The following is a 72,089-nucleotide window of genomic DNA, read 5'->3' as shown; positions in this document are numbered from 1 at the left end:
TAGAAAAATGTTTTTATATTTATTCATTTTTTAATATTGAAGAAAAGAGCTGTCTTAAAACACCTAGAAGCCCTTTTCTGATATTTCTAAATAAATAAATATTTTATTTATATATATAAATTAATAGATTTTCTTAAAAAAAATTTGAAATAACAAGATTATTAATTAAATATATTTTTGAACTTTTAATTTTCTAATAATAGAGACAATTTATAATTAATAAAGTACCAATTTTGGGCGTTGTAGGGGTGCTATTCCTTCCCTAAACGTAACCGACCACGAATCCCTTTTTATTTCTAAAAAGAATGAATTTTCGGTTAAAACGCAGATCAGTTTATCTTTTAACTGATGTTTTCTTAAAAACTCTTTTAAAAGATAATTTTTAGGTAATCGACCTACCTGACCCAAAAGGTCGATGGCGACTCCCAAATCATTTATTCACATTATTTTCCCGTCGAGTATTTAAAATTCGTGCCCGGACGAAAACCGGTTACGACAGCTTGGCGACTCCGCTGGGGATAGTCAATCTTTTAAAATCAATTATAAATTGTCTCTATTAATTATAAATTAAAAATTCATATATTTAATTTTTAATTCTTTATTTTCAAAATTTTTATATATACTTATTATTTTCATAGTATTTATATATTTTCTTATTAATATTTCATTTTATTTGCAAATATTTTATTTCATTATTTATTTTTTTCTGTTAGAGGTTTGAACATTTCTCCTCACACACAACACTTGCATTGCATAACATAAAGCTCTATAATTGAGTTTGTCCCTTTTAAGTGGGAGTGAAAGCGACGTCTTCGTGAGAATTTATTCTCCGTGTCAGACCTAGCAAGTAACTTTCGGGGTTCATATGCTCTATGTCTTCGTGAGAATTTATCCTCCGTGTCAGGTATAGAGAAATGTATCCCCTCAAATTGAACTTAATCCGCTTAAGTCTGTAATGGACTAGGATTGAGGGTTGACAGCCCAAGGGGGCATCAACAAGGACAGTTCGAGTACCTTTACTCCTAGAACTGAAAACCTGCATATAATAAACCCTAGAAACTCTCCCGATCTAAAACCATGCCGAAATTTTGTCAGTAGGTATGCACAAAGGAGAAATAAACTCTAGCTTTTAATTTATTTCTTTTTCCTGAATAAATGCATGCGAACTAGAAATCATGCAGTTAGGTTAATTTTTCCAAACAAAGCATGGAACTAGAAAGCATGAGGTTAAGATTTATACATTGATAGATAGATTTTTATAGTTGGTACTAACTATTCTATTTTTTCTTATTTTTTTCATGCATGTTACATTGCTCTAATCTGTTCATATTGATTTCTTTTGTTTGCATTACATGATTATGGCATAACCAAAAGGTGTTGGCTTGAAAGACTGTTCACCATATTGGAAAGAAATCGTAAATGGACAAAAAGTTTTATGATCAAACAAAATATGATGCGGCCAAAGAAAGACATCCTGATGAAACTCTGAGGATAGAAACAAGCTATGCACCCAAAGATCATATGACCATTGAAGAGCAAAAGGAGATACGAGAAATAAGAGAGCAGATGACCAAGATGATGGATAGAATATCTGTTTTGGCCAAAGGAAAAGAGATTCCAACACAGAAAGAGAGAGAGCTCAATAAACCTAACTCTGCAGTTTCAGATACGCAAGGGATTTCGATTCTTAACCAATTTGAGAAATTACAGACAGTCATTATTCGTATTCACAAATCGTCTGGAGATACCAAAGAAATGGTGACGACTGTACAAGCTCCCAGACAAGAGAAGAAATCATGTAATCAAAAATCATCAAAGTTTGGTCTGCTCCCGATGTCTAAAACTCAGGTTCAATCCAAGATAAAAGGTGGTTCTCATCTTGATACTATCCCCATATCATATAAAGAGTTGTATGAGAAGCTACTTGAAGCACAAGAAGTGGATCCATATTATATAAAACCGTTCCAACCTCCGTATCCAAATTGGTATGACATCAACGTTAATTGTGAATATCATGCCGGAGCTCAAGGACATACCATCGAGAATTGTCTTGCCTTCAAACGCCGAGTCCAAAGTCTTTTAGATCATGGAACCTTACAATTTAGGGTAAATGATCGACCTAGTTTGGTAACCGAGGGTCCTGATAGATTAATACCAAAAGTCTTCAAAGGTAAGAATATCAGTAGGGGCGCCTAGAGAGAAGAAGATTTGCTGAGGTTTGAAGCTCAAATACGTCATTTGAAGATTGAAAACGATAAATTGAGCACCAAAATGGAAACCATACATGAAGACTTCCAGAAGGTCAGTCAAGCCTTTCAAATGCTGGTATAGGAAACACCCCAGAAGAGTGGATAGCAGGGGTCACCAAACTGAAAAAGAATTACGACATACATGAAGATCTTGTCCAAAAACTTTTTAAACACAAATGTTCTCTCACAAAGGAAAATGATCAACTCCAAGAATTGACATAGGAGATGAAAGAACACCAGAATGTCATGGAAGAAGCTGCAGTCCAGACAAGCAATATAAGCTGATAAACTAACTGGTTTTAGAGAAGAAAATGGGAAAGTTATTCCTATATGTAAGTTTTGTTGAAGTTAGGACTAAAAGTCCCATACATGTAAAGTTTTTTTAATGTACTGAAGCTTTGGTTCAATGAAATCTGTTCTAGATGATCACTCTTAAGTACACCTTTCATACAGCATTACATTTTGTCTGTGCATTTTCATTTATTTTTTATCTTTGAATTGCACATTTGCATTCTTATTCTTCCATTTATGCATTTTCACATTTTTATTTAAGTACTGTCATGTACTTTAATTATAAAAACATGTTATAATTAATGAAAGGTTTTTTAACAGTAAAACCAAGGCCATTCATTCATATACTTTACTATCATCATGAAAACAATGGAGCAATCCTATGAGGGACTACAAGATCAGTGGCTAGAACAATTGACAAGGTTACCTCAGGATATAAGGAAAGAAACATCAGATTCAGTACCAGATGAATCAGATCAAATTATTCAGGGAATGGAATCTGATAAAGAAAAGATAACTGCTAAAGAGAAATCGTGCTATCAGATTGAAGAATCGAGACAGATATATACCCTGGGGCATCCCACTTGAACCCAAAGAATAGCCTCATTAATTATTCACAATATGAGGAGAAAGTCAAGAAGACAGAGAAAGCAATCAGAAACATGAAATATTAGTGCCCACCATAAAGAATTAGAAGCAAGAAAGCTCAGCTTGGTTCCAGATTTGATTATTCCCCATGAATTCAAAATGCCTGATTTTGAGAAATATGATGGCACCAGTTGTCCCTTAATCCATTTGAGAATGTTTTGTAGAAAAATGGAAGGATATTTGAGTTCTGATGATCTATTAATTCACTCTTTCCATGATAGTCTTGTTGGCCCAACAGTAGTCTGGTACAATCAGTTGACCCAAGAACAGATCAGATGGGTAGATCTAGCTGATGCATTTTTGGACAATATCGGTATGTTAAAGGCTTAGCTCCAACACGTATGGATCTTCGAAGAGTAAAGAAGAAAACCAATGAAAGATTTCAAGAATATGCCCTAAGATGGAGAGGAGTGGCAGCACAAGTTCAACCTCCCATATTAGAAGAAGAGATATCACGTATGTTTCGTAATTCCCTTCCCGCTCCTTTCTGCGAGTGGATGCAGGCAAATCCGACAAAGGAATTCGAGAATCTTGTGACAACTGGAGATTTAGTTGAGAATGTAATCAGTGAAGAAAATTCAAAAGTCACATCCAGGAGCCCAATGGTCAGAAAACAAAAGTTGATGAGTAAATGTATGTCGCATCCAGAATCCCCGCAACTGCAAAAGAAAAAGAGCAAGTAACTGTTCGGATCGACCAAAGAAAATCATGCGATCAAGAAAAACTTTGGAAGTGTTCAAAACTCCCATTTTATACTTGTATCCTCATTTGGTTAAAGGTCAATACATCACACCAAGACCAACTAAAGTGAGACCAAACCCTTCTGCTCATAGCTATGATCAAGATAGTGTTTGTAATTTTCACTTGGGGGTATCCGGGCATTCTACAGGCAATTGTAGGCCACTGTTAAAAGAAATTGAGATGCTTGTTGACAAAGGGGTTTTGACACAAAAAATGATCAAGAAATGGGGGGCAAATAAGGATGAGAATCCTGATCCTATTACATACCCAACATTAGAAAAATAATGAAGCATAATAGATAAAGAAGTGTTACCTACCACTATAGTACTTTTCTATTTTTAGCATCTTGTTTGAACTTGTTTTTTTCCTTTCTCCGCTTTTTGTGCAATAAATAAATTTGTGTTGCATTCAATCAATTTTGTAAGCTTCCAGTTCTTTGAATATCAACTGGATTAAAAATTCTTCATGATTAGAGTTGTAATCTTTGACAAAATATTAAGATTGAAAACCAGAAAAACAAGGACCCTTGACTTACCCCAGAAGAAATACACCCAAACAAAATCCTATTACAAACATGAGATAACCTTCTCCAATTGAAAGACATTACAAAAGGCTTGGTATTTATATAGGAGCGTACAACATGGGGCATCATTGGTGTTACATTACAAAAATGATTAGAGTATTTTCTATGATGACGTTCGATGATGAACATAATTTTTACAAATAGGTAAATCTAGTTTAAGTCAGTTGCTTGGGAATTAAATTCTAACGAAGAGATTTTCTGAATTCCACCAAAACACCTAGACTATAACAGGTTCTTCTTAACAAGCTTAAGAAATTGGATTTAAATACTCATGTTATATTATTATACAATAAAGCTTGAGTTGTCCCTTTAGAGCAATTGGTTAATCACCCTGGCTTTATGGATAATAGTCAGCTAACCCATTATATTATTATATGCAAAAAACTGTCCTCTAGAGCAATTGGTTAATCGCCCCGGCTTTATGGATAAGTTTCAATTAGCCTGATAAAGGTGATTATATTATATATACAATAAAGCTGAATTCAGCTAGCCAAAATGGCAAATGTGTTAACAAATGGACTAAGGGAGTTACGAAACACCTGTTATAGTCAACTTCACACAAGCACTCAGAAATTTCATTTTTAGACCGATATTTTCGCACTACTTTGATTAGATGAGTCTAAATAAAAAATTCCAGAGAATTGAAATGGAAGAACTCTAGAAAGTCTAGTAATTGACAATCCTAGTTGCGTCATTTTGTACGCATCCGGTTAAAATACCAAGTCCTTAAAGTGAGGCATGTGACAAAGTTCACAAAAAGAGAGAGGAGTGACATCTTAAATAGATGTAACCATAAAAAATAGGAAAGCCATCCTGAAACCAACCCAAATTTTGATACTTGTCAAAGAGCTATAATTCTCAAACATTAAAGAATTGTTGATTATTTTGATATTCTTTGAATTCATGTTTATGATTTGATTTTATTGTGAATCTATAATAGGCAACACTTTGCAAAATTCTTTCATTCTTCAATAAAGAAAGGAGAAAAAACATTTTCAAACAGGACAGTCTCAAATGAGAAAGGTATTTGAAGCAATTGTTGCTTATTCTACCTCTGTTGTAGAATGAAGCGCTTCACATTTTTGAAGGCAAGTGGTCCAAGAAGCCAGAAAGTCTGGAGAATTGAACTTGTGACACTCTCCTATGACATTAGCAATTCATCAAGAAAGATTATCGTTTATCTCATGCTGAGGGCGATAAGCATCACCGGACAGATTATTTTCCCCAACCATCAATTCATGTTCTCTAGAAGATTACATCATAAAGCCATGAACAAGTTACTACCTGCACTCTGGTGTTAGCTCAAGTCTTGATACATCATTGCTACTTCTTCTATGCCGGTCTATTTCTTTGTCAAGATAATATCCATTATGTCCTTCAGAAGATTGCTGAATTTGAACTGAGGACTTATGGCACAGAATAAGACATTGGAACAGAATCTACCCTATAGGCCTTTTATATAGGGGAACATTGGTTACATGATTCCAAAAAGTTGAAGATGACCAGTTTACTGTCAACTAAACGTTTCATGATTCGAAAAGAGTGGAATATATTGAGCAGCAGAAGAGCTGTCGTAGCAGTCATTGCAAGAAAATGCACTAATAAAAATCTTCTATTTCATCCTGATGATGTTTATTTCTTCCAGTAAGGTTGTTACGCTGGATGTCATCGACAACAAGGTCGAATCCACCAAATCTACTCATCAATTGCTCCAATCGATCATCATTCTTCTTGCACATCTGTTTTCAAAGGTATGCCAAGACAGTAGAAGGAGACATCTGCATCACTGATCCCAGGAAAAAAGAGACAGGACATTGATATCACCAGAGAACATGTCTAGCAGCTCCTTATGTATGGTTTTTAGGGAAACCTAGAAGCATTTCTACCTCATCAGGTTCAAGTGGAACAACTTTATTTCTTCCAACCCATACCAGATTCCATTTTCGGCACTCATCAAGACATACTTCTGGACACTCGAAGGTAGCTCATCGTCATAAGCTTCAAGAGCCTTACAGATCCTTTCTGTCAAATGGAACTTCTTGTACATGTTTGTAAGCAATTCAATTTGTTCTTGGATCCCAAGAAGGCTATCATTTCTTGTCAATGGAAAAATATCATGTATAGTGCATGGAGAAAACAAGTAAGAGGAAATCTGTTCTCAATTGGCAGATATGAATATAGCCTATTTTCAGTGTAATAGCATGAAATGCTTTGATCTACAAATTATGGCTATACATCGAATAAGTACTGTGATTCCAGTCCAAACATTAACTGGAGCAAGTGCCACGTTCTCATAGTAGAAATAAGGAGACCCAATAGCATCTTCTGGAAGTGTTCTTTGAGTTATCTGATCTGGTTGGTATGAACACAGAACCAATTATTGAATTTTGGAAGGAATGTGCTAATAACATCTTCTGGAAGTGTTCTTTGAATTATTTGATCTGGTTTGGTAGGAACCAGAACCAATCATTGGAATTAAAAGATGAATTGCATGATCGTTCATTAAGAAGCTTCTTTTCAAGCTTCTTTGTTTATTCCTTTCCCAAGAATCATAGCCCAAGTTTCGCCTTTTCTTGTAATTGGGATCATTGCATAATGACTTCCTACCTTTTACCAGAAGAAGTGCACAGCAGCCTTAGTCATTTGAGCAACACATATAAAATCTGTCAACTTTGCAATGATGAATCTGGAACCACATCTCTCCATGGCTATTGAAGCCTCAAGCCTCTGAGAATCCCATTTTGTCAAGTATAACAGTTATTCTCCTCATCAGAATCAGAATTCAGGATTCCTCGATATCAGAATTATCAATATCTGTGAAATCATCCTGAAAGATCGCTTCATAATCAGATGAGTTATATCAGAATCAACATGTTGCATGAATGTGGATTTTTCAAGAGCCTGTACCACTGTATATGTAGTCTTGCTATTGCATCAAATTACGTTTGAAAATTGGTTTCTCTCCCACAAAAAGTATATTTCAGAGATGGCCTTCACTGAAAGATGATAAGCCACTGTGTCAGCCGGAACGGATTACCAAGCTATTTTACTGCTCTGTCCGACAAATCCCTACAGATGCAGAAAATGGTCACCTCATTCAGAAGACACATATCTCAGACGTTTCTGTTAGAATGATTGAGTACTTCTTAAGTTTATGACAACATAAAGAGAATTTCTCCAGTTACTTGACAACATTACTGTTCAGTAACACCAGAATGAGAGTATTCAAGATAAACAGATTTGGGGCATGAATAAAGCCACAAGTACAACAATGTATTGTCAAAATTAGACCTCGTGGGGATCATGATATTCAAGTCAAACAGACATTGAGAGTCAACCAGAAGCAGAATATTGGGGCATCTCGAAAGCCATTTCAGACAGAAATGTTTCATGTGGGACATCTTGAGGACCCATTTCAACCAGAAATAGAATATTGGGGCATTTTGAAGGCTCACAACAATATGAATATTTGGGCATTTTGAAGGTTCATCTCAACAAGAAGTAATGACTAAGCATACTTTTAACATCTGTATCAAACAATGTTGGGGCATTTTAAAGGTTCCTTCAGACAGATCCATGTGGGGCATTTTGAAGGCTCAAATTAACAAGAAGCAAATATCGAGGCATGCTGAAAGCCCATTTCAATCAAAATTAGGACTGTTGATGCATTTTTTGAACGATCGTATCGGCAAATACTGGGGTATACTGAAGGCCCACATCATCATTGACTTGAACAAATATTTCCAATGAGACAAAAAGATATGAAAAATGAAAATGATAAAACAGTGGCAGTCGAGCTGACTATACATAATTGCTTCATCAGGCAGTGCATTAGAATATGTGTTGTTGAACAAATATACTCATCAAGTATGGTTTCAAATACAATCTTCTTAAACCATATATCACATGACAGTGTGTTAAACTACATCATGAACAAAGATGGTCCCTTTGTAGACCATTCAATCTAAGGATCAGTTCCTCGAGACCTCGAAATCTGAATTTGGCCTTTTGAGTGTCGGTGATAATTGAAAATATTCTTTGCATTCCTGTCAGTTAGTTTCAACCATACTGTTGAGGTTACGAAGCGTTTTTCACATTTTTTGTTAATTGATGACATTGAAGAGAGAAGCTCATGTATATTGCTTTTTCCCGATTGTTACTGGGGTTATCATTGCCAGCTAGACTAAACCGAGTTTTTATCTATTTGGTTTATCATGTGCGTTTCATCCCCAACATCAAGAATTCTATGGATATCGTTCTGTACATGGATCCTATAACTGAAGTGTTTCTATTTTCTACCATGCTCATCACGGAATAAAACGTGATCTGTATCACACTTTGCCTTTGCCCGAGATGATATCAAGATCAGTTGGTCTCTTATTCCAATTCAGCAACTAGCATCTTGTGGATTTGACTAACTTTTGGTCTACCAACATCACACTTGAATCCCCATGGAGTTTTGTTCTCAAATGGTCTAAGGACATCATACAAAAGCTTTGAACACTAGACAATGAGTTTCAATGATTGAGAAACCTTGGCAGAAGCCACAGGAAACGATGAATGTGTTTTCAAATGTTTTACATCTGAGCTGAAACCACATGAGATGAAGAATGTATTGTCAAATATTTTACGAACCAGTAATTATGATGCTGAACCAATACTGCATATCATATGGTTTTCCTTTATTAATACAGGATGAAGTTTGTTTTCTTCAATTTCAAGATCAGAAATGAGATATAATGAAGATTTCTTTCCACAGAAAAAGAGCTGAAATTTTAACAACAAGAAATTATTGGAGCCAACTAAGGTTGAACGACAGGTTGATTGTTAAGCATCTCGACATGATATGGTCCAAGTTGCCTTATTCGAGATCTGATTATATGTGGAAACATGAAAGGAATTGGAATAAATCTTCCTTATGATGTGTTTCAAAAGTCAAATTAGAACAAACTCTACTCTCCTAATTAATCCCTGCTGAGTCAGATGATAGATTCTCTTTTCAAAAATGAAAGCTTTATGGGATATCTACACAAGTCTAAGCAAAGAAGGTTGGTTTTATCCAAGACAAGATAGGGCATCAAAGTCATAGCTCTGACTATAGCAAGAGTTCCACAAATAAAACATTTCTTCTGAGACTTTCATGAAGCAAAGAAGACAACAAAGATACAAGTTGATCAGATGATTCTACAGAAATGTAAGCTTGATAGCATAAATTGCTACACTGACATCCAGAGGTAACCCTGGCAATAAATGATGAACTAGAGGAAGACCAAGTTCACCACTTTGAAGACAAATAAAGATTGCATCAACATTCATGCATTCATGAAACATCATTTTACACAATAAACATGCATTACATTGATACATTGAGTGCATTCAAACATGAAGTTTTACAGATCTTCGGAATAACAAGAAGTTCATGGTAAGAAATACCTTACAAGAAGAAGGTATTCAAACCGTAAATACAGGAATCATGTAACATTTGAGAAGAGATGGACGCAATCCACAAAAATGAGCATTATCTTGAGATTGGGGCATGTTACCCAATCAACATGTTATTTTGAAAAAAAAAATGAGAAAACGATTTCCATAGTTTCTCATTCAATCTTTTCTAAAAATGAAATTGATGAAAAGTAAGAAAACAATTTCCTTAGTTTTTTACTTAGTAAACTATTTCCCACATCTGTAAGTCCTTCAGTGCATGATGTTTCCAAAAAGCCTTCGGGAGCTTTTTGATGTTTCAAAGCCTTAGGGTCATCTGTAAGTCCTTCAGTGCATGATGTTTCCAAAAAGCCTTCGGGAGCTTTTTGATGTTTTCAAAGCCTTAGGGTCATCTGTAAGTCCTTCAGTGCATGATGTTTAAAAAGCTTCGGGAGCTTTTAATGTTTTCAAAGCCTTCGGGTCATCTGTAAGTCCTTCAGTGCATGATGTTCCAAAAAGCCTCGGGAGCTTTTTGATGTTTTCAAAGCCTTCGGTCGTCTGTAAGTCCTTCAGTGCATGATGTTTCCAAAAGCCTTCGGGAGCTTTTTGATGTTTTCAAAGCCTTCGGGTCATCTGTAAGTCCTTCAGTGCATGATGTTTCCAAAAAGCCTTCGGGAGCTTTTTTGATGTTTTCAAAGCCTTAGGGTCATCTGTAAGTCCTTCAGTGCATGATGTTTCCAAAAAGCCTTCAGGAGCTTTTTGATGTTTCAAAGCCTTCGGGTCATCTGTAAGTCCTTCAGTGCATGATGTTTCCAAAAAGCCTTCGGGAGCTTTTGATGTTTTCAAAGCTTTGGGTCATCTGTAAGCCCTTCAGTGCATGATGTTTTCAAACATTTCCATCATGCTCAAAAGAAGCCAAATGAAAAATTATTGTCTTTTCGTCTTTGCTTTATTCTTGTTAACACAAGATGAGCAAAGAGGGGTAGCTGTAGACATCATTTTTTCATTTAAATTTATTTTATTATTAAATTATTATACTAAAATTATTATTATTATTATTATATATATATATATATATAATATATATATATATATATATATATATATAATATATATATATATATATATATATATATATATATATATATATTACAAGCCCAAAGGACCGGAGGCCCGTTTTACAAATCTAGAGGCCCGGTTATCAAATCCCAAGCCCAAATGGAAACCCTGAATTGATTTGGGGTTTCAGCTAGGGTTTTCAAACCCTAGCCCCCAGCCACCGTCAACATCATCAGCCGTTGGATCTGGCAAGATCCAACGGCCCAAAAGGGTTCCAGATTGAAAACCCTAGGGTTTCTAACCCTAGCAGTCAGCCGTTTCCAGATGCTTCCAGCCGCCTCTGATGATTCCAGGTGGTCCAAAGCTGCTGCCGACACTCCAGAACGTCACGAAGCAACCACGTCGAGCCCTATGGTGAGTCACCACCATAGCTATGGTGACTCACCAGGCCTTTTATCATTTGGACCGGTCTGAAGCCATCACGGTGGTGGCTATAAAAGCCACCGTCCCCTGCAGAAAAAAAGAGGAGGAAGCCACGAGAGAAAAGATAGACAGAGAACGAGAGACGAACAGAACGGGAAACAAGCAACAGAGACGAGCAACGAGACGAGCCACGAACTCACAACCAGCAGTAAACCAAACAGAAACGAAGAGAAGAAGAGGAACTTACCCTTGAAGCCTCGCTCATTGCCGGAAATACCGAGGGTCACCGGAGTCTCATTTTTCGAAGGTAAAAAAATTAGATCTACATCGATCTAAGAGATTTAGGGAAAAAAGGATACTAGAACCGTCATTAGGGTGTTCAGATCTATCTTCTGGGGGGTTTTGTAAATTTCGGCCACCATTAACGGTGGCCGGCGGCGGCGATCGCCACCAGAGAACGGTGGCCCATGGTCGCCGGGATTCTCTCCGTTGAGAGAGTTAGAGAGAATTTTTAATTCTCTCATTTGTTGAGAGAAGAGAGAAAGAAGATAGTGAGGAAGATGGCCTGAATGGCCGGCCATTCGGGTATTTAACCCTCCCGAACGACGTCGTTTTGGGGGAGGGGTGTTCGTGTAATTTCCATCATGGGTAAACCATTTCCGCAGTCACTATAGTTTGTAATCCTTACGATTTAGTCACTGAAATAAAATTTCAAATGTTTTAAATTAGTTTCTTAATTTTACTTTATTATAATTTAGTCCTTTACATAGAATAATATATATTAGGTAAAATAACAGATTTAGTCCTATAATTATAATTAGTTTTATTTTAATCCCGAATGCTTTTAATTTGGCATTCGAATTTAGATAATTTTATTTTAGTCACTAAATTTATAATAGGCAAAATACATGCTTAGCCCCTACAATATTACATAATTAATTGTGAATTAAATCATTTAATTTTAGTATGTTATAATTTAGTCATTTTCATTTTTTTAATTTTTATATTTTGCTACTATAATTTCAATATTATTTATTTAGCCACTCTTTATTTATATTGTAATTTTTGTTATTTGAAATATATTAATTATTATTGTTAAGTATTATTATTAATTCATATAATATATATTAAGTAGTATTTATTTATTTATTTATATCTTACATATATAAATTATATATTAATCTATTTATCATTATCATTTTTATAAAAATATTTTTATATTTATTTTTTTTAAATATCGAAGAAAAGAACTGTCTTAAAACACCTAGAAGCCCTTTTCTGATATTTCTAAATAAGTAAATATCTTACTTTTATAAATTATATGTATCAATCTATTTTTTTATTATTATTTTTAGAAAAATGTTTTTATATTTATTCATTTTTTAATATTGAAGAAAAGAGCTGTCTTAAAACACCTAGAAGCCCTTTTCTGATATTTCTAAATAAATAAATATTTTATTTATATATATAAATTAATAGATTTTCTTGAAAATAAATTTGAAATAACAAGATTATTAATTAAATATATTTTTGAACTTTTAATTTTCTAATAATAGAGACAATTTATAATTAATAAAGTACCAATTTTGTGCGTTGTAGGGGTGCTAATCCTTCCCTAAACGTAACCGACCACGAATCCCTTTTTATTTCTAAAAAGAATGAATTTTCGGTTAAAACGCAGATCAGTTTATCTTTTAACTGATGTTTTCTTAAAAACTCTTTTAAAAGATAATTTTTAGATAATCGACCTACCTGACCCAAAAGGTCGATGGCGACTCCCAAATCATTTATTCACATTATTTTCCCGCCGAGTATTTAAAATTCGTGCCCGGACGAAAACCGGTTACGACAGTCTCATTCGATTGGGTTATCTGTGTAAGTTTCTTCAGCTCAAGTAACTTGAAAAGAAAATTCTTTGTTCGCCGGCCTTGATTTCCATTGGAACAAAACATCATTTCTCTTTTCAGTTTTCTTTTGTTAATCAAGATGATTGACATCATCTTCTAAAATGGTCTCTTCAAAGTTCTTCTTCTTCCTCGTATTTCTCCGCTTATCCTTTCTTCCACCAGCTTTTACAGAAGATGAACCCTGTGTTAACCAGTAAGGTAATGGAGTTTCTAAACAAAGAGAGAAATTGATTTCATAAAGCTTCGGTTGATTTCATTGAGAGAGAAGGAACGCTTTTATAGTGGTCTTTTGCATGAGGAATAGCTGAGTAAAACAAATCTAACAAAACATTATTTTTGTAAACAACCCTAACAGAGTGTGCCAGCTCATTGCTAACCAACTCATGCATGTTGCATGCATGCTGAGTCACCTCATATACCAACATGCTCTATGCCTCTTCCATTGTTCTTCTCTTCGACAACTTGAAGCTTTTGATGAAATATCGGAAAACTAGAGCGAGATAACGGCTTTGTAAGACCATCAGCTGTCCAACCATGGTATCAAATAGCGTTCTGAAAACGATATTGAGACTGTAATATTGCGGTCGAGCCACCGTCCGAAACCATTATTCATAGTGGATCCTTCTGTTTGAAATCAAAACTTGATCTTTCAGGGTTCCAGTCCCAGCTTCCTACTCAAACTGTAATTTTTGCTTCTCATCTGGGTGTGGGCACTCCTTGTACATTCTTCATGTTTAACCAACAAAATCAATCGTTTATCCAAAAGAAAAGAAAAAAAAAAACAAAACCTGATTCTGGTTTGGAGAGAAAGAAGGGCCATAGAGTTTTCTTCTTTTAGTTTTCTAGAATGTTCATTCAAACGGTTTTAAGATGAGTTTATATTTTTCGGGTAGTATGTTAACACCTGTCTCCCACTTTGTTGCTTTAATGGATGTAGTTAGTGCGGTGCACATGGACTTTTATCATTTTATTTTTTAGTTTCAATAAAGAGCTGGCCATTTCATTGTCAAAAAAAAAATATTATATATATATTATAAACTTATAATTTTATATTTATATTTATATGGAATTTTTTTATTAGTTCTTATGTGGATTTTTAAAAAAATAATATAAAAAAAATAAAATAAAAATATACTGATTAGGTACATGAGACCAAAATTACGTGTAACCAGGTTTATAAATACCCGCCTCTTACGGGCCAAGACTCGAAAGTCTCGAATACCTGACATTTCGTTACTTAAAATATAAGTACCTAAATTTAAACACCCTTAACATGACAATTAAGCCAACAACCTAGAGCTCCCTTAAAAAGCACACTAAACTACTGGGCTAAGTCCACTTGGTAATAGTTTACAACATTTTAATATTTTATTTTTAGCTAAAGACCTTCTAATGTAAGGAAAACAGATTGAATCCAAAAAATAGCCGGAAGGGATCACACTTGGGTCTTCAAGGGTATTACGACGTGCTCCTATCACTGAACAAACACTCAAATTTGGTTCATGTCTTCAACATAATGTATTTACCTTGTATCATAACAAAAATAAAAAATGAATTAAACATTGATTATTTTAGAGAATATATAACCACCAAAACAAAGCAAAATTAGGCCAATAATCATGTTTAAGATTAGTTGTGTAAAATTTTAAAAAAATTCACGACGCGACACTCGCAGTGACCGCGATGGCATCCGTTATGTCCGCAACCGCGATAAACGCGACGCGACGAAACCTGACAACAAACGCTATTTAAAACCCTGGACCCAACCAACTTGTACATTGGGCATCCCAGAGGTGCACCATCATTTTGAGTTAGTTTGGAGCAAGAACCATAGGCTTAGGCATTGATTTGCATGGTTCATATTAACTCGTTCAAGTAACTTGAGGAAAAGTTACCAAAGCTCTTTACCTCAAGGCCAAGGAAATAGCTGAGTTCCCCAAAATTGAGGGAAAATTTCGAGCCTAGAACTTGAACAACATCATCGATAGCCTTTTTGACTCACCGATGACAATGATGTCGTCAATAAATCAACACATACGTTTTCACTCCACCATTGTTTTGAACGAATAATGAAGCATCAACAGGTGGGCTTTTGAAGCCGACATCGAAGAAACTAGCGTATTTAGAGTACCACATGCGAAGTGCTTGACGGAGGTCATATAAGGCTTTGTGAAGGCGACACACCAAGGAGAGCTATCAACTGCTCGTGCTCAAAACCAGGAGATGATGCATGAAACCTCCTCGCGTAGCTCGTCGTTTAAAAAGGGTTTGTTGATGTCGACCTGGTGAAGAGGCCAATCATTTAACACAGCTAAGGAAAACACATTCATAGTTGCTTTGACGATAGGGCTGAAAGTATCACTGAAAGCAGGTCCATGAACCTGAGAGAAGCCCTTATCTACCAAACGGGCCTTATATCTAGCCACTGTGCCATCAACATTGTGTTTGACCTTAAACAGCCACTTGCAACCACTTTCGTACGGCCTGCTAGAAGAGGCTCCAATGGTCACGTACAATTGCGAACGAAAGCATGGTACTCAGCTAAAACAACCTCCTTCCATTGAGGTGATCAAGAGTTGAGCTATGGTGATAGAGTTAATATTACATATTTTTGTTATTATTACCTCTCATTTACGCTGAATATTACTAGTAATTTCGGTCCATTGAGCATCGTATAGAAGACAAGGAAAACTCCTTGAATATTTAATTTGGAATTTACCTGGGACAATGTTATCCAGAAAGTGAAGAAGAATTCAACCAGAAGACTTAACTATTTATCTTTTGTGATAGCATTTTTTAATTTAGATTTCTAGTTTGATTATTCTATTATTATTTATTTAACTAGTTATTTTATTAGAACTCTTATAGGATTTTTAGTTTGATTATTTTAGGAATTAGTTATTTTTTTTTTAGACTCACGGGTTATAATACCCTTTAGGTTCAACAGTCGAAATGGAGATTGAATTTATTTTCCTTGGTTATTTATTGAAGTTATACTTTTCTTTCATCTTCATCTTTCTTTCTTTATTTTCTTTCATTATTTTCTTTTTACAATGCTAAGCATGATCCAATCCATGCTGGATAAACTTATACTCAGCCAAATGTTTTTTGCGAAACTCAATTCCATTCGTGAGAATTGATCTTGATCTTTACACCTTCAGATCGTATTCTTGATTCTTTAGAAACTGAGAGTGGGAATCGATCATTCTCTTAAAAGTTATTATATCTTCAGCTCAAAATATGCACGTTGATTTGAAGATTGTTTTGCTTGAAGTTTGGAAGTCGGATCGGTTGGTCGTAATTCGACTTCTTGTGAACAAAATTATCGGCGATCCGTTAAAGGGAATCAAGATCGAGTTCGATTCTTGATGAGACGCTATAACTTGAGTCAAGTTTTTCCAGAATTTAAAGTTATTTTGGATCTAACGGCGATAGATGTGACTAGACCAAAGAAGATCGGATTTCATAGATAGACTTGGAAAATTAGATTAACTAGAGAGAAGAGTTAGTTGCAGGGGTTGTGCCCTATTGAATGTAACCAGCATACATCATAAAGGGAAGCTTTTATTTCGATGATTGATCAAAATTGAGGGTAAGCAAAACCTGAGGCCATATCATCTTTATTGAAATTTTCTACTTTATCTACTTTATTTATTTTCTCATTATTATTTTTTTAATTCACTATTTATTTATTTTCATTTATTTTAAATCCCCTTTTTATTTTCTTATAGTTGATTCAATCCGAGAAACAACATTATCAAACTTCCTTAGTCCCTCTGAATCAACCCTACTTCTCTATTCTACTTTATTTATTTATTTATTTGAGAATTGAGAATTATTTTTATTTGGAAAATTCAACACTTGTCAAATTGGCTTCGTTGCTAGGGACTTTGGTAAATTTACTAATATTGTTTCGTGTTTTGATTTATGACCAGGAAAAATCCAAGCGAACTAGCAGATTGGGTACCTGAGATCGTAGCACTAGCCTGAAGAATACGCGCACGTACACTACGAGAAAGGCGACAAGAACAACAACAATCCGAACTTAATCCAGAGATACCTTTTGACGCAGAAACCTTCTCTAACGCCGAAGAAGACTTCGAAGAACCAATCCAAGAATTAGTTGTGGCACTTAGGGGTGTTAAAAAACTATTACCGTTAATCGGTATAATCGCTATATTTAACAGGTTAGTTAACCGAACCGTTAATGTTAAACGGTTTCGGTTAACCAAACCGCTAAAAATGATGGTTAATGGTTTAGGTTATGATTACGAATTTTAATAAACGGTTAACTGGTTAACCGTTAAAATTAAATTTATAATTATATATATATATAATAGGAAAAATACTAATAAAAAATTAAAAATAAAAGTAAATTATAATCTGGTTCGATCCGAAGATCATACAGTTAAAGCGTTACACGAACCACCGAAGTGGCTAACCCAAAATTTTCCATTCAAAACATTTGTAAAATGTCCATAATCGTTTACCATAACATGAATGAATGATCATAAATTAAGGTTTAAAAATATGGGAGTCTCCCAATAAGTACAAAATACAACCTCCGAGTTTTAAATCAAAACAAAGTTATGACTCGAAATAAATAGAATGTTCACATAAATACATGCCTCTAATAGACTCAAGACATACTATGAAACAACTGATCTAGAATGTATCGGTGTGATAGGCTCCATGTCAATCCTCTACTGACTTACGCACGGAAACACATTTCATACACTGAGCTCACAAGCTCAGTACCACGATAATAACTATGCAATACTACATACATTTATTGCATGAACATGTTGGTGTGTAGAGTCATGAATATGAAAAAGTCTAGGTCCATCAATACGGTCGGGGTAATTTTACGTGAATCTCGGACAACACACTAACCTATCTTGAGATGGAATAATCTCGAGGTAAGGTCTGGAATTTTATGTGCATCAAAACTTATCTCCCTTGCCTATTCTGCCTATTCGAGAGTTTCGAGGTGAGGACCAGAATTTTACTTGCATCAGAAGCTCACATCTCGAACCTCTATAAGCTCTCGAGTATTTGGTACAATTCGTAATTTTACGTGCATCGAATACTTTCATGGATAAACAATAATCGAATATTTTACATAGAAGACGATCGTCATAATGCTAGAGTAACTCGAGTTTCCTGAGGGTCATACGAAAAGTCACTTTTATGTCATCCTAACTTGCTTGATTTTTAGGGTGAAATTAATTACTTTAGTTGTTCCCATTTATATTATGGTACATAAAGTTTATACGATCTAAATCACCCCAAATTCGAACACCTAAATCAATTGGAAAAATTGTCTAATTCATAATGATGGTATCAATATTATGTCAACAACATCGATATTGACCCTTGGGTATCGATACTCGGGGTGAGTATCAATACCAAAAATAGCTTTTATGTTTTTAAAAATAACTATATATCGATACCTCTATGGGGAGTATCAATACTCTACCCTTGGTATCGATACTCTCATGAGTATCAGTACGAAAATTGGCTATTGGAATCCTAAACTTGCCACCGATATCGATACCACCCCTTGAGTATTGAGAGCAGACCATGAGTATTGATACTCCTTGAGGAAGTATCGGTAATACCCTCACAAGTTGCCCTTGTTTTTATGCTACACGAAGAATAATAGCGGTATTGTTCTTCTAGTACCCATACTCACGACCTAAAGTGCTTTATTTTGGGCACAAAATTATATCCCAAACACACCCATTCGTTTCTCTAAGGCCAAAAAATGTTATCAGAGTCTTATTTAAGGTCTTAGAGGTAAAAAAGAATCATCTTTCATGCTTACAAACATCAAACATAAAAATTTATCATAGATTACTCTAGCATGCTTCATGAACTTAACTAATCATTTATGCACATATAATGATCTACATATGGTATGGAAAAGTTAGAAACGTGTTACCTTGATGCTTAGCTGCTGAAAAATGCCCCTAACTCACCTAAGGATTTTTCCTTACCCCTTGCCTTAAAGTTTTCCCCTTTTTCTTTCACTAATCAAAACAAGGAAAATGGGTTGTTAACTAATTTTGGAACTTAGGGAAATGCTAGAAACAATTTTATATAACTCAAATCTCTCACAATAAACTAAAATCATAAGATTCCATAAACCCCACTAAAACCCATTTTTGGCTAACTCAACCAAAACTTACAAAAAAAGGCTTGAATTGCAGCTTGGAGTGAGTAGATTATAATCTCTACCTTGGAAATTCAAGACATGCTTGGAGTTCTTAAAGCTCCATAATTTTCTTGTCTCTTGAGTGAAGAATGAAGATGAATGAATAGAGATAATGAGATAAAGATAGGGTGGAAAAGAGAAGAGGAATTTCAGACATGATATCATCTCATTAAATGAGATTTTAACTTTGTTTTGAATAAATGGGTTATTTGTTTATTTAGTCTTCATTCTATTAGTCCAAGATGAAAAACATCCTTTTTTTAACTTCTATTGGACTCATCCTAAGCCCAAACTAAAACCAACTTAGATCAAGCTTTTCATAAGGTAAGAGAATGTTATTTAAAATCCCGATGGAAAAACCCAAAACTCCTAACCCAGAATTTGAGTAGTTACAACTCTCACCTCCTATGAAGAAATTTCATCCTTGACATTTACCTAAATAGAAGAGATGAGGATATTGAAGTTGCATATCTTCCTTGACTTCCCAAGTCGGTTCTTCTACACCATAGTTCCTCCATAAAACTTTCACCAAGGTAATTCTCTCACTTATCAATTCCTTGACGTCTCTAGATACGATCCCAATCGATTATACTTTGTAGGTCATGTCCTAACTCACCTCAATCTGCTTTAACGGTATGACATTGGATGGATCAGATTGGTATATCCATAGCATGGACACATGAAACACATTGTAGATGCACTCTAATTCTGGAGGCAAAGCCAATCGATAAACAACTGGTCTAACACTCTCCAATACTTTATAGGGTCCTATAAATCGTGGAGTCAATTTACCCTTTCACCCAAATCGAAGCACCTTTTTCCATAGGGAGACCTTGAGAAACAATTTGTCTCATACTGCAAACTCTATATCCTTGCACTTCAGGTCTGTATATGATCTATGTCGGTTAGAATACTCTTTTAACCGACTCTGAAACAAATAAACCTTCTATTTGATCTCTCGAATCAAGTCAGGACCCACGATCTTACCTTTATTGAGCTCCGTCTAACACAACGAAGTTCTACACTTACGTCCATATAGAGCTTCATACGGAGCCATCTTGATGCTCACCTAATGATTGTTGTTGTATGCGAACTCTAGAAATAGTAAATAATCCTCCCAATTTCCCTTAAGATCTAAAATGATACACCTAAGCATGTCTTCCAAGATCTGAATAATGCGTTCGGATTACCCGTCTGTTTGAGGAAGGAAGGTGATGCTAAAGTGTAGTTTTATACCCAAGGCTTCATGGATGGCCTTCTAAAATTGAGAGGTAAAATGTGGATCTCTATTGGATATGTTCGAGGTAGGAACTCCATACAACCTCAATATCTTACAGATGTATAATTGCCTCAATCTCTCTAACATGTAATACATTAGAACCTGAAGAAAATGAGCTAACTTGGTCAATCAGTCCACTAAAACCCATACTACATCATGTTTAAATCTTGTCATCAGTATACCAGTTACGAAATCCATGGTCACTCTTTCTCGTATCCACTATGGTATCCGAATAAGTTGCATCAATCCTGAGGGAACCTGATGTTCCGCCTTGACTTGTTGGCACTCTAAGAATTTTTCAACAAACTCAGATACTTTTCTTTTCATGCTTGGCCACCAATATAGTGGTAGGAGCTCTTGATACATTTTGTTGCTACCCATATAGATTGCAAGTGTAACAACCCTAACCCGTACTCGACCCGGATACGAATCTGAGGTGTCACATTGACTTTTCAAAAAGTTTTTCTTTTATAAAATAAATAGAGAAATTTAAATTTCCATTTAAATCAAAGCTGAATAATTTACATTAACTAAATACAATTGGTTTTACACAACATATCAGAGCATATTCAATTTACATCTCTTAGTACATGACAACTACATTTAATATAAGTAAATACATATGATTCAAAACTCTTTTCTGGTCTGATTTTTGAAAAGGAGAGGCTAACCTGTCTTGCTTCTCTTTGCTCCTTAATCTTCTTGAAAACTACGTGTGAAACATTCACACACTAAGTCTATGACTTAGTGAGGCATATAAAACTTATAATGAAAGCTTGAATTCTTAAATACAAAACATTTCATATCATCATATCAGATAAAATCATATAATATTACATATAAAGAAATGCATACACACACATAGACCATCATTAACATGCTTATCATCATCTACATTATTATCATCAATTTCTTTTATCATATGATCTTGTACTTATCATTTCTATATGTCATATAACACATATATCATTTCACAAAGAAACACACATAATATCATACTAAGTTTATTTATTTATTCTCTTTATTAGCCCATGTATACTTCTGAGAACTAAAGATATGTGAGTACATAGAGGCTGTGCACACTGTTGTCACCACAACTCGTATAAGGTCCCAATAGGGGTATATGAAATTTGTCCCGAAACACTTCATAGATGTCCCAAAGGACCACATATAACCCTCGACTCTTGGCATGCCAACTATATCCCTAGCTCTCATATCACATAATATGGACACTATCATTTATACTTGTCACATAACTTGTATCAAATATCATATACATATAATCACGTAGATCACTTTTCGCATAGCTTATCTCAGCTTTTCATGTCATTTCACACTGCTTATATCTTATTTTTATATCTTATCATAGACATATATTCACATGTTCATATAGTCAACCATTTCACCACATATATATGTGCTCATATGACTCATTTCATTTCACATTCTCCTAGCTCATAGTTATATATTATATTACATATACTTGTATTCACATAGTTTATATTCTACTTTTCATAATCACATATATCCGGTTTAATAACATATATCATATATGTATCTAATAACTTATATCATATTCTATAACTTATACTTCACTCTCTTATATTCACATAGATCACGTAACATATTTCATACTTATACACATATATCAGTTCTATTATTTCTTTTATATACTAATTTAATCTATTTACTTAGCTCAATTCCATATAGTTCTTATTACCTTCTCATATGGCTCCATAGGTATTATCATATAATCCATATGTCACAATTTTATTAAGCACATGAATTTTCCCAATATAGTTTATCTTATATATTCGTATCATCCCTTATGTTCAAGTCTCCTAGTTGATATACTATTCTCATATCATCATATAAGCCAATCTTATTTAGTTTATCTCACTTCTCATTTAATCATATAATTCTATTATATTAGTTTTCATAAATGATCACACAACATTGTAATTGCCCAACTCATGTTCATATTGTTTTATATAACCTTTACACATACTTACCTAGCTCATATCATTTCTCATGAACTCACTTTTTATCATATTCTCATATTATTACATAATTTATCTCATATACATGTATTCACGTAGTCTCATAATTCATTATTATATGGTTTATATTTTGTTCCCTTATGATCACATATCTCACGTAATACATCGATCATACAACCCATACAATAACATGTCAACACATATACTCATACACACATACAAATCATAACAAACACATATTTATATTCATGAATTCATACACTTTAATATGGAAATAGACTCATCGCAAGTCTGATTTCCATAAAACTTAATATACCTAATAGTACACACTCACCTGGGCCTCACTAACCATTCCTATATGTACAACTCTTGTACACTCTTATAACTTCGAACCGTCTTGGACTTGTCTTCGATCGATATCTACACGAATATATAATTCAATGAATATCAGAATTTGAAATGCTCAGAAAGATTTTTGCCAATATAAACTAAACAAAGCATTGATACTTTAATTCCAACTTAGGTAGTATCGGTACTACAAGCACAGTACCGATACCTCTATACTTGTAGTATCGATACCCTTCCACGGTATCGATACTCATTTTTTATTCTGTAATCTCATTACAAGAAATGGTATCGATACGTCCCCATTGGTATCGATACCTCCCCATTGGTATCGATACCTATGGTACCGATACTACTATTTCGGTATCGATACCCCATGAATATTTATCCCACTTTTTACCTTATGGCATCGATACTGTTTATGCAGTATCGATACTTATTCGAAATTTTCACTTGTTTTTGCCTTGTAGTATCGGTACTTACTCGTCTAGTACCGATACTATTATCCCATATTACACTTCTTTTAACCTGAAAATTACCAAAACTTTTCTATTTTTCCCCATTTTACTCTTCCATAAAGCCTTTAAACTCAACTATGCACTCCTAGACTAACTTACTTCACTTTAACATCCAATATTCCCATAGAACACTTGGAACCAAAAATCATATAAATTATTCAACATGTTTTTAATCCACTTCTATTACTTCTAACTTCTTAATTAGACCCTTGACAAGTCAAATTCAACTTTAAAATCTATTTACTCCTTCTATTTCAATAATTCACTCAAAAACTCTTTATATTAAATCTTCCCTAACTTGTTCCTCTTTGAGTTTTAAACCACTTTAAGCTTTCCTTAAACTTTCCTTGCACTTCAAGAATCAAAACCATAACTAAAATGTAAGAATTAACTAACTAAAAAGATTTCTCACCTTAGCTATGGAGTCACGGTGGAGAAGAAGAAGAGAGCTGAACAAATTCTCCATAAATTTCTTTTTCCCTTTCTTCCTTCTCCACGTGGATATAAAGACCACCAAATGAATTTTTAATTCGTTTATCATCAAATGACCATTTTGCCCTTCTATTTTCCTTCTTTTCCAATCAGTCTTACCCAAAAAAATTATAATTAAATCCTTAAACTTTTAATTTTTCAAAATCAGACCTCAAGGTTTCAAAACTTATATTTTAGTCACTAACCCTAATTTTGGGATATTACAACAAGAAGACTACAATACGCTTAGTGTAGGATCTTTAATGTACTTGCTTGTCTAACGACACATAAAATTGCCCTCTAAAGTACAATATGCTCTCATCGCACAACTTATAACCTAGGGCCTCACCTCAGAAGACTTGCTCTACTCGAGCTTTAAACGGTCATCCGTACCTTGTAACATTTTGATCTCGCCTACTAGCTCGGATTCAACTCAAAATTTGGCTAACAGACTACCCAACCCAGTCAAGCTCAGATGTGTCAACAAAGCTCATAACTATAGCACTGATTTTATACTCAAAGCATCCACAACAATGATTGCTTTGCTCAGGTGGTAGTCGATCACACAATCATAGTCCTTCAGTAGTTTACTCATCTACGCTGCCTCAAGTTCAACTCCTTCTGAGTGAGTAAGTACTTAAGGCTCTTGTGGTCTGTAAAGATATGACACTTCTCTCCAAATAAATTGTGCTCCAAATCTTCAATGCAAAAACCACCGCTGTAAGTTCCAAATCATGGGTAGAATAGTTTTTTTATGAGGCTTGAGATGACAGGACACATAGGCTACTACTTTCCTCTCTTGCATCAAAACGTATCATATGTCTATTAGTAACGCATCACTAAACATGGTGAAGTCTTTACCTAACTTAGGTTAAGTCAAAACGGGAGATTGGGTGAGTATCTATTTTAATTGGTCAAAACTCTCTTGATGCTTCTCATTCCATACAAAAGAAACTCCATTTTGTAGTAACCTTATCAACAGTGCTTTTATAATCGAGAAACCCTTGACAAAGTGATAATAGTACCCTGCGAGGCTTAAGAAACTACACACCTCATATATGTTCTTAGGTGGTTCCCCACTTTAGCATTGCATGAATTTTCTGAGGGTCTACTCAAATTCCATATGCTTCCACCACGTGACCTAAGAATGAGACTTATGCCAACCATAATTCGCATTTCCCAAACTTGGCATATAATTGACGTTCTTGAAGTGTTTATAGAACGATGCTGAAGTGTTGGCCATGTTCTTCCTCAGACCGAGAGTAAACAAGTATGTATTCTATAAACACCACCACAAACTGATCTAGATAGGGATGAAAAATTTGATTCATTAAATCTATGAATGCCATCAGAGCATTGGTGAGTCCGAATGGTATCACGAATAACTCATAGTTGTCGTAACTTGTTCTAAAGGTTGTCTTGGCTATTTTAGCATCCTTAACCTTTAATTGGTAGCATCTCGACCTCAAGTCTATCTTGGAAAATACATATGCTCCTTTAAGTTGGTCAAAGAGATCATCTATCCTAGGGAGATAGTAACGATTCTTGATAGTCAACTTGTTCAACTGTCGGTAGTCAATGTATAACCTCATTGATCCATCTTTCTTCTTAACGAAAAGAACTGAAGCACCACACAGTGAAACTATGGGTAAGATGAAACCTCTCTCCAACAACTCTTGAATCTGATTTTTTAAATCTTGCAACTCTGTCGGTGTCATGGGATAAAGAGCAATGGACACCAGAGCTGAACCTGGAAATACCTCAATATTGAACTCAACATCACGATCAGGTGGAAACTCTAGCAATTCATCTAGAAATACATCGAAAAACCCTCACAAAATGTGTATATACTCAAGGGTTAGAACGAGAGCTCGTGTGTCCACAACATGAGCCAAGAAGGCTTCACACCCTTGATTTAACAATCTTTGAGCTACAACCGCATAAATGACTTTAGTTGAATAACCCGACCTCTTTGTAGTCATCACTACCTTGGTCTTATCATCCTTACGAAATTTATGTTGTCTCTCTTTACACCTCAAACTAGCATCATGTTTCGAAAGCCAATCAATGTCTAAGATTACATCAAACTCCCAAAACGGTAGCTCTATTAAGTCAGTTAAGAATATCTGACCTTGTAGTTCTACGAGGCATCGATGGTGAACCTTGTTAACCAAGACGTCTAACTCTAGGGGACCCACAACTAAAACAACATCCTATCACCCGATAACAGTCTCTGGGTGTCTTCTGCCACAAGTCAAGCACACCGAGAGAACTGGTGCCCACTCTATCTTACCAGTGCTCGAACTAAAAGTTGACGATAAGGGTATCCTACGAGGGCTAAACCTACCCCCATGATTTGAACACTAAACTCATCCTCTAGATAACCTTGCCATTGATCTCCCTGAACTCTAGGGGCCTCTAGCTCATTTTTCCGATAAATGAGATGGCCTAACTATCTTTGGAGCCCTTCGAATATGACCCAAAGAAACACTATATGCCTAATCTTTCTTGTAAATAATCATCTCCACTACTTTTTCATGGCAGGTCAACTCTACAAAGATACGATGAGGGATAACTGTCAGGTGGATGAGGATGTCCAAGTGGAGGCCCTCCTTGTATCTCCTACAAAGATGAGCCTCAATCGACATGAAGTCTGATGCATAGTGACTCAACTTGAGGAACTACCTCTCATACTCTAGCACAATCCAATTGTCTTGGGTCAGATGAAGAAATTGGTTTATCAATTCATCTGTGTGGGCCTCTCTGATATACTTCTCTCAAAACTCTAACAGGAAATACTCCCAGGTAGGTCTCTTTGAATCCAATACCACTTTACTGTCCCCTACCATTCGATTGCTTTACCCTTCATGAGGGCGGTGACACACTCTAATTTTCCCTTTGGAGTGAGGTGTAGCAAACACAAGGTATGAAATGTCTCCCTAAACCATTAATCTGCTGAAATAGGATAGTCATCCCTAAATCCATAAAAGTCAATAGTCTTCTACCTATGAAACCTCTCAACCATGGACTCCTAAGGCACTACAACAGGCTGCACTAAAAGTACAGGTAGAGAAGGTGAGTATCAATACCATAAATATCTTCTATGTTTTTAAAATTAACTCGTTAGAGTACCAATACTCTATCCTTGGTATCGGTACTCCTATGAGTATCGATACCAAAATTGGCTACTAAAATCCTAAACTTGCCACCGTTATCGATACCACCCATTGAATATCGAGAGAATACCACAAGTATCGATACTCATTGAGGAAGTATCGATACTGTCATCACAAATTGCCCTTATTTTTACATTACACGAAGAATAATATCGATATTATTCTTCTAGTACTGATACTTACAAACTGAATTACCCTGTTTTAAGCATGAAATTGTATCCCAAACTCACCCATTTATTTCCCTAAGGCTAGGAAATGTTATCATATTATTATTTAATGTCTTAGAGGTTAAAAGGAGTCATCTTTCATGCTTACAAACATCAAACATAAAATTTACCATGGATTACTCTAGCTTTCTTCATGAACTTAACTAACCATTTATGCACATATAATGATCTACGTGTGGTATGGACAAGTTATAAACGTGTTACCTTGTTGCTTAGCTTCTGAAAAACGTCCCTAACTCACCCAAGGAGTAACTTTTCCTTTCCCCTTGCCTTAGAGTTTTCCCCTTTTTCTTTCACTAATCAAAATAAGGAAAGTGAGTTGTTAACTCATTTTAGAACTTGGGGAAATGCTAGAAACAATTTTCTATAACTCAAATCTCTTAAAACAAACTGAAATCCTAAGGTTCCATAAACCCCACTAAAGCTCACTTTTGGCTAACTCAACCAAAACTTACAAAGGAGGGCTTGAATTGTTGCTTAAAGGGAGTAGATTATAGTCCTTTCCTTGGAAATTTCAGGAGATGCTTGAAGCTCTTAAAGTTCCAAACTTTTCTTGGCTCTTGAGTAAAGAAGGAAGATGAATGAATGGAGAGAATGAGACAAAAATGAGGATGGAAAAGAGAAGAGGAATTTTAGATGTGATATCATCCTATTAAATGAGATTTTAACTTTGTTTTTAATAAATGTGTTATTTATTCATTTAGTCCTCATTCCATTGGTCTAATATTTAAAGCATCACTTTTAACTCCTATTGGGCTCATCCTGAGCCCAAACTAAAACCTACTTAGATCAAGCCTTTCATAAGCTAAGGGAATTTTATTTTAAAGCCCGATGGTAAAACTCGAAACTCCTAACATGGAATTTAGGACGTTACAAAAATAATGAATTAAATAATAATATTTTAAAACTAAATATAACCTATTTTTTTATTTAATCAACAATACTAATAATTTATTATATTTTTATATTTAATTTTTATTTTTATTTTGTTGATCCTATTTTATATAACTAATTAAGAGAAAAATGTTTTTGGACTTGATTTAATTTATTCAAAGCTTTCAAAATAATTCAAAGTCCATTAAACAAGAAATTAAACACAAGAAAGATTTTCTAGAAAAGCAATATTGATACTATATTTGCAGTATCGATACCACATGAAGAGTACTTATACTGTTCAAGTAGTATCGATACCAAAGGTAAAAGAAGTATCAATACTCATATGACAGTACCAATAATGTCTATTTTTTTAAAAGGTATTTAGATTCCAATAGGCATTTTTGGTACCGATACTCAAAGGAGTATTAATACTAATTTGTATAGTAGTATCAATACCATGACCCCAGTACCGATACCGTTATGGCCCAATGGTCTAAAATAACTAATTTATTTAAAAGTTATTAGGGTAGTATTGATATTCCAAGTCTGAGTACCAATACTCTTTGGTCTGAGCAATTTTATTTTGCAACAATTAAGTCCTCAATGACTCTAAAACATGACCAACACCTACAAACACATTCAAACATTTAAAAACAAGTTGAGGATACTTGAATAAGGTTAAAACACTTATCCAAGTAATCTACATCAAGAGAAAAACTATTTCATTCTTATTTTTCATTTTCTTATGTAAATAAAGTGTTTTGTGAGCTTCAATTGTAAACACCTACCTTGTAGAGGTTTTCTTATTTATAAAACTTTTTATCCTTTGTTGAAAAAGGTTGTTATAGTTTAGCCTTTGAAAACTAGGAAATTTGTAAAATGTTACTCTTGAGCCTAAGAAAAGAAAGAAAAAAATTAGTGAATTTGTTTGGAATCCTTAGTGATGAGCTAATGTAGTGAATGTAGAATTTATTAAGGAAGTTGAACCACTATAAATCATTGTGCCAATTTCTTATCCTTTCTCCTTAATTCCCAATTTTTTCAAAAAACCTATTCACCACCTCTTTGCCACTTTTTCGATTAATTTCATAGAGCCCTAAATCCTAACAATTAGTATTAGAGTGGGGTCACAATCGACGGTTTAACAACCTTGTGAAGATCCTAGAAGCACTTTATCAAGTTTCATCTTAATCGAGAATATAACTTTGACTTCTAGCTCTTACTACCTTAAGGACCCTCATTCCATCATGAGGCCTCCTTACTTTAATGGTGTCAATTACTCCTACTGTAAGAATGAGACGAGTCTGTTCATTCAAGCCACCGATCTTGATGTTTGGGATCAATCATCGACAATTCTCCCACCCCTCCAAGAAATTGGTTGTAGTGGACCAATGAAGATAAAAAGCTCGTCCAACTAAACATTAAAACCATGCACATTCTCTTTTGTGCACTTGGTCTGGACAAATATAGTATAATATCTTTATGCTCTAATGCTAAGGAGATATGAGACAAATTGGAGGTGACACATGAAGGAACAACCTAAATCAAGAAGTCCAAGATTGTCATTCTCACTCCCAACTACGAGAACTTCAAGATGAAGCTCGATGAAGACATAAAGACAGTGTCTAATCAATTCAGTTCAATCATCAATGAGTTGAAGAACTTTGGGAAGGTCTATTGTAATGAAGAAATAATAAGAAACATACTTACCTCGTTATCTATATCTTGGGAAGACAACAACCACTATTGAAAAAGCCAAGGATTTGGAATTGTACACCTTTAATGAGCTCATTGATTATTTACTCACTCATGAGGTAAAACTCCAAAAGAAGAAGGAAGAAGAAAAAGTGAAAAACAAGAAAAAGAATTAGGTAGAAATTACTTTCAAATCCTTCAGTGAGAGTAATCATGACTCAAGTGAAGAGGTGGATGAAGATGATTAAGATCTTCAAAAGATTCAAAATATTCATGACTTCGAAAGAAGATAAGAAGTATGAATCAATCAAGAAAAAGTGTCCCCTGGTATGGTTTGAGTACCAAAGAACAGAACATGTCAAATATAAATGTCCCCTCCTAAAGAATATGAGATCTAGGAAAAAGAAGGCATTTGTGGTGGCTGGATTGATGAAGATGAAGTTACAACCTATGTCTCATGGCCATTGAAAAAGATTCAATGATAACTTCTAACTCTTGTGATTTAAATTCTTATTAATTTAAAGAGTTACAAGATGCCTATGATGAATTGTATTTGGAATTTGAGACCATGAATTCCAAATATAAGAAATTAATTTCAAAATTTAAAATTGAAAATGATTTTCTTTGAAAGAAAAAATAGATTTTGAAAAAATGATTTTAAAGTTTCAAAAATCAAAATCAATGATTTAGAAAATAAAATTATGATTTAAAAGTTAAGCTTGAATGCTTAACAAAAGAAAAAATAAATAATTTCTCAAAATAATTTATCATGTTTAAAAATGGCAAAATGCTCACATTGTCATTTGCATGATCACGTAGACCATACTTGTCCTTTAAAACTTATAAAACATTTAAAAATTAGACAAATATGGGTTCCTAAAGGAACTAGACATTTGCGCTAACAATCAAGGATCCAAAGAAATTTGGATACCAGAATCCAAATGAATGTCTCTTGTAAATATGTGGGAGCAATGGTGACAAAAGTAAAGAAATTCAAATGCTCTATCCACACAAGGAAAGGAATGGGTAGCCTCAAAATTTAGTATTTTTGTTTCATACATTGGTTGTCTATTTCTATTTTATGCATGCATGAGTTTTGAGCATAAATTATAAATTTAATGATTTTTATTAAATTTTAGTTCATCATAATGATTTTTGGTCAAATTTGCCTTTAATATTTTTGTTTTTACAAAATTTTACTTTTAACCTTAAATTTAAATGTTTATGCATATTTTTATTGTAAATGATATCTCTCTAAAAATTGATATCAATTTTTTTTTCAAATGCATAACATTTTTAAAATATGAACCTTAATTTCTCATGCTAACATTGCACAAAGTAGAATAGACTTGGATTTATTGAATTTATGTATTACTAACATGTTTGTTTATCTTTGTTAAAATTTAATAGTTTTTTAATGTCAACTTTTTAGAGTCAAATTTTTTGGAATGATTTTGCTGAAGGACAGTTTTGATTTTTCAAAAAGTTTTTTATGTTAAAAGTTCTACTTACTCTCCATTGTTGCTTTGAACTTAAAAAAATTGAATTATTTTTTATATAACAAAAATGAGAAGAAGTATAGGTTTGAAAAAATAAACTTCAAGAATGAAAAATGGGAGCTTAAATATTTTCCAAAATATTTCTCTTTTTCATTAAATGTTTTATTAAGGGGGAGTTTTGTCAATGTCATTTTTCAAATGTTTTATTATATAAAAAATGGAGAGAATGGTAAACCTATTTTGATATAGCAATTAAGGGCAAAATGATTTTGGATTCGATTGATTTATTCAAAGCTTTCAAAAATAATTCAAAGTTTACTAGAACACAAAAATAATTTTCTGGCAAAGTAGTACCGATATTGTACTTACTGTATCAATACCACATGAATAATGTTGATACCGTTCTAGTAGTATCGATACCAAAAGCAAGAGAAGTCTCGATACTCATATGACAGTACCGATATTCCCTATTGTTTTTAAAGGTGTTCAGATTCCAGTAGGCATTCTTTTATATCGATAGTCAAAGGAGTATCGATACTATTTTGTATAGTAGTATCAATACCATGACCCTAGTACTGATATTGTTGTGGCCGAACGGTCTGAAACGACTAGTTTTATTTAAAAGTTATTTGGACAGTACCGATATTCCAAGCCTAAGTACTAATACTCATTGATCTAGGCAATTTTATTTGCAATAATTAAATCCCCAACTGCTAGAAACGTTTAGAAACACATTCCAACATATAAAAACAATTTGAGAACAATTGAAGAATGTTACAACACCTATTTAATCAATCCATATCAAGAGAAAAGCTATTTCATTCTTATTTTTCATTTTCTTTTGTAAATAGAGTGTTTTGTGGGCTTAAATTGTAAACACCTACCTTGTAGAGATTTTATTGTTTACATAACTTTTATCCTTTGTTAAAAAGAGGTTGGTTCTAGTTTAGCCATTGAAAACTGAGAAATTTATAAAAGGTTACTTTCGAGCCTAGAAAAAGAAAGAACAAATTAGTGTATTTGTTAGAAATCCTTAGTGAGGAGCTAAGGTAGTGGATGTAGATTTCATTAAGGAAGTTGAACTACTATAAATCATTGTGCCAATTTTCCTATCCTTTCTCCTTAATTATCAATTTTTTCAAAAAGCCAATTCACTCTCTCTTGACCACTTTTTTGGTTGATTTCATAGAGCCTCAAATCCTAACATTTTTTTTATTTTAAATTTAAAATATTTGTATTTTAAAAATGAAATGTGCCCTTGAACTTTAAAAAATCAATTTGACCCTCGAACTTGAAAAAAATTAATTTAGTTCATCAGCCATGTCATTAGCCTCGTGGATTGCAGTGTCAACACCGTGAACCGCCACGTCAGTATGATGAAGTGCCAAATATGCATCGTAATGTTTAATGATTGAAATCGTTGGTCAAAGGGTCATATTGAGTTCTTTTTCTAAGTTTGAGGGTCACATTAAGTCTAAGAAAAATTTGATTATCACAGTTTTTTTTTTTGAAAAGTTCAGGGGCTTAGGTACCTTTTTTCCAAAAAAAAAAACAATTTATCTCATCTGCTATATTATCGGTCACATCACCAACCACCGTGGACTGCCACGTCAGTACCATAAACCGTTATGTCATCACCGTGAAGTGTTACACCAGCATTGTAACGGTTAACGATGGAAACTGTTAGTCAAAAGGTCACATTGAGTGCAAAAGAAATTCAATGGTCATATTGTTTTTTTGGGAAAAGTACATGGCCTCATGTGCTCTTTTGCCAAAAATAAATAAACATGAATCAAATATGAACACCTTAAAAAAACAAACAAACAAACACAAACACATATTTTTTCGTTCAAGCTCGGTTCATTTACACCCTTAGACTTGTGGACAAAATTAATAAATCTGTGATCAAATTGAAACCATCCCATAATTAAGTGGTTAATCATGTAATTTACTTTTTTTTTCTAAATAATTCATACGGCAGTTGCATTGGACGGTTCCATTTCACGAGGATCACCAAACAGGTTATTCCTCCACTGTTGATAAATAACCAATCAAACGGCTTAAAACATCTCAAAGTGCCCGATCTGAATAATTTTCCCTTTTCGTACCCCAAGTCCATATGTCGCATCCCTTTCCGGAAAAAAGATTACTGCAAAATTCATTTTCAAGTCGCACCATTTCCTCTAACTTTCTGCATTTCGAAGTAATGGAAGCCGTTTGGGAAGGTGAAGAAGGGAGCCGGAGGAAGGAAAGCAGGCGGTCCAAAGGCAAAAGCGGTGTCTCGCTCAGTCAAAGCCGGATTACAGTTTCCGGTCGGTCGAATCGGCCGTTACTTGAAGAAAGGCCGATATGCTCAGCGTGTGGGGAGCGGTGCTCCGGTTTACCTCGCTGCTGTTCTTGAGTACCTCGCTGCTGAGGTAATTTTATTGCTGTTCTTTTTACCTCGTTAGTGTGACATTTCAGTAATTTACATGTAATTATGTTTTTTTAGTTAAATCAGCCCTATTTTTATTTTGAGACTTTCGATTCACTATACAGAGTTTAGTTGGTTAGTGAAAAAATGAAGAAAAATATATGTTTCAACCCAAATTAAACGGTTTTGCATGATTAACTTGTTTAAAGTTCATTCACGATTTTATTGGTAGTAAAATGCGGTAACTTTATGGTTCAAATAACGTGTACAATGAGCTAGGGTTTGCTATTATATCAAGCATTTGTTCAATATGAGTTCAAAAATAGTAAAAACAGAGCTAAAAACATTAATTAGTTATGTACGTTGCAGATTTGCTTTTGATTCTTTAAGAAATGGTTGCCATTGAATTTGGTATTCCTTTTTCCCCCAAAGTTTAATGTGGTGGGTGACTTTTAAATTTTAGATGCCCTTGAGAATGTGTTCTAAAATTGTTTGTCTGTTTTTTAAGGTTCTGGAGTTGGCCGGTAATGCTGCAAGAGACAACAAGAAGAAGACAATCATCCCAAGACATGTTCTTTTGGCTGTGAGGAACGATGAGGAGCTCGGGAAGCTTTTGGCTGGTGTGACTATTGCCCATGGTGGAGTTTTACCGAACATTAACCCAGTTCTTCTACCAAAGAGAAGCGAGAAGGCATCAACCGAGCCTAAGTCACCATTGAAGGCCGCAAAGTCTCCAACAAAATCACCTAAGAAGGCTTAGTATAGTCTTTGCTTTGCATTTTCTGGCGTTTATGTAGCTCCTTTTTGGTGCTCAAGCCGTTGATAAATGTTGACCTTGATAGGAAGTTTAGGCCATTTCTGCATCCTATGCAATATTTGACCTCAAATTTCCATGAACCTGGACTGCGTGTATGACATTAGATGAATAGCTTTCGGTTCATTTCATTTTGTTACTTTGTTTGCATTGTGTTCTTGCTGTTTGATTAGATGGCATTGGCTACTCCCATTTATTATGAAAGGCCTTGAAGTTTATGTTGTCTAAGTGGTTGATTTCCTTTCCAAAAAAGGATGAATTGGTGAGCCGGGTTTTATTGGAATCATTGAGGTCGGAATGAATGAATTTGCGGCGTTGAAGAGTAGGTTTTCAGGGAATTAGGTGACACAAATGTTGGTGCTGATGTGATGGTGTTTATTTGGAGAAGGGATTCTAAGTCTTCTCGATAGGATTTGGTGGAGATTATCGAAGTTTGTGGTGTTGTTGAAGTATCACGTGCTTTTTTCATATATATAAAATTATGAAAATGGATAGATTTAGGGTTTTAGAGAATAGAAAATAACCTTATTGACAAAAAATGTTTTATAATATACGATTTTAACAAACTTTTTTTAGATTTGCCAAAATGACTAACTAAATCGCAATGCGATCGATAATTCGCAACGCGATCTCTGGTATCGTAAATCAGTTTCCAGATTCGCAATGCGAACTTCAACTCTTCAAGAAGAAATGCAATACATTCAGTTAAGGTTGTTGAGAGTAAATGCAATTTTTAAATATATTTTGAGACTATTCTATAATAATATGAAAATAATAGATATCTAGAAATATTTATAAAATAATTTAGATATTTATAATATTTAATATTATGTCTAAAATTATTTATGAAGATTCTAAATATTTGTAAGATTAATGGGTAAGATGTTAGTATATTTCAATAATCTAATTATCATTAGAATATATAAATATAAGTGAGATTTATCATTGTAATTAGAGTGAAAATGAAAGAAAAAAAATGAAAAACATGTTACGATTTTACTTAAAACACCTAAAAAATCATTATATATCGAAATGTCGCACTTTCGTCAATATTTATCAAAATGTCACACTTCCAAGTTACGTTACAATAAAGCGTGTTCTACAAAACACATCTTGCACACGTGACATCCCAATCAACAAAAGTACAAAATATGCCTTACACATGTGGCAAAGTCACTTTCTATGAAAGTGCCTTATGCTGATTTGACAGGTACACGTGTAAAACACATTTAATAAAATGCGTTTTGAAATTTTTTTGAAGAAAAAACTATAATGACTAATATGTAATTTAAACATCTTGATTCTATGAGTTAGAAAGCTAATGGTGTTAGGTTATATAGACTTAAGTGAAATTTTAGACTCTGTTTGTAAATAATGTGTGACAAAGAACAAGAGAGTATTTCTGAAACTTTTTTTCTTCATATTATCTCTATTTCTTACATTTATGATATACCACGTAAATTCCACTTATAAACTATTATATATAAATTTTATTATTATATATATATATATATATATGAATTAAAAAAATATTTTAATACTTTAAAATATTAAATAATTAATCTTATAAATCATTTTATTAAAAATTTTGTATAAAAATTTAACTGTTATAATTGTTTATTCCATAGTAAGTTATTGCAATATAATTATTTATTTTTTTTATATTTTTAAATATTAAGAATACTATTTTAAAAAATAAAAAAATAAGTGATCTAATGAATTTAGATTTTAATAAATTTATTTTTATTAAAAGACAATTTTTCTTTATATTTATTGTGTCAATAAAATAATTCATATTTTTTTATTTAAGACTAAACTTAAATTATAGATATAATTATTTATTCTCAAAATTAATTTAATAATGTTTTGTAAAAGTATTATAAAATATATAATTATTTATTTGATTTTAATTTTAACTTAAATATTCTTATCAAATATTTCTTAAAAATTTAATTCATAATTAAAAAATAATTATTGAAATATTTTAACACATAACAAATATTTAATTTTAATTAATATAAACCTGAATTTATATTTTAATAGTAAATATTAAACTAATGAAATTCTAACAATAATATATATGATATATTGTAAATGTAAAAAAAAAAAGAGATAATGTGAAAAAGGTTAAAGGAAAGTCTTTTGTTCTTTATTCCACATTGTTTAGAAATACAGTTTTAACACTTCACTTATGTTTGTATAAACTAACCCATTAATTTTGTAACTCCATATTGAGTGGAATGCCATGTGTGCAAAACGTGTTCTGTAGAATGTGCCTTACTGTAATACGAAAGTGTGATATTTTGATAAATATTGGTCAATTGGTGCCATTTTAATAGATTCTAATTTTTAGGATATTTTTAATAAAATTGTCAAAAGTTGTGAGTTAGAGAAAGAGAGATTAGAAATAGAGATAGAGAAATTTTGAGATAAGCTTATTGTAACACCCCAAATTTATTTACTTTTAATTTGACTTTATCTAATTAATTTTTTTGTGTGAATTTTCAAAGTTTTGGGACAACTTTAGGATTTCCTAATAGTTTAGGGATTTATTCCCTAATTTGACCATCGTTGGTTTACAAAGAGAAAAATGGAAAAAGGGTGAGATATTTCAAATGTATGGCTAAATGGAATTAAACCTTAGGCATGGAAACCCATGCTCCTACCATTCGAGCTAGGCTACATTCATGTTAGGATTAGCCTAAAATATTTTTTACCTTTATAGATTGGGATTTTAAATCCCCAACTCAGTTCCTCCCCTGAAGGATCGAACCAAACCCCCCCCCCCCAAAATCCTTAAAATTAAAAATCACCACCGTTCGACCCTCATCATCGATTGCACCACCTCCGGTCACTGTGTTCGACACCTCTGGTACCCCCGTGGCCGTCTTCTAACTTCGATCAAAACCCTTAAAGAAATTCATCGAAAGCCATCGCTATTCACCTTGAATTGATGTTTGTTTGTTCACCGAAAACCTAATCCACCGCCACAAATTTTCATGATTTTGCACCAATTCCGCCACCGTTGTGATATACCGTCGTCATCACTGAGTTCCCCACTCAGTTCTGACCTAAACTTGGTTGAGTTCGTCCTCTCACGTCGTCGATTTCCCCTACCACCATTGGGTAAGCTTTCGGTTGTTCTAATTCAATTTTCATCGACGTTTTGTTGGTTTATTGAGTTGGATTTGATGTTTTAGAGTGTTCCGATTAATCGACTATTTATCAGAGCCATTCGCTTGCTGCACGTGCCCTTGTCATGCGTGTGCTTCTCGGCCGACCTGAATTCTTTAGAAATTGAGTCATCTCGCGCTGAGTCAAATCGCACTGGTTTGGCCCGTTGACTTTGACCAGCGTTGACATTGACTTTGACCAAAAAGTCAAAATTTTTGAAAAGTCATATTTTATATTTTTTGACGTCTTGAGTTCGAATCTGAAGTCCATTTTGATAAATTCTAATCCATTTTGAATCCCAAACATGCATATGTATTTAATTATTTTATTCAAGTGCATTTAAATTAAAGTCAATTATTGATTTATATTATTAATTATTGAAGGTACTCGAGACTTGCCCGACCGCTCGTTAACTCAACCCAGCTCCTCCCGATCCATTCGGCCTCGTGAGCCCGTGATTACTCGTATAGTTTCGTAAACCCTATAAATAGTGAAATTTAAATATTTCTTTAATAGTAACCCAAATTCATTATGGTTTAGGTTCGAGCATTGCTGTAGAACGTAGCGAGGTCGGTGCTCAGTAGACTTTTTGGTCTGATTCCGTTTTACGAGGTGTGTTCCTTGTGTGCTATATGACTGTTTTACCTGTTTTATAATATAACTGATTTATCTGTTCTAAAGATGATTGTTTATTTGATCTGATTGATGAATATTTTATATGATCAATATCTTGATTCTTGATTTACTGATTACAAACTGGGTTGTATGATACATGTTCTATGATTATTTGTTTTACTAAGAAAATTAATTATAATAGTTTTTTTTGGAATTATGGAGTTTCTATGTATTGCCTGAATTGTTTATTGGGGTACTACCTGGGTAGGTGGCTGGAGTTCTGATATTCAACTATTTGGTAATTCCTTTCTATTCTGTTATGGGGAACTGCATTTTTGGTGTACGGGTGGAGGGTAGTTATCCGTTCTAAATAAACCCACTAACACTTTTATAGTACTTTATTGAACTATTCATTCGAACTCTTGAATATGTTTTATATTGCACTTAATGGAACACACTGAGCTTCCTAGCTCACTCCCCAACTTTTCCCCTTTCAGTTACTTTTGCATAGGCATTCCCGGATATGTCACTTGGAGGATCGACACATTTTGTACTGTATTTTGTTGTAATGTTTCCATCTTTCGAACTGCCTTTATTTTGGTGACATATGTTTATATTTTGATATTATGGTTATGGCTTCTTATGTTTACTCCTAATGTATAGATTTATACGATATTTGATATTCAATACTCATAACTTTCTGTTTTAAATTTCTGGAATTGATTTCGATAGTATTATTTTGGATCTATAAATGTTTTTGAAATTTAAGTTACCTTTTGAAAATGTTTTAGAAGTTTGTAATGTGATTTGCTAAACCTAGTCGTAACGTATAGGCTAGGTCTAGGGGGTTACACGTATAATATTGTAATTGTATTATGTGTTAATAGAAATATTATCTTTTTTTTGTAACTATAAGTTTCTTAATTAATAAATGATCGGTTATATCGCTTGATTGATGACTTTTTGATTGATATATGATCGACCCTTACGCCTAATAATTATTGTGCACTAAAAATTTATAAACTAATAGGTTAACCAATAAAAAAGTTGATATAATATTAGTGATAGATCTTAAGTACTCTATAGTGAATATGTTGGGCTCATCAAATTTCAAATACTTGCGATAACCATTATAAATCGTTAATATCTAGTAGCATACAACCAATAAAATATTAGTCATATAACATCAAATTATAATCCTACATATCAAAACAGTTCAAGTTATAGTGTTGCAAATGAAAACATACAAATAAATATAGAAAAACATATAACATCACCTAAATAAATTATAATTTCCTAAGTTAAATTATAATTTAATGTCATAGTCAACAAGGAGTTAACCTTCATGACAATATACGATCAACTCAACCAAATTTGGACGAAACTTTATGAGAAAATCCATGTGTAAAATGAGTTTCTCCTCAAAATGTTGAAAAAAATAATATTAATTTGATGATATATAATCACATAAAATTACATAAAAAGTTTGAGTTAGTAAAGAAATGTTGAACTTTACACGAAAGTAAAGAATATAGCACAAAAACGTGAAATTGCTTTCATTCCATTAATAAAGTAGCTTTTATAGTACAAAGATAAGCTATTAACCCTAACAGCTCACGTAATTACTTCTACAACTCAGCTAACCGTACACTAGCTACAATCAGCTACATCACAGTCTATAGACAGTCATCATAGTTAAACATTACCCCTGTTTCTCAGGAAATTCTACCGTATGATGCTTTAATATACGGCTAAGAAATACGTTGTCAGTTTTATTATTTTTTTAACATTTTCGGTAAACAATTACCGGAAACATTATTATTTTACCTAAAACATTAATGTTTTAACATTTCCAGTAAAATGCCTAATAATAACAAAATCGGTTGAAAAAATAATATTTTAGGTAACTCTTTACCAAACCCGGTAAAGCACCCAATAATAACAAAACTGGTAGAAATAATAATGTTTCTGGTAATTTTTTACAGGTTTTGTTAAAAAAATAATAACAAAACCAGTAGCGCATTTCCTTAATCGTATATTAAGGCTGTCGCACGTGAGATTTTCCCCTACTTCTTAATCCATCTACAATCTGACTATTAGCTAATACATAATTAACATGAACTTGATTTGTTGCTACCTTCTCACGAATAAAGTGTACATCCAAATCAATATGCTTTAAGCGTGCATGATAAACTGGATTTGCACTTAACGCTATAGCACCGGTGTTGTCACACCAAACAACATACACCTCATGTTGCTGACTCATGTGTCAACAAGCAAAGCATGAACCCAGGTTACTTCTGCTGTAGCATTAACTACACTCCTATACTCCGCCTCCATTGTAGACCGGGACACAGACTTTTGTTTCTTTGAACTCCAAGCAACAATTTTACATCCCAAGAACACACAATGTCCTGAAATCAAGCGTCGATCATCTGGGTTCCCTCCCCAGTCTCTATCAGCAAAAGCTTGCACTCGCAGTGGGAAGGTACCTTTCATAAACACTAGCACATTACTTAACGTTCTAGCAAAGTATCTTAGCACCCTTTTGGTAGCCAGAAAATGAGACTGACATAGAACATGCATAAACTGAGTTACTTTGTTCACACTAAATGCAATATTTGACCTTGTATCGTATGCATATAACAAGAAACCAACAATGCTTCGATACTCTTAAGCATTTTCAAGTTCATTGTCACCCTTTTGAACCAACTTTATCAAGGTGTTGAATTGGCACCATGCATATGTTTTCATCAACAACTCCTAAATGTATTTCCTTTGACTAAGTACAAGATCATCACCTCAACTCACTACTTCGATGCCCAAAAAATAACTAAGCTCACTCAGTTCTTTCAACGAGAATTCCTCATTTAGCCGTTTCACAACACCATCAATTTTTGTACTTGAACCTCTGGTGAGGATAACATCATCAACATAAACCAGTATGTATGTACGACACTTTTCATCGGTTTTAATAAAGATAAACACATATGCTCTTGACTCATAAACTTCATTCTCAAAACAACTTGCTTAAGTGTAGCATGCCAGTTCCTGGGAGCTTGGCATAAGCCATACAAGGCTTTGTAAAACTTGCACACAAGGTGTGACCCATCAGAAGCAGTCTGCTCAAAGCCCGGTGGCTGCTAAATATACATATCCTTGCTCAAGCCTTCATTAAAAAAGACATTATTCACATCAACTTGTCGTAGTTGTCACCCATATTAACAACAAATTAAAACCATATTTAGTGTAGAAAACTTCACGACAGGATTTAACGTGTCCTTAAAATCATGACCTGGGACTTACCTTTGGCCACCAATCACGCCTTATACCAATGAATCAACCCATCACGATCCCTCTTTAGTTTAAACAACCACGCCTCATCAGTTTTCAACGCACTGAACTCATCATGCATTGTTGTAAAGGGTAAAAAAAATAGTAAATAAATCAATACTAAAAAATAAAAAATTAAATAATGTTATAATAAAACTTTTAGAAAAACCAATTGTCAATCCTCAACAACAATGCCAAAAACTTGATCGTATGTAAATGTGTGTGATGTGCCAATTAAATCTATGCAAGTAATACAATAGTGAGTGAGTATTGTCTCCACATGGATTGGGGGAATTCTTTAAAAATTGCTACATCTAGGAATAGACATCACTAACTAATTCTATGCGTCTAAATCTAATGATATAAACAAATGAGAAATGTGCTATGGTAGATGATATGAACAGATAGAAAAATTTTGTTGAAATAAGAAATGTGTGAAATGAAGTGAGTAAATAATTTTTGTCCTGGCAAGAAAAATATGCAAGAGTAAACAAATAAAAATTGCTAAGGAAAAAATTACTTGAAAGAATAAGTAAATTACAGTTGCTAAGGAAAAAATGTTCAAGTTCTGAATATAGACTAACATCCTCACACAATCAGACTTCTAACAGAGCACTTGGGTTGGATTTGCTACTGCTAGAAATTATTCTATGCCTAGGATGAACTAAGTATGATGTGCCTATGCTACCCGACAAGATTTACTAAAGTGTTCCTAAGTTATCTCTAGTAAGGAACTTGATACAATTATTGCCACAACAATACCTCTAAATGTAAATAGTGACCTTAGCCTATCGATTAAGTACTATCCCTTTTAGTCGCTTGAAACCCTCTCCTTATCTCTTATGCAGATTAGAACCTTACCATCCCAAATTAGTTCCCTTGTTCACGTAGATCTAACCAAACTCTCTCGATATTAGGCATCAACTCCTAGAAAAATGGATATCTCTCAACAGTTCTTACAAAGACTAGGAATATTATGCCAATGCACCAGATAATCTCTTAAAAGCTCTTACAGTGCTAAGGCATAAGATTAAAACAGTGAACAAAACAAAAATAAATAAATATACTTATCATTCATTAAACATAAAATAAAGTATTATCCAAACATTTTCAACACCAAATAAAATAGTTCATGGTGTGACTAAAATAATCCCAAAATATTCATTAAGTGCAAGCCATTAAAAGATAAGAAATGAAGAACAATGAAAAGGAAACTCCCAAAATCAGAGCTTTGCCATGACATTAGACCATCACCAAGACTACTCTAGGACATTAGCCTCTCTAAAGGGCCTAGCCGCTACTCGGTGAAGCCGACTATGGAGGATACCATGAAACATGATAGGGGAACAGTGGAGAAATTATTGCAGCCACCTTTTCCAAAGCTTTTAGGGTAGGTGAGAGCGGGGAACTCTAAAATGGTGGGCATAATGTAATATTTATAGTGGGAAATTTCTAGGGTTTAGTGCCCTTGAATTTCCCAACTACCCTTGAATCATGCCTATTTCATGAATAATATGGTAGCTGGCAGTGTTCTAAATCCTTGACAGGGGAAAAGGTTCATGTAAAATCCCAAAGAACGGGTTAGTGACTAAATTGTAAAAATTTAGAATTTGGTGATTAAGGTAGAATAATTGAATAGTTCAAAAATGATTGTTAGTAAATATGAAATGAATTAAAGGACAAAATGGTCATTTGCAAGGAAAAATAATTAAAAATTTGGATGGGTTTATATTAACCCACGTGGAAGAGAAAAGAAGGCAAAAATTGGTTCCAAGTTCTATTTATCTTCTTCTCCTTGTTTGTCTCTTCTTCACGGTGGCTTTGGGCTACAAGGTAAGTTGGGTTTTTATGGTTAATTTCTGGAATTTTAAAGAGGGTTTTGATTGTTTAGATGTTATATAAGCTAAAGGAAAGCTTATATGACATTAAAACAACCAGATAAATGTTTTAGAGATAGATTTGAAAAATGGGTTTTTAGATGAAATTTTGATATGGATGAGTTTTTGAAGTTTGAATAAGATTTTTGACTTGCAAGAGGTTAATTAAGAAATATGGAGTGTTAGAATTGATTAATAACATGTTTGAAATTTGGGTATGATTCTTAGTTTTAAGAATTTGAATGAAGTATTGGAAATAATGAAGTGTTGAAATGATAGAAGTTAGTTAATATGGTTATAGTTAAGTTTGGTGGTATGAAAGGAACTTTGTATGAGAAAATTTAGTGAAGAGTTGATGAATTTCGGGTTTGAACAGTAAAATTTACAGATTATGTAGAGGGAATCGATTTCCCTAAAGGAAAGGTTGAAGTTTGGTTTATTAAATTAATCTAAGTTGTTAGTATCAAATTACAAGGGTTAGGCTTCTAATAACCATCTTGAAAATTATGTTTATGTAGATATAAAACGTAATCCTATTCCGGAACAATCGAAGAGTTAGGATTGAATCAACGAAATCGAGGCCAAGGTGAGTGCATATTATAATTATAGTACAGTGGAATAAGACTTGTGATAAGTCTAATTCCTATGTTGATTTTTATAGTACAATAGTTATGAACATGCATACATGATAACTATTATGATACATGTATAAGGTATATATGTTCATATGATTCGATAAATGATATATGTGAATAGATTCAAATGCACATGTGAAATTATAAGTGATATGAATTATGTGATTTCAAGAGAAATGGCATGAGCATATGAACATATGAAACATACGAGTAATGCCCATAGTATATGATATGAGAGCTATAGGTATAGTTGGCATGCCAAGAATCGAGGGTTTCATAGGTTCTTCGGGACATATTCACAGGTCCTTTGGGACAAACTTCATATGCCACTCAGTGGGACTTATACGAGCTGTGATGACAGCAATAGTGCACAACCTCAATGTACTCGAATACCTTGAGTTCTCAGTAATGTACATGGGCTTATAAATTGTTATTAAAGGTATTTGCATTATTATTGTTGTATGTTACCATATTGAATTACATGTTATATGATTGAATGGATAGATTGCATGTTCATATTCATAAGGAATGTATCATTATTATATTTATATGCCTCACTAAGTCTATGACTTAGCGTGTAAGTGATTTACACGTAGGTACCAAGAACCAAGAATAGCGGAAATAGGAGTGGCAAGAACAACAACACTGCTAGAAGATCAGATCAGAAGTAAATAATAAAGTATGTATTTTGATTGTATATAGTATGTTGGCATGTAAGAAATGTTTTAGTAAGAATGCTCTGATCGACTTTTCTAATGTTTTAAACATATTCATGTAAATATAAATGTATAGTAATTAACGGTTAAATTTTTACGAGTTTTATGTAAGTTTTACGAAATTACTGTAGCAGTGCATCGATGCACTGTAGCAGGTTACTGTTCATAAAAGGGAAAAATATTTTCTTAAATTGGTTATAATGAATATAATTAAATAGTATATTATCATATTTTCTTAAAATAAGTTCAAATGTTTTGTTATTTTGTAAGGAAAAGTGTTTTAAAAAGGCAATGTGACATCTCGGACTCGTATTCGGGTTGAGTACGGGTTGAGGGTGTTACATATAATGGCATCAGAGCTAAGGTTTAGTCGATTCTCTGCATAAACTGGAGTCTAGAGTGTTTTATAATGTATACATGCCAACAAAATAGTGAAAACTTCTGATCTAATAGAATAGTAAGAATGTTGCGTTGCTAATAGAATGATATGGTTGTGTTTTTATAGATGTCCAGACATGATAGTTCTCAAAGTCAAGCGGGAGATGATCGGCCTGCTGAAAGTAGTAATTCACATGCCCTGGCCAGGCAAGGTGAAGAACAAACACCTTCTGGAGTGCCTGTATCTATCAAGATGTGTTCTTTAGAACGTTAAAAGCGGTATTGGCCCGTTTTCAACCTCCTGCTACTTCAACTCCAAGAATGAATGTTACAAAGGAGTTGAAGGGTTTAAGAGCTCCAGAGTTTAAAGGTGAAGTCGAGGAAGGTCCTGTTGCTGCGGACCTTTGGCTCAATGATGTAAAAATTATGTTAGAAGGACTCCACTATTCTGATGTGGAGAAGTTGGACGGAGTAGTCTCTTTACTTCGTGGGCAAGCGAGAATTTGGTGGACAAATGTCACTTTGAGGATGACCAGTGATAAAGTGACATGGTCTCTGTTCTTGGAAGAGTTTCAGCATAAATATATAGGAGACCAATTCATCAAGCAAATGAAGCAAGAATTTTTAAATTTGAAACAAATGAACCGCACTGTATATGAGTATGAGTGTGAATTTAATAAGTTAAGTCGCTTTGCAGAGTTGGTGCCGACAGAGAAAGATTCCTGTGAGTGTTTGTTGAGGGCTTGCATCCAATGCTAAAAGAAATGTTATTGTATTGAATCTGTCCTCATTCCAAGAAGTAGTAAACCGTGCTGAAGCTCTAGAGAGAGCTCAAAATGAACGGTTTGGGGAGCAGAGAGCTCAATCATCCAAAAGAACTGGAGCTTCATCAAGCTCTATACTACCAAAGAGAGGTAGAGATTCTGGTTTTCGATATCAAACAAGATTTGAATCAGTGGCATCCTCTGCTAGAGGATCGAATCATGCAAGAGCTAGACGAACTCAATCTGTGGGGACTGGTGATGGGCGAGCACAATAGAGTCAACTTGGGCAGTGTCAGATTGTGGAAGAAACCATAGTGGGATATGCAGAATTAAAACCAGAGCTTGTTTTCGATATGGGGAAACAAGATATTTTATGAGAGGTTGCCCTTTGAGGGTTGAAGAGTCTGTTCCACCGGAGAGATCTGCTTCAATGTCCAGAGGGGACGAGGTAGAGGAAGAGGTAAAACTCAACCTGAATCCTCTACTCAGTAGGAAGTTCACTCTACAGCTCGGGTGTATAATCTCAAAACCAATGAAGACCGGGATGATCCAGAGATAATAACAGGTACCTTTTACTGTTTGATAAACATGTTATGGTATTAATTGATCCGGGGTCTACATATTCATACATTAGTAGCAAGTTAGTGAGAGAACTGAACATTCCGCTAGAAGCTACTAATAATGAAGTGATAGTGACAAATCCATTAGGGCATAGTGCTCGTGTGAATTTGGTATGTCGAGGATGTCCCATACGATTCAGGAAATTGAATTCCCTACTAATTTGATGGAATTACCCTTCGATGAATTTGAAGTGATACAGGGAATGGATAGGTTATATCATTATTACGCTAATATCGATTGTAGTCTGAAAAGAGTAACGTGGAGAAGTCCGGAAGGGGTAGAAGTCGTGGTGTTTAGTGAAGGGTGGAATCCATTGGAAAATGTAATCTCAGTGATGATGACAAGGAAGTTACTGCTACAGGGGTGTCAAGGGTTCATTGCTAATGTGCTGGATGTTAGAACCAAGGAGAAAATAATTGAAGAAATTTCCATAGTCAAAGAGTTTCCCGATGTATTTCCTACAGAATTACCGGGTTTACCTCTAGACAGAGAGGTAGAATTCCATATTAAGATAATGCCTAGACTGCGCCTATTGCTATGATTCCATACAGAATGGCTCCAACAGAATTGCAAGAGTTAAAAATACAGTTAAAGGAGTTGTTAGATAAATGATTTATAAGACCAAGTGTCTCACCGTGGGGAGCTCCGGTGTTTTCGTCAAAAAGAAGGATGGATCAATGCGTCTTTGCATTGATTATAGACAACTTAATAAGGTGACCATCAAGAACAAGTATCCACTTTCTTGAATTGACGATTTATTTGATCAATTAAAGGAGCTTCAGTGTTCTCAAAAATCGATCTATGTTCCAGGTTATCATCAATTAAAGATTCAAGATAAAGATATCCCAAAGACGATATTTAGAACGAGATATGATCACTATGAGTTTATCATGATGCCGTTTGGAGTTACGAATGCACCAGCTGCTTTCATGGATCTCATGAACAGAATATTCCAACCCTATTTAGATCAATTCATAGTGGTGTTCATTGACGATATTCTAGTGTATTCAAAGTCCAAAGAAGAACATAGTTCACACTTGACGAAGGTGTTACAGATTTTACGAGAAAAGAAGCTTTACGCTAAACTCTCTAAATGTGAATTCTGGTTGAAGGAAGTGATGTTTCTTGGACTTGTGATTTCTGCAGAAGGAATTCGAGTAGATCCTCAAAAGATTAAAGCCATTTTAGAGTGGGAAGTTCCAAAGAATGTGTCAGAAGTCCAGAGTTTTCTGGGGTTGGCTGGTTATTACCGAAGATTTTTAAAAACTTTTCAATAATAGCATTACCCCTAACTAAGTTATTAAGGAAAGAGGTAAAATTTGCTTGGACTCCGGGTGTCAGGAAAGTTTTGAAAATTTAAAGAAGATTTTGACAGAAGCTCCAGTGTTAATTCACCTTAGTATGGCAAGAACTTTGTGGTTTATAGTGATGCGTCCTATAATGGCTTGGGATGTGTATTGATGCAAGAGGGTAAAGTGGTGGCATATGTCGAGACAATTGAAATCACATGAGAAAAAGTATCCAACGCACGATCTGGAGATTGCTGCAGTAGTATTTGCTCTTAAGATTTGGTGTCACTATTTGTATGGTGAAAGATGTTATTTATATACAGATCACAAGAGTTTAAAGTACTTGATGAATCAGAAGAGTTGAATTCAAGGCAGAGAAGATGGGTGGAATTTCTCAAGGATTATGATGTTGTGATTGATTTTCATCAGGGAAAAGCAAATATGGTAGCGAATGCCTTAAGCCGAAAGATGTTTACAGCTTTACGAGCTATGATACTAGATTATCATTAAGTGAAGATGGTGATATTTGTGCTGAATTGACTCTCAAGCCATCATGGCTAGATCGAATTAAAGAATTGCAAGCTAGGGATGAAAAGTGTTCAAAGAAGCTACAATAAATAAGGAATGGAGAGTGTACAGATTATGATATGAAAGCTGATGGGAACCTTTATTATCAAGGAAGGCTAGTGATTCCAGATGATGATGAGTTAAAGAATGATCTATTAACGGAAGCTCACTGTAGTCCATTAACGATGCACCCAGGAGGAAACAAAATGTATATAGATCTCAAGAGTCATTATTGGTGGCCAGGAATGAAAAGAAATATTACAGAATTTGTGTCCAAATGCTTGACTTGTCAACAAGTCAAAGCTGAGCATCAGGTTCTGTCAGGATTATTGCAACCAATGATGATTCCTCAGTGGAAATAGGAGAATATAACGATGGATTTTGTAATGGGGTTACCTTTAACTCCCAACAAAAGAGATTCAATCTGGGTGATTGTAGATAGATTGACTAAGTCAGCCATTTTATTCCGGCACGAACTGATTTCTCTATGGACAAGTTTACCGAGTTGTATATCAGAGAGATTATACGGTTGCATGGTGTACATGTTTCTATAGTTTCTGATCGAGATCCTCGATTTACTTCGAGATTTTGGAAGTCATTGCATGGAGTATTGGGAACTCGATTAAATTTCAGCACATCGTTTCATCTCAGATGATGGACAATCTGAACGGACTATTCAAATCCTAGAGGACATGTTGAGAGCTTGTGTGATTGAATTCAAAGGATCATGGGAAAAATATTTGCCATTTGCTGAATTTGATTACAACAACAACTATCAGTCGAGTATTAAAATTGTTCCCTATGAAGCTCTTTACGGAAGGAAATGACGTACGCCTTTGAACTGGTACGAGCTTAAAGATAAAGAAGTACTTGGTCCTGAGTTGATTCAGGAAGTAGAAGAAAAGGTCCAAATAATTCAGAGTAATCTCAAAGCTGCAACAGATAGACAGAAATCTTATGCAAATCTAAAAAGGAAAGAAATTGAGTTTCAAGTTGGAGATAAAGTGTTTTTAAAAGTGTCTCCATGGAAGAGGTGTTGAGGTTTGGTCGAAAAGGAAAATTGAGTCCTCGATTTATTGAACCATATGAGATTGTAAAGAGAGTGGGACCAGTAGCATACCAATTAGCTTTGCCACCGGAAATGGAAAAGATTCACAATGTATTCCATGTTTTGATGCTTCGAAAGTATCGATCTGATTCCTCTCATATTATGACACCAGAAAAGATTGAGGTTCAACCTGACCTTATGAAGAAGAAGCAGTGCAGATATTAGCTCACGAGGTGAAACAACTAAGGAATAAAACTATTCATTTGGTCAAAGTGCTATGGAGAAATCACAACGTAGAAGAAGTAATGTGGGAACGTGAAGAGGATATGCGACATCAATACCCCTATTTGTTCGTGCACTGAAAATTCAAGGACGAATTTTCTTAAGGGGGAGAGATTTGTAACACCCCAAAAAATGGGTTAGTGACTAAATTGTAAAAATTCAGAATTTGGTGATTAAGGTAGAATAATTGAATAGTTCAAAAATGATTGTTAGTAAATATGAAATGAATTAAAGGACAAAATGGTCATTTGCAAGGAAAAATAATTAAAATTTTGGATGGATTTATATTAACCCACGTGGAAGAGAAATGAAGGCAAAAATTGGTTCCAAGTTCTATTTCTCTTCTTCTCCTTGTTTGTCTCTTCTTCACGGTGGCTTTGGGCTACAAGGTAAGTTGATTTTTATGGTTACTTTTGGAATTTTAAAGAGGTTTTGATTATTTAGATGTTATATAAGCTAAAGGAAAGCTTATATGACATTAAAACAACCAGATAAATGTTTTAGAAATAGATTTGAAAAATGGGTTTTTAGATGAAATTTTGATATGGATGAGTTTTTGAGGTTTGAATAAGATTTTTGACTTGTCAAGAGGTTAATTTAGGAATATGGAGTGTTAGAATTGATTAATAACATGTTTGAAATTTGGGTATGATTCTTAGTTTTAAGAATTTGAATGAAGTACTGGAAATAATGAAGTGTTGAAATGATAGAAGTTAGTTAATATGGTTGTAGTTAAGTTTGGTGGTATGAAAGGAACTTTGTATGAGAAAATTTAGTGAAGAGTTGATGAATTTCAGGTTTGAACAGTAAAATTTACAGATTATGCAGAGGGAATCGATTTCCCCTAAAGGAAAAGGTTGACGTTTGGTTTATTAAATTAATCTAAGTTGTTAGTATCAAATTACAAGGGTTAGGCTTCTAATAACCATCTTGAAATATGTTTATGTAGATATAAAACGTAATCCTATTCCGGAACAATCGAAGAGTTAGGATTGAATCAACGAAAGCGAGGCCAAGATGAGTGCCTATTATAATTATAGTAGAATGGAATAAGACTTGTGATAAGTCTAATTCCTATGTTGATTTTTATAGTACAATAGTTATGAACATGCATACATGATAATTATTATGATACATGTATAAGGTATATATGTTATATGATTCGATAAATGATATATGTGAATAGATTCAAATGCACATGTGATATTATAAGTGATATGAATTATGTGATTTCAAGAGAAATGACATGAGCATATGAACATATGAAACATACGAATAATGCCCATAGTATATGATATGAGAGCTATAAGTATAGTTGACATGCCAAGAGTCGAGGGTTTCATAGGTTCTTCGGAACATATTCACAGGTCCTTCGGGACAAACTTCATATGCCACTCAGTGGGACTTATACGAGCTGTGGTGACAGCAATAGTGCACAATCTCAATGTACTCGAATACCTTGAGTTCTCAGTAATGTACATGGACTTATAAATTGTTATTAAAGGTAATTGCATTATTATTGTTGTATGTTACCATATTGAATTACATGTTATATGATTGAATGGATAGATTGCATTTTCATATTCATAAGGAATGTATCATTATTATATTTATATGCCTCACTAAGTCTATGACTTAGCGTGTAAGTGATTTACACGTAGGTACCAAGAACCAAGAATAGCGGAAATAGGAGTGGCAAGAACAACAACACTGCTAGAAGATCAGATCAGAAGTAAATAATAAAGTATGTATTTTGATTGTATAGTATGTTGGCATGTAAGAAATGTTTTAGTAAGAATGCTCTGATCGACTTTTCTAATGTTTTAAACGTATTCATGTAAATATAAATGTATAGTAATTAACGGTTAAATTTTTACGAGTTTTATGTAAGTTTTACAAAATACTGTAGCAGTGCATCGATGCACAATTTATATTCAAGTTTTTATGCATCGGTGCACTGTAGCATGCATCGATGCACTGTAGCACTGTAGCAGGTTACTGTTCATACGTATTTTACTGTTCATAAAAGGGAAAAAATATTTTCTTAAATTGGTTATAATGAATATAATTAAATAGTATATTATCATATTTTCTTAAAATAAGTTCAAATGTTTTGTTATTTTGTAAGGAAAAGTGTTTTAAAAAGGCAATGTGACATCTCTGACTCGTATTCGGTTTGGGTACAGGTTGGGGGTATTACAGTTCAGGTGAGGTGCAATGGACAGCTGGCCACATGTTGTCAACAATTTCGTCTTGTACTGCTTCATACTTGCAAGATAAAACTTGTTGCGACTAAAAAATTGTTCCTCACGGTCATCTTCTTCAGTTCTTTTGGCCCTCGCATAAAATTTGTCATAGTAAATAATTTCCTCATACTCGATTATTTCCTATCACCTGCATCATCACAACCAACACACAACCTCTCTCATCAGCAACATCAGTTTTATAAAGAAAAACTAGCTGAGGCAAAACTTTTCTGCCACATGCAATAAATGTCCTAAATGCAACTATATACAAATAAAATGCTATGGCAATGGCTTTTAGATAATCAATAGCTTAAGTAAAAAGACCCAAATTGTAGTATTTTATGAAGTTATCACACCCCAAACTTAAGTATTGCTTGTCCTCAAGCAATGAATAATGATCAACAGAAAAATAAAATGCTATGGCAAAGTTTCAATCAGGACAGTCAAGTGGTCTAAAATTTCAGCCCTTAGAAAATAGTTTGGCTTCAACATGCTAGACTAATTGAGAAGTCAAGTACCTTTCCCTAGGCCAAGATCATTTACATGTGTGCGTGCATGATTCTATATAGTCTATGCTTAATGAAATTAGAAAGTCCCTAAGTAAGTTCTTTTGTTTTGTCAAGGCATAAAATTATTCATTAAGCACAAAATTACTCATATTTATTCAACACTTCAACTTTTAAATTTTTCAATTTTTTTAGCACTGCACAACGGGAGTTAGCCTATCATAACTACCATTCAATACTCTAGATGAATGGGAGCATACCTTCCATCCCCAAGCTAGTCAGGAAGAGTCATCCCGTGACTACTTTCATTCAAACATGTGCTAAGGCTGCCATTTATTCAAGAGGTTTCCAAGCAATGTCATCACACATAGGAGTACCCCTCTACAGTTATGTCGATGTATTTATTTGTAATTCAACACAAGTCAAAATATTGAGGAGTTTAACTTAGCCTTTCAAACATTGATATATCAGTTTAGTTCATTACCAAAATTTTATACTAAGGCTAGCAAAAGTTCATTCATAAAAAATTCTAAGTTCTTTAAGCATAGAAAATATACAATCGTGTTCAAAGAGTCACAAATAATCAAGTCATAGGGTTGGTTCTATCTCCTCAACTGTCATGCACATTAATTTCCAGCCATGGCAAAAACAAATTATCATCATCGGGCATCATTAACTTATTCCAAATAACTAGTCTAATCCTAGCTAATGCCATAACAAAAAAAAATTCTACTAAACATTATCAATGCAAATGACTAAGTATGAACAATACCTCCCTCAAACTTGAGATACCTTGACTAACATCTACTTTAATGGTGGTGGAGTTATTTTGCTCAAATTCCTCATGTAGCGAAGTTCAAACGTGATTGGATGTCCTCTTCAGGCGATGCTTGGCCAGAGGTGTTGTAATTTTTGTTGTGGCATTTGTGCATATGGTTGGACATCATCAACAATGTTGTTGCGGCCGTCTTTTGGGTGGGCCCGAAATTGGGCTTCTACTTAAAAAATTTGTTAGAGTCGCCACCGATCATTTTAAAAACATTTAGGCTTATCGAACACCATCTTACCTGATCCGCATTTTACTAGAAATGTGTCAGGTTCGGGAGTCAGTTACAGTCAAGGGAGGATTAGTACCCTTGTACTGCCCTTTCGGTACCAATTAATTTGTGCGTTGTCTTAATTGCGAAAATTAAAATTTAAAAACCCGATTCAAATTACTTACCCTTGATTGATTAAAAATTCTCCTAAAAAGTCAAGAATATTGTTAGATTGTAAAATAAAAAAAATATGAAAAAAAAGAAGAAAAAATATTAATATAATAATAATAAAATAAATAAAACAATAAATATAAATAAAATTGAGTAAAAATAAAAGAAAATAATAAAATAAAATAAAAAATGAAATAAAAAAATAAAAAAGGTTAAATTTTGAAATAAAAATAAATAAATATAGAAAAATGTTAAGAACATAAATATTAACAATAACCGAAACATAAATAAATAAAAAATGATCAAATTGAATAAGATTGGAATTTATGGACTGAAATTAATGCTAAGAGTGAACTGGAAGAGAAAAAAAACACAATTAAGGGTTAATTCGCAAAATATAAAAAGTATAAATAGAGATTAAATTGAATAAATTAAAAATTTAGAGGCAAAATTGAAACATATGACCAAAATGAATTACACTTCAAAAGTACAGGAAATGCGGAAGTAATTTAACTATTGGTTAATTACACAGTGGCCCCCCTATAAATCCCCCCCTATAAATCCCCCCCAAATCATAAAAAAATTATCATTCCCCTTATTTCTCATTTCTCTCATCCTCTCCCTTCTCTATAACTCTCTCATTCTCTCTCTCATCCGGTGGAAACTCGACCACCACTCTGGTGACCAACCACCGCCCAAACGCCGCCGACCGCCGAATCTCACAAAAAACCCCTAAACGATGTAGATCTAAGGTGAAAGGTTCGATTTTTGCTTATTAACCTTTCGTATTCCAGCGTTCTCGCTCCTCACGGTGGTTCCTTTCTTCGCGCCAACAGATCTCCTTGTCTCTTGATTTTTGCGAAGGATGCTTCGTTGTTTGTTTGTGTACCTTGGTTGGCTTTGTATTTTTTTTTCGCTTGCTATATCTTATTTTGTGTTTTGCTTCTGATATTGGTGTTTTGGTGATACTTGGCTGCTCGATTGTTGGTCGATTTCGGCTCTGTTTTTCGTGATGTTGGTTCTGTTGTGTTCATCCCCTTTGCCGTGGTTTGGTGGGAGTACTTATACCCTCCACCAGTGGATGTTTTCGATGATCTCGGTTACAGCTCTTTGTTGGCCAAGGATTTTGGGATGGGTTAGTCCCGATTTCTTTGGTCGAAAATCTCAGCGCCGTTGAAACGCCCGTTGGGCACCTCTGGTGAGATCTGGACCGTTAGATCAAAGCCATATATAACAGCCCTCAATTGGCTACGCGTTTAACTTGAAGATGAAACCCTATTGCGTATTTGGCCTCCTACTGGGTTTACTTGCTGGGTCAGGCTTGCAGGCTCGATTGGGCTTTAACCCAAACCTGGACTTTGGACCTAGACCACAATAAAATAAAATAAAATTAAAAAAACAAAATAATAATAATAATATATTTTCAAAAATATTTTAAAACCATATATTATATATTTTAAAAAAGTTATCAAAACTATATATTATATAGTTTTCAAAATGTTTTAAAAATCATATATTATATATATTTTCAAAATGTTTTTTAAAAAACCATATATTATATAAGTTTTCAAAATGTTTTTTAAAAACCATATATTATATAATTTTTCAAAATGTTTTTAAAAACATATATTATATATTTTTTAAAATGTTTTTAAAAACCATATATTATATAAGTTTTCAAAATGTTTCGAAAAACTATATAATATATACATTTTCAAAAATCATTTTCAAAACTATATATTATATATATTTTCAAAAATGTTTTCAAAACTATATAATATATATTTCAAAAGTGATTTTTTAAAAAACAAAAACTATACGATATTAAAAAAAACTCCGGACGAAAATGAGTGTCTACAAATGTCATCATTTTTTCCAACAACAATTGAGTATTCTTTATAAGTGGGTGCAACATCCATGGGGGCATTACCCTTGTCCACATGTTTGGAAGTTTATTCTTCTAAAAAACTAATATTAAAAGTAAATAAAGAAATAAAGCAAAGAAAAATAAACACACACAAAAAATTGTTATGGCAAAAATTAAAAAGGGTTGAAAAGATGTAGACTACAAAACATCCTAAATTGATATGACAAATTTGTCATAATCGATCAGAGCACCAGTATAGACCAAAATGGCCCACACATATAACAGTCTCATCTTCAAAATATTTTTCTATGGTATTTAGTGTCTTTCACAGCTTAATTGTAGGATCTTTTCAATAGTCATCTCACATTCCAAGTGCTTTCCACATGAAGTTGAATAGTAATGAATATGATCTCTTTTCAGTCTTATTTTTGTGGCAACTTTTAATCGTTTGGGCATTAAATTCTTTAAAGAGGTAGGGGTCATCCCAATGACAATAGCCACCGTCGTATATGACATTGTTCTTTCCTTGCCTATTGAAGTAATGAAGCAAAATAGAACTAACGAGAAAATTGACAATGTCAGCATACCATAAAAATGTCGTGGCAAATAATAATTTCTCATCAGGGAATTTTTCCTTAATCTTCATCTCATTCCTTAATTCTTTTAGAATTTCTAGCCTAGACAGATAGGCAATTACTTGGGGTCTAGGATGAGTAAATTTAATGAAATCCAAAGGTTCAAATTTCGTACCTGGTCTCCTTTGGAATATCCTCGAGCTCCTATTTGTCTTCTTCATCGAGCTTCAAGTGATCATCAATGCATAAAAATTTGATGCGACAAAATTCTACAGCTTCCTCTTCCATCGTAGATTCCACATCTTGAAGTGATTGACACTCTCTAGAATCATCAACATATTTGAGCGTGTTGAAGACATTGGAAATTACCCTTTTCTCATTTACTTATGTTGGTAGGGTTTATATTTTATCGTGGCAACATTTTTCTTGTCATCATTGGTTGCACTCTTTGAACCTTATCCTTATTTTCTATCGAATGTGAGTCTTCTTGCATCTCAGAAACTTCATGCGCAATCTCATGGTTAGGCTCTTTGAGTGTCTCCCCCAAACTTAGAATCTTTTTAGATTTTGTTGTCACTCCTTAAGGTGAATGCACAAAAATGCTCCCTGTCTTGAGCCTAAGTGACTTCAGTATCACAGGTAGGCTGCCCTATGAGCTTGCATGTACTACTACAATAATATTTTCCACTTGGATTTCCAAGGCTTGCAACGATGAACTATGAATTTGTAAACATGCCCCTTGTCTCTGTAATAATGCTCCTTGGCTCTCAATAGATATGGCGTGATCTTGCAATAGAGCCTTGGTAGTTTCCATGAAGTCTTGGAGAGTATCTTCCAAAGAGTTGATGTTCACTGAAGATGCTGACCCCTGGTTAGTATTTCGCCACGATAATTTTTTTTGAAAACTTAGAGGTTCATTCATGTTATGCTGCCAATTCGAGTTGTTGGCATTGTTGGCTCCTTGATTCCCCCAAGAAAAATTAGGATGCTGAAGCCATCCAAGATTTTAAGTATCTAAGTAGGGGTTTTGTTGCTCCCATTGAAGTTCCCCACATAGTTGGTAGACTCGTGGTTGTTAGGGCATTTGCTCACATTATGATTGTCATGGCATAAAATATATTAGTAATGGTTCCTTCACTCCAATAGGACATTGAAGATTCTTTAACATATTAGTAATGGTTGACAATCGAGCTAAAATAGAGTCTTCGACATCAAGTTCAAGTGATCCATAAGTCTTCCTCCCTATTCCTAGTCTCGAAGAAGAGAATTGATAGTAATTGTTTGATTTCCTATCAAGGATATCAAATGCTTCTTTAGGTGACTTGTCCAGCAAAGTACCATTTGTCGTAGCATCTAGCATCAGTCTTGTTGGAGCATTTATACCATGGTAGAACATAACAACTTGCATCCAATCATGGAATCCATGGTTGGTGCACTTGAGTAGGATTCCCTTGTATCTATCCCAACACTCAAACATAACTGGTCATCATCTTTACAAAAAGATGTTATGGCATTCCTAAGATGGATGTTCATATTGGGTGGATTATGTCGTAGCAAATTTTTTTGCACAAGTATGCCCATGATTTTATCGAGTCAAAAGGTACTCTATTAAGCCATGCCTTAGCACGATCTTTCAATGAGTATGGAAACAACTTCAATTTCAGCACATCTCCATGCACACCTTGCTTCTGAAATGAATCACACACCTCCAAAAATGCTCAAACATGTTGCCTTACATCCTCATGAGGTGCACCACCAAACTGCCTAATCAAGTCCAACATGTCAAACATGACTGGTTTGAGCTCGAAGTAGGTTGGCTGAACTTTGGGAGCTACAATACCAGGTTGTAGTTCGTCCAAGGTGGGAGCTAAATGATCTTAATAGTTTGTGGTCGAGCTATAACCTCAACATTATGAATTGCTGCAATATTTAGAACTTTAGGATCCTTCACTTCATTTCGAGCTTCATATATAATTCTTTGAGCTCTTTGAACACATATTCTTTGACGAAAAAGTTGCTCGATTTCAGGTTCAAAATGAGATAATGGTTCTTTAGGTCTTCTACAGGTCATGCAACAACTCAACACATGAAAAGGGTAACAAAAAATAGCAAATAAATCAATACTAAAAAAAAGAATTAAAATAATACTATAACAATACTTTTAAAACACCAATTGATAATCCCCGACAACAGCGCCAAAAACTTGATCGCGTATAAATGTGCGTGATGTGGCACACAAATCTGTGCAAGTATACACAATCGATGCAAGTAATACAGTAGTGAGTGAGTATCATCTCCACAGGGATTTGGGGAATTCTTTAAAGATTGCTACAACTAGTAATAGGAGTCACTAACTAATCTTAAGCGTCTAAATCTAATGATATAAACAAATGAGAAATGTGTTATGGCATATGGTATGAACAGATAGAAAAAGTTTGTTGAGGCAAGAAATGTATGAAGTGAGCAGATAATTTTTTTCATGACAAGAAAAATATGCAAGAGTAAACAAAGTAAAAATTGCTAAGGCAAAAATTAATTGCAAGAATAAGTAAATTAAAGTTGCTACGGCAAAAAATGTTCGAGTTCTGAATATAGACTAACATCTTCACACAATCAGACTTCTAATGGAGCACTTGGGTTGGATTTGTGCAGCATGAAATTATTCTATGCTTAGGATGAACTAAGTATATTGTGCTTATGCTGCCCAACAAGATTTACTAAAGTGTTCCTAAGTTATCTATAGTAAGGAACCTGATACAATTATTTCCACAACAATACCTCTCAGCGTAAACAATGACCCTAGCCTATCGATTAAGTATTATCCCTTTTAGTCGCTTGAAACTCTCTCCTTATCTCTAAGATGAATTAGAACCTCACAATCCCGGATTAGTTCCTTTGTTTACGTAGATCTAACCTAACTCTCTCGATATTAGGTATCAACTCCTAGAAAAACGGCTATCTCTCAACAACTCTTACAAAGACTAGGAATATTATGCCAAGGCACCAGGTAATCTCTCAAAAGCTCTTACAGTGCTAAGGCATAAGATTAAAACAGTGAACAAAACAACAATAATTATAAATATACTTATCATCCATTAAACATAAAATAAAGTATTATCTAAACATTTCCAACACCAAATAAAATAGTTCATGGTGTGGCTAAAATCATCCCAAAATATTCATTAAGTACAAGCCCTTAAAAGATAAGAAATAAAGAACAAGGAGAAGGAAACTCCCAAAAACATAGCTTTACCGTGACATCAGACCATCACCAAGATTGCTCCAGCGCGCTAGCATCTCTCGAGGGCCTAGCCGCTACTCCGTCGAAGCCCGACTATGGAGGACAGTAAGAAAGGACGAGAGGGGGACGGTGGAGAAGTTGTTGCAGTCGTCTTTTCCAAAGCTTTTAGGGTAGGTGAGAGTGGGGATCTCTAAAATGGTGTGCATAATGTGTTATTTATAGTAGAGAATTTCTAGGGTTTAGTGCCCTTGAAATTTCCCCAACTACCCTTGAATTCATGCCCCTTTTGTGAATAATATGGCAGCTGGGAATTAAATTTTAACAAAATAAGACAATTGAGTTGAAAAGAAATTCTAACAAAATAAAGCCGATCTAGTTTAATTGGTAGAGTGCAAGGCTCTTAGCCGTGGTCATGAGTTTGAGCCTCATGGTGGGAAATTAAACTTTTTTTTGCTTCTTTTTGTTTTTTTTACCTTTCTGCTGCAATAGCTAGCCTGGTACTGCCACCTAGGACAGAATGTTCCTTGGAAAATATCTGCAATATACTTTTTTTTAACAAAATAAGACAATTGAGATGAAAAGAAAATTAAAACATAACTAGTTGTTCTCAGTCTTTGGCAGAATTTAGCATGCACCTTTAACATATATGCTGAGACGTAGCAATCAAGCTTAATAACTGTGTATAGATATTGTTGCTGCTCTCTTGGATTGTGTTTATGGAACAAGGAGAATTAAAATATGAGTAATTCATGGGTGAAGAAAGGAACAATCACCATCAAACCACGACAATGGATCCACGAACTAATGTTTTGAGAATGCAAATATGGAGGGGCTGATCTTAGCATTCATTTGGAGATGAATGCCTCTACATTGCTTGTTGATATTGTAAACATAGTAACAAAAGTATTTTGATAAAGGACTGCGCAAAGATTTTTAAGGAGGATTTGATAATTGGATTCAATATATCTTTCAAAAATACAATAAGAGTGTTGATCATTTAACGAATTTGATGTATGATTAAATTAATATCTTATTAACTCTTGAAAATTTATCTAAAAGTTTAATCTCCTATTCCATGTTAGTAGTTTTAAGAATGTAATTGTTTAGTTCAACTTTCAATCAAAAAAATGTTGAAGCTAGAAACTTATTTGTTAATCGGATATACGTAAAAAACAAGATACAAGCACGTGTCTCATTAAAAAACTCCTTAAACCTAAATAGATGAAAAAGAGTGCACCATGTAAGTATCAAATGAGTTAACATCACAAAACCAAAGCACACAGTCCGAACAAACTAACCCATGCCACACAAAGATACTGACCAGACAACATGAAAAGTGTGATCACCCTAAGCAAAAGACTAAGAAGACTAGGCACCAACGACCACATAACCCATTACCTCCACCACGCTACGAGGAACCACAATCCACTGCAAAATCCGGACTCATACACCACCAACTACCTCTAGTCGAAAGAAACAATGGGTATAAAGCACTCCACTAGTAAGAAACAAACTCTGAAACCAACTTATACGAACTATTGCAATCGACTTACAAGAACGCAGCTTCAACAAAAACAAATATTCTTCAAGAACATGAATACTAAGCGGAAAGAATATTCAGAAACAAGACTTCCAGTTCACCAACCGACCAAGAAAAAAGCTTTAACTTCTACCCAAAGCTACAATATTTAAGCATCTGAACCTTTGGCGGGCTAAACTAGCCCAGACCAGCTTCCAGAATTTTTTCCGAACAAACTAACCCATACCATACAAAGATACTGACCAGACCACATGAAAAGCGTGATCACCCTAACTCCCTAAGCAAAAGACTAAGAAGACTAGGCACCAAAGACCACGAAACCCATTACCTCCACCACGCTACGTGGAACCACAATCCACTGCAAAATCCGGACTCATACACCAACAGCTACCTCTAGTCGAAAGAAACAATGGGTATAAAGCACTCCACTTGTTCAAGAGGGATCTATTCTTCAACCGCAGATCGGTAATGCCGAGACCACCTAGAAGCCTGGGCTTACACACTGTCCCACATGACCCAGTGGATTGGTCTACGATTGCCTGAGCCCCACAGAAAATTGGCGATGATTTTGTTCAGCTTAGCCGCTATCTTTGCAGACATCTAAAAGAGAGAGATATAGTAGACTGGTAAATTGACAAGAACAGACTTTACCAACGGTAATCTGCCGCCAAAGGAAAGCACTTTCACTTTCCACCCAGCGAGCCGAGCTAAGAATCTGTGAATGATGGGATTCCAGATTTCCATTGAGTTCCGAGAACGGCCTAAGGGAAGACCAAGGTAAACTGTTGGGAACCTATCCCAACCAAATCTCATAGCTCTCACCCACTCCAACATACGAGCCTCCTCAATATTGACACCATATAACTTTGTCTTGTGCAGATTAAGACTTAGTCCGGAAGCTAGTTCGAAAATTCTTAGGGTGTTTGGTTTAAGGATTGTGTGATATTTTTATGTTTGGTTGGTCGGAATCTCATTCCCGGTAATGTTTTATTATTAATAGTAGATTTTTTTGGTATATTATCGGGAATGTCATTACATCCCTTCCCTTAGGTATTGTAACATTACCGGTGTTTTGGACTAAAATGCCCTTAAATTATTTTTTTTTCAAAAATATCATTCTTCTGTCATTAAATAATAAAAATTCTACGAATGTTAATTTATCCTTAAATTATTTTAGATTTACAAAAAAAAAAATCTATAATTAAAATTTTATATGAATTTCAGGAGTTAAAAAAAATTTACCCTTTCATTAAACCTTTTTTATATTTTAATTTTGTAAAAAAAAATTATATAAATATTATAAATTTAATTTTTTAAAGAAAATATATAAATATTTTACAATTTGTAATATTATACAAATATAATAAGGACAATTTGGTCAAATATACATTCCAATAATTTTTTATTCCTTTAACTAAACACGGTAATCTTACATTGCTGCTAAACCAACCAAACACAAAATACAACATTTCCAGTAATCCTATTCCCTGGTAATCTTTTATTCTCACTGATAATCTTATATTCCGTGAACCCTATTCACCACTCCCAAGTCGATTACAGCAACTCGCTCAAGGCTTCACCAAGAAGATTAAATAAGAAAGGAGATAAAGAATAACCTTGTCTTAACCCTTTCTTAATCCTGAAATTACTTGGTGACTCATTTACTAACACCGAGATGGATGCAGTTGAAAAATAATTTTTTATACAAATTCAGACACAATATTATTATCCTTATGAGTTGAACCTTAAATTTAAGTTCAAGATGGCTATTAGGGGAAGTCTTGTTGTGCGGCGTCTAAAAAATGGCTAAAAAACGGTGTGACCGGTTAAACAAGTGACCGGTTAAAATTTAGACCGGTTATATTATATCATTTAACGGAAAATATTATCAAGCACAATCACATATTAGGTAGCGCTTATATAATGTAATAGGTAGCGCTTATATAATAAAATAGGCATTTAACCGGAAATATTATCAAGTACAATAACAAATTAGGTAGCGCTTATATTGACATATTTTCTCATAAAACCAGTAAATTTAAACCGGTTACATTATAAATTGACCTATTACATTATGTATATCGGTTTCGATGTTTTCGGGATCGATACAATTTTAAATGTATCGACACTTTATGCATGCAACTCGTTTGTGTTTTATTTTGGAAAAAAGTATCGACACATATTTAAAGAGTACCGATACATAATGTAGACCTATTTGCTAATTAACCGGTATATTTTAACCGGTTACATTGTAAATTTACCTGTTACATAATAATTATCGATTTCGATGTTTCGAGGATCGATAATTTTTACAAATGTATCGACACTTTATGCGTACACCTCGTTTGCCATTCATTTTGGAAAAATGTATCGACACAAATTAAAAAAGTGTTGATACATATTGTTGACCTATTCTCTCATGAACCCGGTATATTTCTACTGGTTACATTGAAAATTTACCTATTACATTATAATTATCGGTCTCTTTGATTTTGGGATCGATACTTGTTATAAATGTATCGACACAAAATTTAATAGTGTCGATACTTTATGTTAACTTGTTTTATAATTAAACGGTATATGTATACTGGTTACATTGTCAATTTACCTATTACATTATAATTATTTGTCATTAAAATAGTCTAATTTTACCACCTACATTGTAATTTTACATATTACTTTAAAGTTATTGAATTATGTAGTTATTGTACATACCTGAATATGTCCTGCAAATTTAATGTTGTACCCACCCTTCAACTACCACCACAACCAATACCACATCCTATTGAAAGCACCACTGAAACATGTTGTTCAATGAACCTTTACTTACATACATCTCCATCAACTCCTGTTGGGACCACTGAAATTGCACAATAAAATTTTTGCCATGGATCATACTGATGCAGATAATGTTAGGCCAACCGAGGAATGCCATAAAGGTACATAATGTTGATGAATCTGACATATTGGTTGGTAAGCTCTTCTCTTCACGTGATCAAGCTTGGTACTTTTACAAGGAATTCGCACGGGAACATGGGTTTAGTGCACATCGAGGAACAACACGGCTTGACATAGAAGGGAATGTGAAGACACAAGAATTTTGTTGTTCCAAAGAAGGGTTTCGAGTATCAAAAGTCAATACCGTTGATCGTCAACGTGCTCATACGTCAATCACAAGAACAAAATGCAAGGCTAGAATCGTAGTTACAGCAACAAATACAAACGATCAATGGGTTATAAGTAAGTCTTATCAAAAACATAATCATGCATTGTGCACACCTGCTATGACACCATTTATGCGTTCTAATAGAGCTGTAAGTAAGGCTGATATCGATGAGGCAACATCATTGAAAGAGGTCGGTGTTGGCACGTCACAAGTAATGAACTATTTAACGCAGCAGGCATGGGGTTATCATAATGTTGGATTTATACATAAAGACCTCTACAATGCACTTCAAAGAGGCAAAGCAAAGGAAATCGTCGATAGGGATGTGAATGCGCTTAATGCTTACTTTGTCTATAAGAAACATGATGATCCCGGGTTTTTTGTGACATACTCGGTAGACGAATCAGGGGCGTTGCATAATCTTATTTGGTCGGATTCTACATCGAGATCAGATTACATATGCTTCGGTGATGTAATTACGTTCGACACAACGTACAAAGATAATTTGTATGGTCGACCAATTATGCCTATTGTCGGTGTCAATCATCACCATAACACAATTGTGTTTGCTACTGCCATAATCGCTGACGAGACGTCCCCAATCTTTCGAGTGGGTGCTACAGAATTTTTTAGAAGCCATGATGAACAAATCGCCTATTTCATTTGTCACCAATGGGGATAGGGCAATACAGAGGGCTATCAAATATGTTATCCCTAATGCTAAGCACAGATTATGTTCTTGGCATATTTCTCGCAATGCACAAGCTAACATTGGTGACCCAAAATTTACAGCAGCATTCTCAAAATGCATGGTTTCCTGGTGGACAACCGACGAATTTGATATTCAATGGCGTTCAGTTATTTCAGAGTTCAACGTCGAAAAGCATCCATGGGTGATTGAGAAGGGAAATACTCGGCACTTATGGCACAAGCATATCTAACCGGTCATTTCTTTGCTAATATTCGCTCAACACAAAGGTGTGAGTCTATGAATGCTTCACTCGCAATTGCACTGAAACACAAGAAGACATATTTAGATGTTGTTCGTGCAATTGAAGATGGAATTAGTAGAATGCGTCTGAACGAGTTGAAAGCGGATTACTTAAGTTCCCAGACGAAGCCCTTCCTGATCACAAAACTGGTTGAATTTGAAAGTCATGCTTCTGAGATTTATATGCGCAAATCTTTTCGTGCGTTCCAAGAAGAACTTTAACGGGAGACATTGTACCGGATTCAGGAAGAGATTCAGTCCTTATCAGATGAATGCCAATATTTTTATTTGAAAAAGTACAAAGAAAAAAATAAGACATTTGAAATTAGTTTTGATTCTCGTACGGAAACTCTAAATTACTCATGCAAAAAATTCGAGACAGTTGGACTTCCATGTCGCCATCAACTTCACGTTTTGAAGCACTTGGATTACACATTTTTGCTCGGGTCTTTGATTCAAATTAGGTGGACTAAGGATGCAAAGGCTTCTGCACCCAGTTTTGTTGATTTGAATGTGCCTCCAGAAATAATGCAAATGGCAAGGTTTGCTTCTCTACGTGCAACAGCAAGTATGTTATGCTATTCTGCATCAAAGACAAACGCGTCTTTCAAAACCGCAAGAGATGAGATGAAAAGATTAACAGAAGAATTTGAGAACTCATTTGGTTTGAATGATTCAGTCAATCGGAGTAGTGTATTAAACAACGTTCGTGACCCTTAACGAAAACAACGCAAGCGAAAAGAAGTAACAAAGAACAAGGTCGAGAAGAAAATTAGGCGATGTGGGTTCTGCAACGGTGAGGGACATAACAAACTAACATGTCCTCAAGTCAAGCTGGGTTTGAATACAAGCACGCAGCCTACTTCAACTGATTTTTTTGAAGACAGAATGGACTGGTCATTCACTCCCGTACATGATGTTAGAGTTCATTTGGAATAATGCAGACAACGATCCAACTATATCCTAAGTATCAACATGACTCTTACTGTGTATAAGAAACATGTACAACAACCTATTGTTATTGTAAATAAACCACAACATTCAATCATGTTTGAACATTACAACTATATTCGTATAAAATTAAAAATAATTCTTCAACAACTTAATACAACTATTATATGTAATGTTCAATCATGTACTCCTTACATTGTAGGGATTCAGTTCCTAAACCCTCAAAGAAAGCTTATATTACCAATTCGTAGCTTACCATTTGGACCCTGAAAGGGTATTTTATTGGCTATACAGTCAACATGGATTATGAGCTTCCTTTATCATTTTGCATGCAGTCAGACTGTAGAGATTTGAAATTTGTAATCAATTAAAAGATCTTAAACACTTGAATCCAATTACCATTTCAAGAACAATTACATGAATACATTGATACTTACTGGTCGCTTTCGATTTTCTTCAATGTTGATACGCTGGGGCTCCATTTGAAGGTCATCAACGTCGGACTGCCTTTAGGGTTTTTCGATTTGGGTTTTGTATATATAAGAAAAAAACACGCGTAATTTTAAAAAGTATCGACACAAATTTAAAAAGTGTCGATGCATTATGTAGACCTATTTTCTCATGAAACCAGAAAATTAAACTGGTTACATTGTAAAGTGATCTATTACATTATAATTACGGGTTTCGATGTTTTTAGGATCGACACTTTTTATAAATGTATTGACACTTTTTCGTGAACTTGTTTGGAAAATTTATTATGGACATAAAGTGTCGACACAAATGTATAAAGTATCGATACATTACGTATACCTTTTTTTTAATAACCGGTATGTTTAGACCGGTTACATTGTTATATTACCTATTACATTATAATTATGTGTTTCGATGTTTTTGGGATCGACACTTGTTATAAATATATCGACACTTTTTCGTGAACTTGTTTGGAAAATTTATTATGGACATAAAGTGTCGACACAAATGTATAAAGTATCGATACATTACGTATACCTTTTTTTTAATAACCGGTATGTTTAGACCGGTTACATTGTTATATTACCTTTTACATTATAATTATGTGTTTCGATGTTTTTGGGATCGACACTTGTTATAAATGTATCGACACTTTTTCGTGAACTTGTTTGGAAAATTTATTATGGACATAAAGTGTAGACACAAATGTATAAAGTATCGATACATTATGTATACCTTTCTTTTTTAATAACCGGTATATTTAGACCGGTTACATTGTTATGTTACCTATTACATTATAATTATGTGTTTCGATGTTTTTGGGATCGACACTTGGTATAAATGTATCGACACTTTTTTCGTGCACTTGGTTTGGAAATACATTCTGGACAACATGTATCGACACAAATGAATAAAGTGTCGATACATATTGTAGACCTATTTTCTCATAAAACTGATAAATTTAAACCGGTTACATTGTAAAGTGACCTATTACGTTATAGTTACGAGTTTCGATGTTTTTGGGATCGACACTTGATATAAATGTGTCGACACTTATTTGTGAACTTGTTTTGGTTGGAAAATACATTATGGACACAAAGTATCGACACAAATGTATAAAGTGTCGATATTTTTGAATTTATTTGTGAACTTGTTTTGGCTGGAAATACATTCTGGACAATATGTATCGACACGAATGAATAAAGCAAATTCATTATGCACATTATAATTAGTGTTGATATTTCAACAATCCTCAAATGTATCGGTGTATAAAGAAGCAAATATGGATATAAAAGCCCGACCAATCAATCAACGATTTGGAGATCAAATGTCGTTATATATTCGGAGCAATCAACCTAAATGAAACACGAGGGAAATCCCGACCATCATAATTTTGAGTAACAAGCAGGCAGACTGGATAAAGGTAAGTTAATAAGTTAATAAGTTTTGAAAAAAGGTAAGTTATTACCTTAGCAATGGAATTTGATGTTATCTCCCGATGCATCCATTGAGTAAGTTATTTTTTGGATGGATGGAATTTCGGTTTAGGGCTAATATTTATAGTGGAGCCGAAATTTACATTTAAATTCAAACTCAAATTGAAATTGAAATTGAAATTCTAATTATAAATGAAATGAAAATGAAATGCAATGTTAGATTGAACATGGAAATTGCATAATTGATTCATACTGTTCAATTAACATGTAGATAAAGCCGGTAAAAAACAATATTTCAGTACAAAGCTGAGTTGTGTGTTGATGGGGTTGTCATAGTGGTCACATAGAATGGAATATTTACTGTATAAGTTACATGTTATAATGTAATATTCATATTAAAAGACACAGTTACTGTGTTATATGATTTAGTTTTTTTGAATGGAATGAAAATATACACACAATATAATCAAACTATAACATACATACACAACAAATTTCTGGATTACAATGTTCAAATAATGTACCTACAACGAAATTAATCTGATGGAAAAGGGGTATCGCTAACGAAGTCCGGAACATTAGGCGCCTTCAACAAATTTTCCAAATACTCGCGTATGGTACCACCTTTGTCTGAGGACATATATAAATAATTTTAATAATCAAACTAATCAGGTGCAATTTTACTAACAAGAAACTAAATGAGCATAATCAGGAATAAATTTGTGTCATACTTAGAGCATCGTCGTCCGAATGGGAAGCAGCGTCGAAAGAATGTGGACATATGTAATTGTTTATCTAATAAAAAACATAAATTGTTAATCAATCAATCTATGAACAACTATTTAACTGGAAAAATATGGCATAACTGTAACTTACCGAATTATGAATCATTTTTCGCGGTGAATCATCGACCAACAGTGTATTTAGGACATTAAAATCAGTAAACTCGTTCCAAACATCATTGAGATCTTTACAGTATGTAAACTTATCTGATGTTTTGCACTTTCTTTGATCCTGTTTACAAACAGTCGAACATAAATATGTAGGAATCTTAGACAAATTAAAGTTAGCAAAGTGTAATGACAATCATCTTACCCAAACGAATAGAAAGTGGTCAGAGAACGAACGTAGTTTATCAAGTACACGGTCCATGTTATGCCTGAGATTGTAATCAAGTTTGAATGTTAACATTTAATTGTATATTAACGATTTTGGCTATAGTAATTTGAATTGCTCAATAGTTCTAACCTCATCTTGGATGACCAAATGGCAACAACAAAATTTTGTATACAAAATTGCATAAATTCACATAATCCATTTCTGAGGATAACATTTGCAACATGAAGAAAATGAGATTAAATTTGTACGCTTATATGTTAAAATAATGGATACAAATTAACAGAATTGAAACCTTCTGGATGTCTTGGGATGTAAGCAAGGACACCATTGACATAAAAAATTACTAGTTTTCTTGCAGGCGGCGTTGTAGACACGATATACTTGTTTGGATCATCATCATCATCATCATCTTCATCGTCATCTTCATTGACCGCTTGGTTGTCCACATCTGTTAAAAGAAAATAAAATATATTTCAGAACGTGTAAATGTTTAGAAACATAAATAATTAATTACCTAACTCGTTTGATGTCGTTGACGTAATTTGTCACGCAACATGGAGACTTCATTGCGCAATGATGAAATATCGGCTCGCATTCCGCTCACAAGGGAATCAATATGCTCCCGAAAATTGACCATGTATTCCATCACTGTCGTAATTGTGACATCCTGTCCAACTTGAGCTTCTGGAGCTTGTTCCATCATTGCGTCTCCTCCCCCGTCTCCCATTGCTTGGTCGTCTTCATTGTCCTCCCTCTCTAGATCTAATCCGACATCCTTGACACACTTCCAACCGACTTTTTCAACAAAATCATATCCCGTTTTTTTAATAAATAACATGTCAATCTTGCGGGTTAATCGAACAGGGGCGTCAAGCAAAAACTCAACTTCTTCCTTTTTCAAACGATGGGTGATGACACATCCATATGGTAGTGAAGTTGAAATTGATGCTCCCTTTGTGACCATATATACAAATGTTTTAAACGTCAGTTTAGCAATGTTTGGAGCCGTTTTGGATCTATACTTTGCTATCCACCAATAATCGATGTCTCGAATCGTTGAATGTTTTCCCCCAGAAGGCCGAATAAACCAAGTCAGCATTTTGTGAAACACTCTCGCCTCTACATCTAGGTTAATTGGGCTATTTCTATTAACCTGTTTTATTGTAGTATCTAAATCAGTTTCGTCTGAATCCCCTTTATTCTCGACACCTATACCCGAAGCAATAGTCTCCGGAGATATATATATCCTTCCCCATGACATGGGTATAAATTCCTATTATATTACTCTTATTAGGCTCATACTGGAAGGAAGCATTGTTGTAGAATACTCTAACTAGGTTGGGGTAATATGTTGGTTCTACACCAAGGAATTCAAGCCAACCTCATGATGTAAATGTGGATTTAAAACTAAAATCATATTTACCATCGAACAAGAAACCCAGGTCAATGACACGTTCGGGACGAATCTTCCTTACTTTAAAGCTCTTTTGCCATCTTTCTTTCTCCGCATCGGATCTAAAGTTCTCAGTGTCGAACGACCTGATTTCCTCAGAAGAGCTGGGTTGAGAAGAGATGGGTTGAGAAGAGCCCCGACTATGACGCTTAAGTTTTGGAGCCATTTTCGGTGTGGATGCTATTACATTGGAACACAAACACATTAAGGAAACAAAAGTGACCAATCTGCAAATCAACCAAAACCTAATTTATGGCAAAATATCGATAAATTTACCTGAATATCTGATCGTAACTGTTATGAACGCTGGTATTCGTCGGAGTTGATGAGTTCTCTTCTGCCTTTAGGTTTAGGTTTAGTAAGGTTTAGGGTTTTTTGATTTGGAGTTTGTATCATATAAATAATGAATGGAAAAAAAGCGAGTAATTTAAAAATGTATCGACACAACTATAAAATGTGTCGATACATTATGGTGACATATTTCAAATTAAATAGGTATATTTATACTGGTTACATTGCAAATTTACCTATTACATTATATTTATGGGTCTCGATGTTTTTTGGATCGATACTTTTTATAAATGTAGCGACACATTGTGGTGACCTTGGTAAGGAAATCATTCTGGACACAAAGTATCGACACAAATTAAAAAGGTGTCGATACTTCATGTACACCTGTTTTCTCATAAACCGGTTTATTTAGACCGGTTAGATTGATAATTTACCTATTACATTATAATTATGGGTCTCGATATTTTTTGGATCGATACTTTTTATAAATGTATCGACACATTGTGGTGACCTTGGTAAGGAAATCATTCTGGACACAAAGTATCGACACAAATTGAAAGAGTGTCGATACTTCATGTACACCTGTTTTCTCAAAAACCGGTGTATTTAGACCGGTTAGATTGATAATTTACCTATTACATTATAATTATGGGTCTCGATGTTTTTTGGATCGATATTTTTTATAAATGTATCGACACATTGTGGTAACCTTGGTAAGGAAATCATTCTGGACACAAAGTATCGACACAAATTCAAAACGTGTCGATACTTCATGTACACTTGTTTTCTTATAAACCGGTGTGTTTAGACCGGTTAGATTGATAATTTACCTATTACATTATAATTATGGGTCTCGATGTTTTTGGGATCGATACTT

The 72,089-nt window shown here is 34.1% G+C and overlaps 2 protein-coding genes across 2 annotated transcripts; one reads left to right on the top strand and one right to left on the bottom strand.

The window, feature by feature from the left end:
* Positions 1–33,832: 33,832 nt before the first annotated feature.
* On the top strand, positions 33,833–34,991 carry LOC120214153 (probable histone H2A.1; the record flags this gene model as incomplete). The annotated part of the gene is made up of 2 exons (XM_039212121.1): positions 33,833–34,042; positions 34,547–34,991. Coding segments are annotated over 2 exons (462 nt in total), but the record flags the coding sequence as incomplete, so codon positions are not given.
* Positions 34,992–40,903: 5,912 nt separating this feature from the next.
* Positions 40,904–41,334, bottom strand: LOC120214102 (uncharacterized mitochondrial protein AtMg00810-like). Its single transcript, XM_039212082.1, has 2 exons — positions 41,296–41,334; positions 40,904–41,209 (listed from the first exon to the last, which is right to left on the bottom strand). The coding sequence occupies exons 1-2, from the start codon at positions 41,332–41,334 to the stop codon at positions 40,904–40,906; spliced, it is 345 nt and encodes a 114-aa protein (XP_039068013.1).
* Between the last annotated feature and the right edge of the window lie 30,755 nt (positions 41,335–72,089).

Source organism: Hibiscus syriacus, unplaced genomic scaffold (genome assembly GCF_006381635.1).
Source record: "Hibiscus syriacus cultivar Baekdansim isolate YM2019G1 unplaced genomic scaffold, ASM638163v2 tig00110053_pilon, whole genome shotgun sequence".
NCBI lineage: Eukaryota > Viridiplantae > Streptophyta > Magnoliopsida > Malvales > Malvaceae > Hibiscus > Hibiscus syriacus.
This window is presented reverse-complemented; position numbering and strand designations above follow the sequence as displayed.

Coding starts and splice junctions, on each gene's coding strand:
- LOC120214102 (XM_039212082.1), bottom strand. CDS start 41,334: ATGAACTTGAAAATGCTTAAGAGTATCGAAGCATTGTTG. Junction 41,210..41,295: donor AGAGTATCGAAGCATTGTTG/GTTTCTTGTTAT, acceptor GTTCTATGTCAG/TCTCATTTTCTGGCTACCAA.